The sequence below is a fragment of the Pinus tabuliformis genome, chromosome 3_2, assembly GCF_031772625.1.
Source record: "Pinus tabuliformis cultivar Carrire ecotype Pingquan chromosome 3_2, CPIR1, whole genome shotgun sequence".
NCBI classification, from domain to species: domain Eukaryota; kingdom Viridiplantae; phylum Streptophyta; class Pinopsida; order Pinales; family Pinaceae; genus Pinus; species Pinus tabuliformis.
The window spans coordinates 754,584,150-754,656,238 of record NC_142302.1 but is presented as its reverse complement, the minus strand read 5'-3'; the positions used below and the strand labels follow the sequence as shown (position 1 = coordinate 754,656,238).

General features: G+C 36.6%; 2 protein-coding genes across 2 annotated transcripts; one reads left to right on the top strand and one right to left on the bottom strand.

Moving 5' to 3' along the window:
* Nucleotides 1-8,014: 8,014 nt before the first annotated feature.
* Nucleotides 8,015-10,724, bottom strand: LOC149182792 (nuclear transport factor 2-like). Its single transcript, XM_089416953.1, has 4 exons — nucleotides 10,104-10,724; nucleotides 9,909-9,953; nucleotides 9,626-9,760; nucleotides 8,015-8,504 (listed from the first exon to the last, which is right to left on the bottom strand). The coding sequence occupies exons 1-4, from the start codon at nucleotides 10,140-10,142 to the stop codon at nucleotides 8,172-8,174; spliced, it is 552 nt and encodes a 183-aa protein (XP_089273079.1). The 5' UTR covers nucleotides 10,143-10,724; the 3' UTR covers nucleotides 8,015-8,171.
* Nucleotides 10,725-18,812: 8,088 nt separating this feature from the next.
* On the top strand, nucleotides 18,813-67,705 carry LOC149182791 (secretory carrier-associated membrane protein 1-like). Its single transcript, XM_089416952.1, has 13 exons — nucleotides 18,813-19,106; nucleotides 31,451-31,516; nucleotides 50,964-51,080; nucleotides 51,327-51,389; nucleotides 51,708-51,741; nucleotides 51,843-51,965; nucleotides 53,536-53,598; nucleotides 53,715-53,808; nucleotides 53,948-53,993; nucleotides 54,130-54,197; nucleotides 66,690-66,738; nucleotides 66,853-66,918; nucleotides 67,272-67,705. The coding sequence occupies exons 1-13, from the start codon at nucleotides 19,047-19,049 to the stop codon at nucleotides 67,356-67,358; spliced, it is 936 nt and encodes a 311-aa protein (XP_089273078.1). The 5' UTR covers nucleotides 18,813-19,046; the 3' UTR covers nucleotides 67,359-67,705.
* The last annotated feature ends 4,384 nt before the right edge of the window (nucleotides 67,706-72,089 follow it).

Sequence of the window (72,089 nt, the reverse complement as noted above, 5' to 3'; positions counted from 1 at the left end):
CGGGCTTAAGGGGTTATATAAAGATTTTGAAGGGTTTTTAAAGTCTCGATAAGTGAGAATTAATGGAAGGCTTTAACGAAAGTTTAAATAAAGGTTGTGAAGAGGTAGAAACTCCTGATAGGAGGTTTGGGCGAGGTGATTGAGTTCCAATAAAAAGGAACTGGTGGAAAAAAGCCTTAATCAGTGGAGGTTGAAAATTTGACTCCTTTAAGAGTTAAATACCTGGGACAAATGTGTTTATGCATTTATATGCATACTATGGGTATGTGCGGGGGTAACCCTGCGTCACCTGCACACCACCACAAAACATGGCAGTAGTTAAGTAGGGCCACGAGACCAACAATACAGTAAAACAGATAACCAAGAAAGGAGTGAGGATTTACCTGGAGAAGGATATGCATACTATGGGTATGTGCGGGGGTAACCCTGCGTCCCCTGCGCACCACCACAAAACAGGGCAACAGTTAAGTAGGGCCACGAGACCAACAATACAGTGAAACAGATAACCAAGAAAGGAGTGAGGATATACCTGGAGAAGGTCTAACTCCGCGACAGAGGACGAGAGCCGAGACTCGCAACAAAGGGTTTATCCCAACAAAAATGCCATGAGAGAATTTTGCTTGCTCACTAAGGAGCCAGAGAGTTAGAGACTTAAAAACAAAAGGAGGAAATGAAACCGGAACAAGAAAATTACCTGAGAACAAATTCGTTGAGCCGTCCAGTGTAGTAGCAAGGCAAGAACCTGTGTTTACATAGAGCCAAATCATCACCAAACCCAACATCAAGAAAACAAACCTCGCAAACAAAGTAGAGACAAAGTATGAGCTGGGTGACAGAGATGAATCGACTTGTAGGTGGAAAATCGACCTGAAAACCTCCAAGAACCAGCGAGGCAAACCACCACAAGGAGCAAGCGAAGGCACAACGCTAATAAACCACCACAAGGAACAAGCAAGGCACAACGCTTACCAACCATCACAAGAACCAAGCAAAAGCACAGTGCACCCACAGAGTCTATCAAAACACAGCAATGCAAGAATGAATTCCAAATACCCTCGGCAAGTGTGATAAACCGTGTTTGCAAACCTAAAGCCAGTATGAAGGGCAGGCCGAAAAACATAAATCTGATTAAAACCTCACACCAAGACCCTGCCACTGTTTAATTCGAAAAACGATAAGAGTTAAACGGTTGCTACTACGTGTCCCTCCTCGGGATCGCCACCACCCCAACCCCGAGTAGCCTGAAGTCAGGGCTCTAAGCTTTGTTGACTGTGTTTGCATGAGGATGTAAGACCCTGACTAGTCAGAGGTTGGCCCCAAGTTCTTTTGACAACATTAAGAGGGGATTAACCCTGACTCTAGACCAATTCCCTGGAGAAGGAAGAGTTAAGTTTCGTTGCCAATATGTACTATTGCCAATATGATCCACGATCATTAAGTGTCGTTGCCAATATGTACTATTGAAACACGATCTTCTCTTTAAAATGTTTGCATGAGGATGTAAGACCCTGACTAGTCAGAGGTTGGCCCCAAGTTCTTTTGACAACATTAAGAGGGGATTAACCCCGACTCTAGACCAATTGCCTCGAGAAGGAAGAGTTAAGTGTCGTTGCCAATATGTACTATTGCCAATATGATCCACGATCATTAAGTGTCGTTGCCAATATGTACTATTGAAACACGATCTTCTCTTTAAAAATTGATCCTAAACATCCATATAAAAGCAATGCAATTTCACACCTTAATTTTCCTACGTCTGTACTACTTGTTTGAGAAATTTGCCAATATGATCCACGATCATTGTCATTGCCAATATGTACTATTGAAACACGATCTTCTCTTTAAAAATGATCCTAAACATCCATATACAGCGATGCAATTTCACACTTTAATTTTCCTACATATGTACTATTTGTTTGAGAAATTTCATTTGCTTCCAGAGAAACTATGTACTCTATGCGTGTAGTACGTCTGATTTTCTTGGCAACAAGGAGAAATTTGCCATTTTCAACAGGCAAGGCTACAAACACCACATCGTAGGCATTTAATAAGAAAGAATTCCATAGAAATTGTAAAAAAAATCCTTAATTGATTACACAAATAGGATTGTTAAGTAATTAATCATTTCCACATTTGAAAAATGTAGTAAATAGCTAGTCATGTCCAGATTTCATTCAACTTCACCAAACTCTAGCAGCATGTATGCATCTAATTATTAAACAAGCACTGAAATGGTACACATAATGGACAGACAGATGATTCAAGTGCACAAAATAAACTCGTGTCACTGACGAATGATCAAAGAGGAAGAAATAGAAGTATATAAATTAAATGATTTCCATGTATAGAGAAAAACTGCAAAATATAAAACACTCCAAACTTAAATTAATTTGATTGAAGTTGTCAAGTTTCTGCTCTCTGTAAAGGAAGACAGCAAGTGGACAAGAAAACGTACAGATTGCACCACAACAAATCGAGTTTCTGCAGTAAGTGGCCCGAGTGGTTAATTGGGTGTAGCTCTAGTGGCTGGGAGGAAAGTTCAAATCCCTCTTTGTCACATGATTTTCTCTCTTCGTGAGCTTTCATCCCTAAAGAATTCAGTTTACCTTGGGTACCATCCTCAGAATAAAGGGAGGTCCCTGGTAGGATTCACGGGGAAATGCATTACATGGAAAGAAAAAAATTACTGCAACCCAAGGTGTGGGCTGCATGCAGTGCAACTCAAATGACAACTTGGGAGGCATAGTAATCCAAGGAAATAGAGTGCAAAGTTGAAATGGTAGGCATAGTAGTCCAGTGGAGACTGGAAGTTAAATGTTAAATTCTGCAAACTTACTTAATTTAATACACCTATTCCACGTGTCAATTGCAACTTGACACCAAATCCTAATTTCATAGCATCCAGATTCCACCCAGTGGAGATTGGAAGTTAAATGTTAAATTCTGCAAACTTACTTAATTTAATACACCTATTCCACGTGTCAATTGCAACTTGACACAAAATCCTAATTTCATAGCATCCAGATTCTACTTAGAAAGTGAATAAGGGATTTATTATTAATCACAAATCGGTTCTGGTTTGAAATTAAAACTCAAAAAGTTGATTCACTCTTAATATATGTTTTTTCCTGTAGAGGGCCTGGATCAGTGCATAACATAGCAGTTCAGAGAGTGAATCTCGAAGTGAACCCAAGTTGTTGCTGACTAGGAATGTGGAATAGGCTTACAGTCACCACAAGATCTAGTTTTCTTGCTGACTAAAAGAATGGAATACGACTCATGCTCACTTCTTCCAATTTGGTCCTTGATCCAGATTAGGTGGGAATAGTTAATAAGAGAAATGACCATCCTGTTAAAGATCGCATGGAACATTTGGGACTCATGCTAATCATCTCAATTAGGTCTTATGTAGGAGGGTTGGGTTTATATTTTCATGGGGGAGGCATCCACAACATTTCCCAGACCCACTTGAGGATGGGGGAAACATCCCTTTTTTCTCAAGGATGTCCCTGGGACAACAGGTGATGTGGCATTCTCCTTCCACGCCCTCCCATTCCAGAGACATTTGGGGGCCATTCCCAGCATGACCAAGAAATCCCAGAGATCTATAAAGTTCAAACATATGTTGAAGCTACCAACTAATCTGGTGTCCACTGTAGCAACCTGCTCAACAAATAGATATGCCATCCATGCGAACATATCCCAGTAATCTAATAGCATAAACAGATCAACAACATGTAGAATATGCAACTTACTTCTTCCACTGGAGTTATTATACAGGCACCTTAGGCTTTTTAGATCTACTCTGGTTATCCCATCCTCTGCTTCGACAACTGTTGCCTTTGCAAGGAGCTGACAAAACATTTTTCACCAGGATGGGTAGTTTTAAGTTTTAACCAATTTTAATGGTTGTTAAAAGTTTGGGAAGGAGGAACATTAATTCATGGGAACAATACCATGACAGTTGAGTTACACAGCTGAAGACAACATCCAATGAAACATGACAAGGTGATATTCCCTTAGATTTTGCAAGTCAATTGCTCAAAGTACATAATTGTATTGTTCTTAACAACACCAGAATCTGCTTTTTCTGCTCAAACTATTGAGACAGAATCGAAACATATTAGAGATCATTAAGTCCCCAACCCATGATTTTCATTTCCAATTTCAGTAGTGCAGGATTCTAGGTTTGTGCCCATTAAATTCTCTGTTAAAAATTTTATTTTCATACTTACATATTAATTTTCTGCTGGTTAGCAGCTCACAAAACATCTATTTTTATGGTTTTTCCAGCTATAAATGTATGTATACTAAATTTCTGTAACATTTTTCATTCTTTTAGCAGCCGTTACCAAGTCTGGGAAGAAGGGCCTTTATGATTGCAAGTTGTGCAACAGGCATTGAGACAAGATCAGGTGCTTAAAAGAGTTTTTATCCTCCCCACCGAAGTTCAAATTTCACTTACGACATGTTTTCCCTTTGTAGGTGATTGGCTCTGGCAAGGTACCAACAATGTCACACTCACTAAGTGCTTGAGGGTGGGATGTGATGCATCTGAACATTTTGTCAATTGGGTCTAAATTGGTTGGTTAAGAGAAGTTACTATCCTCGCTACCCATGCTCAAATCTTGTTTGTGACATGTTTGCTTCTCATGGGCCAATGGGGCTGACAAGATACCAACAATTTTACTCTCACTTAAGTGCTTGAGGGTGGGACCAGATGTTTGGAAACATTAATCGGTCAGTTCAGTCTAGCTTGGGTGGTTAAGAAGAAATTTTTGTCTTCCCCGCCCAATTTCAAATTCCACTTGTGACATATTTGCCCCTCGTGGGCCAATTGTGGCTGGCAAGGTACCAGCAATCTCACTCACTTAAATGTTGAGAATAGAGATCTGTTAACATTTTATAGCCCAGAGGGCTAGCTCAACTGGATGTTGCCAATGTTGATGGGCATTTGGCCAGTTCCATGCCAACAAGTGGCTTGTTGGAATCCCTCTAAGTGCGGCCCACTAGTCTAACCGATTGAATAACTAGGGATACCATTCACAAATGTGGGAAAGCATCTATTGGATTTTCCCATGAGATTTTCTTTGGAAAATAAAAGTTGTGGAATAAGGACTAACTTTGCATATTCTAACATTTCTTAATGCACAACAATATACTTTGTACGAAACCGAGGAAATATAGATATAGAATAATAAAATATAATGGGCTTTCTAAAATCTACATGCAACACTGTTGATATGGGAATCTACTAACAAAAATATTACAGTACCTGCAAAATATAATATTTTGTACATTTACCTTTTTGAACTAAGCGGAGGAGAAAAAGATATTGCTGCGATAATGTTTTGTTCATAATAATTTATTGTCATGTTACCATTGCTTCACAAGGGTGACAAATAGACAAAAGAATGGCCAAATATCTACTTTTACGTACAATATTACATAAAAATATTTTTGTGATATTATTTAATGAAAGTAGTTGGAGCCATTAGGTCTTATTCTAGCAATTTGACAAGCATTTTATAATATATTGTATTTTCTATTTGTCATTTGAAATTGTTCAATATGTTCATTGATTATGTTTATACTTTATTGTTTGCATTTTAAGAATTTTTTTGTTTCAAGCCTTTATATATTTAATTCTCTACTGGTCTCCAAAGTAATAATTAGAGAGTTTATTTTATATTAAATAATTTTATGTTGTTCATTCCCCCTGTACACTGGGAATTGTGGGGTACCTCTCAACCATCTCCAAACCTTGTCCCGTTCCCTTATCCTCAAAACTGGTTGAAACATATGTTGTGGTCAAATCTGAAAAAAGTAAAGCAGGAAAACGTCTTAGGTGCAAAGTTTGGGGGAATTCTGGAAATTTGTTATATATTGGTCTTGACCAGGACAAAATCTTGAGACTGCAGTGACCAGTACCTCATCCCATGCCATTGATACATCAGGGGGCAAGGTGTATGGGATGCAACTGTTCTTCCACCAGCTAAAACAACATCCACAATTGGGCCCTGAAACCAAAGAATTTAACGTTGGTTAACCAGACTAAGCAGAGGCAACGAGCAACTCCCACAGATAAACAAGGTGCATGTGTCCTTGTCATATCTATTTACTTTTTATATAATCATTCGGGTCTATACAGTGTGGCTAAGTGAAATGCCTTAGTGGCTTAGGAGAATGTGACCTAGTAAGTATTTTCAACTCGCTAACCCATTTCAAAATAATTCACCACAAGTTTGAGCTCTACGATTTCACAATTGAAAACTGAATGAATAAAATATTGACCAACACACTCCAAGGTATTGTTTCATCACCAAGATATTTGTTAATGAATAATGCAACCCAAAGAAATCCTGCACGCCCACACATCAATTCATATGCCATACCAAAACCCCCATCCTCTGACCCCATTGAAAGTGCCCTCTCCTGTGCTATCTGTTGAAATTTGAAAGAAAGAAAAAATGTTACATAATGTTTATCAATTACCTTTCCTTTTTGCACTCTCCATAGCTTTCACATTTTAAGAAGTGATGGTAACAACACAGAAAATGGAATTCTTTTTAGATTATCAAATCTTTAACAATAAATAGGATTAACACAAATAAAGCCTGCTTGTTGCCATAAACAAAATTAGATACAACACTCAAAATTCTCATGAAGACACAAATAAAAAACTGAAAACATAAATATATACCCATAAAGACAGAAATAAGAAACAGATAATATTAAAACATAAATTTATACATATTGTTGTGGCATTTTGAACATAACTTGAGTCTTTGAAATCAATAAAGGCATAACAAACTCTCGTATCCTGTAAAAGTACAATCAGACATAATCTGTACAATCAGACAATCTGGCTCAACTCATATTGCTGAACAATCAGAGAGAATGAAAGCAATTATTCTACTAGACAAGTCGCCATACAAAACTTTAAGAAGAGACAAATAGAGAGACAATGTCAGTCCCCACCTTCCGGTTAACCACACTGACCCCTCCGGCTCTAATTTTCCCAAAATTTTTAAAGTCCATTTCTAATTCAGAAGAGGTGACAATAGAAGAAATATTCCTTATGTATATCGATATTCCATCACTTGAGGAATAACAAAAGCAATAACGGGTAAACAGAACATGAGTAAAACATTTAATGAGTTTAGAGTTTATTTAGTGAAGATTAAAAATAACAAATTTTGCTCAACCTAACTCTAAGTTATGTAGAGCTACATATAAAAATAACAAACCTTCATTTTCAGAGCCAACAATGTCATCATACCCATTGGGATGGACTTCGTCAACTACCATTGAACCTAAAGGCAATTGAGGCGGATGTTGTTGTGTGTCTTGTGGTGCACGCTGTCGTTCCAAAACTACAACAACAACCTTATTTTTAGGTGTTTGATAAGATTGTGTAGCGGTAGAAGGCCCCTTAGCAACCCGAAGCTTTGAAGTTAAACACTTTCACACAATCAGAAAATGCTGAGAAGTTAGAATCTCTAAAACACTACAAACTCATTGTAATCAGATATATTAATTACAAATTTACAGTAGAACAAATGGAACTTCAATAATAAGAGAAAATCGATATTAATTTCCACATGTACAATGGAGGCATAAGTGTGCTTGGGAGCATCCCCTAAAGGTTCTTCAACTGCAGCAGGAGATGAATCAACTTCAAAAGTTGTTACAACTAAAGATGTTACCACTCAGACTCCAATTGGGTTTTAATCCAATTTATCTTCAATGATAGGTATTTCGTGTGGCTCAGAAACTTCATAGTCAGCAATAGCTTCAATTTCATGAGGAGAAGCAGTTGTAAATTCTCTTTTCATTTAACAGCAATGGGAGAAGATGATTCCAGTGCTGCAATATGAGAATCATTATTATGTAGTCATAAATGATAATAATGCCTTAATGTCACTAGATTAACAATATTAATTTAATGAAACATAATTAGTTGGTAATAATGCTACTAAGATCAGACCATCATAACATAAGAACGAGGATATAATGCTACTAAGATCAAACTATTGTCTCAGAAAATGAATATATCTAGTTTGGGAAGAGGTGAAATGGAATTCAGATGGGATTCATGATCACCACCATTTATACCAAGATCAACTTGTTTCTCTACATAAGAATCATCCTCAGAGAATCTAAAAATGTCATTTAGGACATAGCAGCCTTTCGGGAAGAGGTGAAGTGGAATTCAGATGGGATTCATGATCATCACCATTTATACCAAGATCAACTTGTTTCTCTACATAAGAATCATCCTCAGAAAATCTAAAAATGTCATTTAGGACATAGCAGCCTTTCTCCTGAGGGACAAGAAAAAATGTCTGAACAAAATCATTTTTGATATCCCTGTCCTTTCTTTGAATGGAGCCAGTGACCATAACCAATACCCCACCATTCAACGAATCTTGAGCATCTACAGATTTGATTTCAATCACACAACCAATGTAGTTTAAAGACATTACACAGTTATGGATTTCCTGCACAAAAGGCAAGTAAAATAATGATAAGAAATCAATGACCAATGGCCATAGCAAAAATTCAAGACATGTTTTGTTAGTCTTTTAATACACGATTACACGCCAAATCTAGAAGCAAATATTCAGGTAGAAGCCCAATGCTAAATTTGAAGAAGACAATGCAAAAATTGCAAATAATCAATTCATAAAATCTTGGAAATTCTCTGCCTCGAAATGTCTCAATAGGTAAATAAACAAGTACAAAAAGGAGGGAGACATTTCCAGGTATTTCGTATACAGAAAACACTGAAAACAAAAACAATGATTTCAAATAAGAATACAATAAACGCACCCAAAAAACGTGTGGGGCACTTAAAAGCACATGATACAGACTTTAAAAATAACAATAAGTAGATCTTAAAAATCATGTTATTAAAATTGTCATGTTATAAACACCTAAGCTTACCCCTCTTTCTTCAAATAGTTTCATTTTTTATCAGTGCGGATGGTGCAGGAAGCTTTGAAAGTCTTATTTGCAGGGTCTGAATAGAATAGTCGCATTTAATATTTTCCCCTTGTGAAAGGAAACAGTGGGAGAAATCATACCTGCCAGGCCTAGATATACAGTCCCAAACTAGAAATGACAATGTTAGACAAGAGGGTCACAAAAAGTGCAAGGGTTGATGGAAGACATTAAACAAGCATGGTAAGGACAGGGTGTCCAAATGACATGGATGGTTGGATAGATATAATAAAAAAAAACCTTGGTGACATTATTGTGAGGGTTGAGCTATTCAAAAGAGCTTTCTTTTCACTGATTCTCATGGGATGATTTAGTTTAACCATTCAAATTTTCAGTACGGGCTATTAACAGATACAATTGGAAAGGTTGGTCCTCCTAGTAGTACAACGTATACCAGATAACGCGCTGGTTTACCGAGTTATGGTCAACATCATATCCTTGTGTAAAGCAATAAAAGATAGGAAAATTGATCCAACCACGGAGCTAAGCAAGAGTTTAGGACAAATTTGGAAATGCAAGTTTTTGCACTACATTGTTTAGGGCAATGACTGAAAACAACATTGCATTACGAGAGCTTTAATAAATCCAAAATATCAGTGAATGGAAAAGAATTCAGTACCACCATCCCTGTAGCTATTTGTTGCTTGTCTCGGTCCAGCCGATGCATGATGCTTCGATCCGTATAGAATTGGTGTACGAACTCTGGTTGCTGTTGCAGGACATGGTAATACTGCCCCACGAAACAAGTGCCTACCTGCCAATGCCCGACAACAAAACCCCCTATTGCATTTCATTGAAAAATAAAGAAACCTTACCAGAAAGGATAGCTCATCATCGAGCCACTTGACCAAAGACACAAAATCTTCAATGTTAGTGTACATTGCTCTTCTGACTTCCCTTACCAAGGATCGAGCGAATTCACCTTGGGTTCCCACAACTGTTTTTATCTGCATAGCTCAAAATTTGTTTATTGCTTAAGACTTGGAAAATGAACAAAACAAAATTTAGCCTGAAACATCAATGGTTAGTCTGTAATCTACATAAAAAGTACCTAACGAAAACATGGGAAAATTGAAACAGAGATAAATACTTACAACTTGTAAATGTGATGAACGGTTCTCAATTTCTCCAATCATGCTGCCACGCGCATTTTCCTCGTTGTAGCAGCATTTTCTGAAGGTTTGGAAGGGGGCCTAGGTATTTAATGCTCTCCTTTCAACTTTCTCGTGTGTCATTTAAGTCACTTCAGGTTGCTTGGACATTGATGGTGACTTCTGGACCTTACCATGCTCATCTTTTTGAGGAACTGTCTGCCATTTTTCTGAATAATCAACTTGTGCCTATCCTTGAATGCAGGGTACTAATTGCTTAAATCTCCAGAAATCGACAATGATAGACAATGATAGAATCTGGAAAGACACCGCTACACCAGTTGACACAAGAGGCTTGTGTAAATCCTCAAGTTCTAGGAATCTGTCGAATCTAAAGGAGAAACTCTAGAAGGTTTTCTGTCGGTTCCATAACCCTATAATCCCTCGAATTCAACGATCTCTAATGTGAAAGATACCAGGACATGCACAACCCAATGGGCAGAAGGATTATGAGATTGATTTTTGATGATCACACATATAATCGTACACAACGCAACAAAATCGTATAGATATTCATAAATATTTGTACACAACAGCTGACAGCAGCCTGGGGCCTCGTCATGTGGCGACGTGCTGATGTTGTATAAATTTGTTGAAACAATAACTAAAGTTCAACCTAAAGGTTTTTGTACGATTTAAAAAATCCAATGTACGGCCTAAATAATACAAGTCGAGTGATCATAGATGTCACCAACTGCGCAACCAGTGGCATAATAATGCAATTAATATTGACGTAGTCTTTAACGCGACTTTTTGAAAGCCTTTCCGTCGATTTTTTCCGGTCAAAATCCGGCAGTGATTTATTGGAATCCAAGTTTGATAGCTAATTTCTGCACAATGAAACCGTCCCAGGGGTTTTTCAGGGTGCTGAATCCGAATATGCAGTTAAAAAACCATTTTAACTGCAACAAATCATGATTTCATCTCAATTTCTTCCGCCGGATTCTGTCACCGGAATCTCAAAAAGTCGCATTATAGACAACTCCTAATTAATATTTATTACATTAAATGACGATATTCCATTAGATGATGATGATACTTACACAACAAGAAATATCAAATGGCAATATGACATGATAAGTGTTAAGAGAAATTGATCATTACAACGATATTAATGGGAGAGAGGTCATAATGAATATTCTATATAATTATTGTCATTTCTATATAATGGTATAGAAAAATTATATATATGATTGGTCTTTGTTTGTTAATAGTATGTTTTTTTTTATGGAAAAAGTATTATTGGAAGAAAATGGTACAGAAAATTATATATATTATTGCTATGTGTTTGTTAATGGTATGTTTTGTTTTTTTGAGTTGTATTATTATTTATAAAAAATAAGATTATATTTTTACATGTCGAAGCATCTCATAGGTTATTGTTTATCTATAGTTATCAAGTTCACTATTTTCTAAAACTAATTAATTATTCACGCTTTTTTTTAATCATGTGTTGTATAAGAAACTATACCATTAACAAAATAAAAAGATTGAATATTATTTTTTAAATTAATTAATTAAAACAATAATTGTTTTTAGGGTATATTGTTTTTGCTATAAGGTTATATAGAATTATTTAGATAATGTATTATAATTTTAATAGGTTTGTTATTAAATAAATTTGGCAAACAACAATAGAATAAGAAGTAAATTAGGAAGAATTAGAGGCATCAATTTTAATAGGCACATGTCCTATTGGGCTATTATTGGTCGGTTTAGGGCTTGAAGCCACACTATTCTCTATGCACATTATATTGTTATTCATTTCCTTCAAATATAACACAATATAATATAATATCGAAAGAATTTCACACCTCGTGTTATTTTTTGTCAAGCAGGACACGACTAGGAGAAACTTATATGTCGATAAAGGTTTATCATGTACATATATTGGTTTTGTCGACCACGAGTGCACCTCGTGTCTAGCACCCAAGCCTCCACTGTTGCAAGGACTTGAGAATCAAACAGATAGTTGTGTTCATCAATCGAATTAGACTCCACCTCTTGCGGTTGATCTCCAATGGTTTGCAAGATTTGTTCCTTGCCTAATCTAGCATAGACTCAACCCATCAATCTTGTTGATGCACCATAGATGTGACAAAGGAGATAGGGAGTGAACTAGATGACTGGAGAAAGTCGCACAATAGGGTGAGTGAGGCAAAAAAGTGGATTGAAAACAAGGGGTTTGAAAACACAAAGTCATAAACATAGAGCTGCAAATAACATGCAGGGAGACACCTAGTTGAAATAGAATACATATGGACAATGCATCGAAAGGATCACACATAAAGACCAACTTCCAGCTAGAGTAATGGAGATAAATGACATTGTACTCAGTGAGCCAAACACCATTATGGTTGAGAACCCAAGATTTTTAGCACATGTGTAAATCTTGGTGGGATTCTACCCAACTCCATGGAGGTGATGGCTAACATATTGCCATGAATACTCACAAACACGTTTATTACCATGTAGCTCACCACAACATGGGAGTGAGGCATGATAATGCCAATCATTGAATGAGGTGGCAACGTCCTCGCCATCCCTAGTGCATCTCATGTCTTGAGTCACCACATTCAAGGGTAAAACTAATATTAATATTTGCAAGTTATTAAAGTTTGTTAATGAAATTTAATAAAAACATATTCAAATACGTACTTAAAGCACTATAAAGAGAACTAAGCACACAAGACTTAATTTCAAAAGATTATTGAGAAAAATAAGATTTAAAGAAAAAGATATACATAAATATAATAATTTAACCAAATTTTTATATGAAAATGTAATTTTTTTTTAAAGGTTAGGAAAAGGTGATCAAAACTTTTTTAACATTTGAAATGAAAAAAAAAACAAATACTACAATGAATTACTATATTTTTTTAACATTTAAAATGGAAAATACCAATATTATAATGAATTTACCTTAAGTGTAAAATATATCAAGTTTATATATATATATATATATATATATATATATATATATATAAACAATTTTTGTGTGGATCAAGTTTATTATATTAGTTTCTCACAAAAAAGTATATATGAATAAAGATTTCTGAGCTTTCCTAGACTTGTTTCGGCTAAATTTTTTGGCCGAGAGAGCTATGCAATACCTTGAGAATAAAAAGTGACTTCTACAAAACACGAGAAAACAAACACGCTCTAATGCCCAAAAAACTGCCAAAACCAAAAAGCTACCAACTACCATCACAATAACATAGGAGGATTTTGCATTTGGATAGGACCCTGGGTTGTTGACGAACCTTGGCCCTCGTGGACATGAAAATATATGTGTGCCAAACTTGCCTCTATCTCATCCAAACGCTCATCAACTCGACATTGACTACAACAGATAAAGGTCATACTTTCTATAGTTTCTTCTTCAGAAAATTGTAAATCATTGATATATGCAATTACCTCATTCTGCTCTTCATATCGCTGCTCTTGAAGAATGTCTAGGTTGTTTTGGATGCCCCACAGTTGCTTCACAATGGTCTGCATTGTTGGAGGTTGTTTGACATGACTCAATGACTAGGGAAGGTCCTCCACCACCTCCTCTTCCATGAAGGCACCCTCCTTCTCGCAGTGGTCCCCTCACACAACCCTTCCCTCTAACTGGCCTGGTGTCCAATTCCATGTCTCGGCCCACCCCTTTGTCGCTACATTACTACTCTGCCAAGCCTGGTTAGCTCCACTGTGCATCATTCGCCGCTCGCCCATTGCACCTCCATTCTAGCTCTACTTAGAGTCGTAAGGCTCGCATGCCTCAATGAGGCTATCCTTGCCCACTATCAAGCCAAATTCATTGGGTCCCTAACTCACCAACTCCCACCTAACACTTCTCTCCACCACTGCAGATCTCCTGCATGGTTCAATTCAGCCCCCAACTCCCAGGCGCTGGTAACCAATGCCAAATTCCAACAATACCCAAGGACGCAAATTCACAAAGAAGTGTCGTCCACCACCCCATGACAAAAACCAAGCAAAAGGGAGCAACACTAACCAACACAATGGGTGTCCTTCACAAGACCCCTCCCCGCTGCTCAGAGGATCATTGAGGAAGGCAAGAGTTCCAGTGGCTACCAAGCCACTGAATCCACTATGTGCACCCTGGTCCCAAATCTCCCTCGTGGTGGACCAAAAGAAAACCAACGCCACCAAGTCCCCATCACCCTCGGAAAAAGCACCTTCAAATCTACAATCTTAAGCTTGCATGCACATGAGGAGTACTCGTGCACACACCACTAGTTCGTCCCCTCTGCACCTTACTCCCATAACTAACCAATGTGAAATGCAAATAAAACTCCAACTACCTTATAAAATGCTCCACACCTCTTTCTCTATTGTTCCTGATTTCTATCACTTGAAGCTCTCTGCCCTTGTAACATCAACACACATCCTTGCCATCAATCCCACGCGTAGAGTAGTGTGCCAAATCGCCCCTACAATCTATTTATTCATGTGATTTTTGAGCACACACCCCATCAAAAATAATCAATTTTATTTATAAATAAAATTATAAAATTAAATTAGATCAAAAATTTATATATATATAAAATTTTAAAAATTAAACAAATTTATAAAATTAAATTTTAAATAGTGTTGCTTATGAACCACGACAAACCCCTTTCTCATCAAAATCCTTTTTCAAAGGTTAAAAAAAAATCCATTTTTCCATACACATAGCATATCCGTTCTTCTCTAAGTCAAAGATCCAAAAACAAATAACAATGTGAAAATTTAAAACTAAGGGGCACATATATATGCGAAGAGAAATATTCTTCAAGCGGTTTCAAATACATCCTAAGTTCCTCTTTCCATCTCAACACATTTTTCGGATAAACCATCTACAACTTTGTTTAAGTTCCTATAAATATGTGTGAGGTTGACTATATATTTAAATGTCCAAATCAAAAGTGAGAATACTATAAGATTTACATATTTCTTTTAAAATAGAATACAAATAAAATAAAAGTATTAAATAAAGGTACATCAAGTGGCATGCAGTGACAAATGAATTACATCGTAAATATGATAATACAACTGACAAATGAATTACATCATAATAGTTTTTATAATAAAATTTTATTATTTATTTATTATTTTGAGGAAGTGAATTAGGGTGGTTTTATATTAGTTTGACATCAAATTGATTTGAATGGCTATTACCATAATTTTTAAGTGTTTATTTATGTTTCATAAATGAACCTAGAGGTTGAACCACAAACCTCTTAATATATAAGATTTCGTTCACATAATTATCATCAATTAAACTATATCCAAAAATTATAATAATTTTTAAAATTATTATATTATGAACGAACGAATTATATCATAAATGCTTTTCATTGGTTTCACATGCCTCTTCCCAAGATGCTTTTATATGGTGGAGCCAGCAAAAAGAATCGTGGAGACCGATCATTTTAATTGTCTTATGGTGTGCCTGGAGATGGAGAAATAACAAACTGTTTAATAATGCAAAGGAACCTCTAAAGGATATCTATCAAAGTATAATCCTCATCTATGACTATATCCCCAAAATCCTTCCAAATCCTAGTGTTGTTAATAGAAATGTGCAGGTTCCTCCTTCGTTCAGGTCCCCAAGGGCCTTTTTTGACGATGCATCCCAACAAAATTCATGTGGTGCAGGTGTATTCATTCAAATGGACGAGAATCTTCAATATCATCTCTCTTGGAATGCTGGTGTGGGCACAAACAATCTGGCTGAAGCCAAGGCCCTAGCGGCTCTCCTCGCTTTTTGTTGCTTTCTGGACATCAAGCCCATCTATGTTTACGGGGATTCCAAAACAATGGTGGATCATGTAAATGGAAATGGTTTTGTAGGCTGCCCTCATCTCTCTGTGTGGATGGATCGGATAATGTTTTTCTGGAAAAATTTGCCGGAATCAACAATTCAGCATATCTACAGGGCTTGGAACTTGTATGCGGACGACCTATCTAAGGAGGCGCTCCTCATGGATTCTGGTGCTTGGTCCTTGAAAATCTCTGTTGGCAAGGAATCATATAACATTCAGGAATTTTGTATCCCGGGATTCTGATCCCCTTTTCTTATGTTTTTCTCCTTTGATCTGTCCAGGCAAATGTTTACATCTATTTAGGCTGTCAAGATCTGTCTAAGCATATGTTTTGTATATGTTTTATGTCACAACTATTTCCGTCTTTTTGGTGATGGACGAACTACTAATGTGTCTAGGCTATATGCTATGTTCAAAACACATCTGGACTACATTCCTCTTATCATGTGTGAATGATCTATTATACACGCTCATTATAATACAATACAACTTTTCTTTATGAAAAAAAGAATTATACCATAAATATGACAACAATAATTTTGGTTTTTATAATGAATTTTAAATTTATTTAGGTGATAAATAATTTTCATTTTTTTTAATTAAATGATGAAAAATATTATTTAAATTGAAATAATATGATATTATTTTAACTAAATTATAATCATATTTTATTGTTGAAAATTTAAAATATATTTCTAAATTAAAAGGTAGCGTGGATAATTAATTTTTTAATTATAATATTTTAAAAAACATAAATATAAATTTATATTTTTTTTAATTAATAATCAGGTGTATTCATAATCATATTATTAGGGGTTGATTTGGACTATTATCACAAGGATATGATTTATGTGATTATCACTAAATATATTAATATCAACACACAAGGTTAATAGAAGGTACTTTAACAATGTACCTTGTCACCAATTAATTTTTTTTTGTTGGTTTGTCAAGTGATCCGTGTTTATCCAAGCTTGACATGTAGCTTGATAAAGCGCGACTCAGGGGCATCTAAGCCATCAAAATCACCCAGGGATCACAGCCACACCGACCCTAAGCTAATTGGATTTTAGAATGTCTTTTCCCCCTAGCACGGGGGCAACAACCTCCGCGAGGTTTGATCTTGGGTCACCTTGCTAATAAGGCCCATCCTTAACCCATTGTGCTAGTAAGACTTGACAACCTAAACCTATAAATTAGATAAACTAGCACAACCATATAAATTAAATAACTAGTAAATGTTGATAGACATTAGTTCATAATTGGTAATACTTATTTCATGATACATTTCCCATTATTAAAATTAAAAAAAACAAAAAAAAACTAAATTATAACTTTATTTTAAATTATTATTATTAATAATTAAAAAAAAAATTAATGTATGAGTTATATATATATATATATATTTAAAAAAAACATGTAACATGAAAAATAAAATAAAGCAATATTAAACAATAAGATAGATGTCAATGTTATAAATAAAATCAATAGAAACTTAATCATACACGTGGATATGACATTTTTTTCAATTAAATTGAAAAATAAAAATGTATACTTATTTTTGAGTTTAAAATAAATCTGAACCCTTTTTTCTAGGTTTGGAGTATGTCTTCAAACTACTTCTGTCTGGCTAAGAGTTTATCTTCTTCCAATGTAATGAAACAAGTTAACTGCCTAAGACCTAGAAACATCTAGCAGGAGCGAAAGTCTGCCCCATTACAGACCACCAAGGGGTAATTCCAACTTGCGTTGTTTTCCTTGAGTAACAATGATGAGTTAGCTTGCATTCGCCCATACAACCAGTGATAACTAGCAGGAGTGAAAGTCTGCCCCATTACAGACCACCAAGGGGTAATTCCAACTTGCGTGGTTTTCCTTGAGTAACAATGATGAGTTAGCTTGCATTCGCCCATACGAGCCAGTGATAATTGTTCCTGCTCCTAATTTGACTAGTTATAATAAGTTTTTCCAATGTATAGAAAAAAATTAGACCCTCTTTCATAATTATTATTAAAAATATTCCATAATTATTCAGTAAAACCTTACCATCTAACTAATAATAATCAATACTTAAATTAAAATTTTGAAAACTATTTAAAAAAATATTTTTTTATATTAATAAATAAGTTTTTGCAATATGTAAAAAAATTAGACCCTCTTTCATGATTATCACTAAAAATATTCTATAAATATCCAATAAAACTGAAATCTTTACCATCTAACTAATAATAATTAATATTTAAATTAAAATTTTGGAAACTATTTAAAAATAATATATTTTTAATATTAATAAATATTTTAATAATAAACAATCCAATAAATAATGAAATGAAACTCAACAGAATTATTAAAAAATATGAACGTACGATGTTCAAGGAAGACTTTTGGTAGAGAAATGTCCGGAGTATTGTAACTCTGTCAAACGAAGGCTATTTACACAGTGATTATTTATATAAAAATACTTTAGCCATCTCCCATGCCTTGAACTTGAAGGCACGGAACCTTATTTTCCTACTTTAATTTTTTGATTGACTTTAAACGATACATATTTTAATATATTTTTCAGGGGAGAGAAAAACGAGATACACTTTTTCAATATATTTTTCAGGGGAGTAAAAAAAGAGATACACTTTTTAATATTCTATATTTTTCCTGTATTCTCTCTGTTACCTAAATACGTCGAATATTGCTCCCAGTGTATACATATATACCCTGCATACACGTATATACGAAGAGAGTCTAAAATACGGTAACCACAACTGAAATACGAAGTCGATTAGCTGGAAGGAGGAAGACCAGGCAGGCAGAAAAGTTTAAAAGAGAAGCTTCTCAGCCGGCGGTCACATGCGACGATGTATATCCCACATTTTCAAAGCTGTTTACTTTTACACATAGCGAGAGAGGAAACCGTTCGAAGTCAAATTTCGGGGCCTCTTATTCTTTGAGTGGCCGGAGGCGTCAAGAGTGCGAGGATTTATTGGGTAAAGGAGGAGGTCAGGGCCGAGGTTCGTTTTAGATTTTATTTTCAGAAATCAGAGCATCTAATCTTCAACACGGGCTACAATTTTCAGCGATGGGGAGCCGTTATGATGCCAATCCGTTCGAGCCGGAGGAGGAGGTCAATCCTTTTTCGGTTAGTACTAAATCGTTAGATCTTTTTTTGAGGGTTTCAATCCTGATGAGAATTAAAGATCGGGAATGTAGTATATAGTGTTCTTTGTCTTCAGTCTGATGAACATGTCTAAAGGATTTTTCTTGGTCTTAAAGTAGGAACTTATCTTGATGCGGTTAAATGGATAATTCATCGTTTAGGGATTTGAAGGTATTAGTTTTTGGTGCCCTGATCTAGAGGATAGAGTAGTTGGCGGATCTGTACTCTGCGCGGATGTGCTTTTGACAAAATTACATAATGTAGGAGCTAAATACCAAATTATGTGTTAAACCCCCAGATTTAGGGTTAAATCTCGAGTCGTTTTTGTAATTTAATTTACCATGTTACAGAGCTTGATCTCTTACGGGGTTGTAGCTCTCTCGCAGGTCGGTATGATGATAATTAGAGAGTTTAGTAAATTCTTTAGGTTGATTTCGTTTTCAGAGCTGACAGATCGATGCTGTCTGCTGTTATATATATTAGTGATTGGCATGTATGTAAATGTACGCCAAGAAACATTGCAGTAACTGGTTTTGGTAAGCTGGATATTTTTAAAATGTGATAGTTGTTGCTTTTGATTGGCAAATTGTGTTCGGATGCAGAATACCTGTCTATGAACACCCTTCTCTCTCCACCTCTCCCTCCCTTAGGGTCATCTTTGCGGTTGTTGTGCCTGTAATGCAGCAAGACTTCTCCAAGTGGTAATATATTCTTGTGTGGAAGTTTCGTTCCATATTAATATTCCCCTTTCCCTTCATTTGTGCGTGCTAGCTATGTTGATTATTTCGATTATTTTTATTATTTCCTTTATATTATATATCACATCTGCAATTGATATATGCCACCAGAGGGATTAATAATGGCAATTAAATGCCATATGGCAAATTAAATTTGATCGGTTTTTTATTTCCCTTTATAATATTATCTTGATTATTTTTATAATATTATATCACATTTGCAGCTGATATATGCCATTAAAGGGATTAATAATGGCAATTAGATGGCATCTACCCAATTAAATAATCTCCTTCATATTTCCTACCACACGAGTTTCTTCCGCTGTCATGTTACATGTTGCCATTTGGTCTAGTGCGTAAGGGATTGATAATGGCAATTAGATACCATCTGTCCTATTAAATTTTATCTCCTTATTTTTTCCTGTGTTGTTATGTTAAACGTTGCCATTTGGCTTAGTGAATGTCTGAGCTTTGGTACACATCTCTATTCTAAAGTTATTTTATATTTTTGTATTTATATATTTATATGGTTTATGAAGTATTTTTTTCCTTGGAAAAAACTATACTTCTATTTATAAGTGAAAGAAAATACATTTTGCATATACACATTGAAGTGTGTATTCAGCAGGATGCTACCCAGATCTTGTAGTGGCATATTTCAAAGAAAAATAACAAATTACATCTGAATAGTTCTGACAATTTCTGTACTTCATGACTATATAGAAATTGATAAGCCTACTGTACGGCTGTCAAACAACAAAACTGATAACAGTCACATAAAGTAAACATAATATATACAAACAAAAACTGCTGTAAGGCAGCCTAAGTATAAGTCTGTAGAATGTCAATATCAAACATTAAGCAGGAATAGCAGGAAAAGGCTTGTCCATAAATGGTCTGTGATAAAACTAGAAATGTTCAGGGCCCATTATTTCGGTCACCTGCCATAACCCCTGATCCAAAAGCAGGCCTTCTTTAGAATGCCTGTCAGCAACCCGGTTCGGCTCCCTGTAGACATGAATGCATGAAAGAATTAAAAGAAAGTTTCAGTCTTTTAATATCCTCCAAAATATGATAAAGTGTAATGTTCCGACACTACTGGATCCCATTGACCCAGTTAACCACCTTCAAGGAATCACCAAAACACTTAAGATGATCACATCCTTTTTGTTGTGCAAAAGCAATGAAGGATTCACATGCTAAAAGTTCAGCCCAATTATTTGTGCCTCCGCTCAACCCCATTTTGACATAATAGGAACGTTGAGTTGATAAAAGAAGCACAAAACCCCCCATCAATAGAATCCTCTCCCTGTGAAGCCCCATCGAAATATCCCCAAGGAATGTGACATCCGGATTTTCAATGAGCATTGACCTACCACTAGAAAGCACCTTGGATTGGGGGTAGTGAGAAAGTATGGCTAAACCTTCGACAACAATCTCTTTTGGAGAAGAAGAAATGTTTTAGAAAATTTCCTTATTCCTTGCCAACCAATTGCCCCAACTGAGAGGAAGAGCTAAAAATTTTTGTGGCCTTGTTCTCATACTAGGGGGTCTAGATCTCTTCAAAAGTAAAACTCTCTCATTTGCATTCTTGGCCAAGTAAAGAATTGCAAGACCACCAAACTTGTTTTGTGAAGGAGCAATGAACAAAAACGCTGTTGATGGTTTCCTCACTACCCTTACACAAAGCACACCATTTAGGGCCAATCTTATCTTTGCATTGCATAACATCCCACATAAGAACTTTTTTCTCTATAATGCACCAGACTAGCAAGCGAGATTTAGAAGGGCATTTTGACCATAGTACTCTCCACAACCAGGCAAGCTCCACATTTTGTGTAGTAACATTGAGATGAAGATATCCCAACTTTGGAGTATACCTTCCATGCAGAGCTAGGGCCCAAACTTGTTCATCATCTTTATCATTTAATCTAATATCGGTTGAACGTAGAGCATCCAAAAACCCGGAGCATTCCTCCTGAAAATTGATCGAAGGTTTAAATCTGTTGCAGACAATCGACCTTGCTGCTAGAGTGTAGTGTGTGCAAGATTATTTGTGGGCAAGGTGGGACAAACCATGATCTCTTTGATAATTAATTAGTTCTTGTGAAATTTTGTGATTGACCCCACTCCCTGGCCAAGGATCGTATCCTAGCCTAACCTTGTTCCCATTCCTAAACTTCCATGCTAGACTTGAAGCAACCAACCCAAATGAATTTAGAACAACCCTCCAAACCACTGAGATGTTTTGTCTTGATTTGTTTTGTAGTCGTAACTAATCTTCCAAAGAGTGAAGTGCAATATGCTTTTGATAAACCACTGGCGTCCAAAGACTGTGAGTAGATAGGAGTCTCCACCAACACTTTGCAATGAGGGCTTTAGAGAACATGAAAATATTTTAGCTGCCACCCATGCAATAACTTTGGCACAGAAAGACGATTCCATCTTACCCGGGGAAGGACGAAATGGTCCCGAGATCTTCCCATAAGAACTTGAAACAGATCCTTCTGGCTTTCTCCAAAACACCCTTTGGAATCTAGGGTAATACTAATAACATCTAGTAACCTAGAATGGCTTCAAGAATTGCTTTGACTAAGACTAGTCTGCAAGCTCTAAACAACTACCTAAAACTCCAACTGCGAGAGTCTCTTTTCTAGCTTTTTGCCAACCACGGTTGCCAATCTACTTTTTTGTAACAATTTGGTTTCAAATAGAAACCCAAATACTTTAAGCCGAATTTCGGATTAGTTAGCACAAGTGGAAAGATGGATCGAATATACATGATCTCATGCTCTTCCTAATTATGGAAAACTATGGTAGATTTTCTTTCATTTATGACCATACCTGTAGCCTTCCAAACAATATCAAGATCTCATGCAGTTTTTGAATATCTCTAGTTGACCCATTACAAAAAATAAGGATATCATCTACAAACAACAAATGGGGAATTGCAAGTGCATGTGCAATAACAACACCTCTAAACACACCTCTTTTCTTCGCCCCTCCAACACGTTGCTAAGGTCTTCAACAACAAGCAAAAAAAAGGAGTGGTGGCAACAAACATCCTTGTCTCAATCATCTCTGAGCATAAAAAAAGGTGAAATAGATCCATTAGTCATAACAGTGAAAGAAATTGACATCAGACAACTCATTATCCAATTGATGAACTAAACTCCAAAATCCACATGAGTGAGAAGAAGTTTGATGAAGTTTGATCTTCTAAGTTTTTATGCTATGCAACCCTTCCCGTGCGACTCCAATGGCCTCATGGATTTGTCTCCCCTCAAGAAAACCAACTTGCTCCTTAGAAATGGTCTTTGAAAGGATTAGCTTAATCCTCCTGGCAATCATTTTAAAGATGACCTTGTACACACAATTACATAGGGAGATTGACCTAAATTCCTTGAAAGAAACGTGGTTGTCTACCTTAGGAATTAGTGCAATGAATGTAGAGTTGAAAGCTTGGAAAACCCTACCATCCCTTGGAGACTCATTAAGAACCCGTAACAAATCCTTGCTAATTAGGGTCATATAAAGTAGAGAAAAATTTAACAACCCATCCATCAAGCCCTGAGCTTTTTTTTTTTAAAACTGGAAAGATTTGCCTTTAGTTCAACTTTAGACACTTCCTCCATTAGGGTTCTATTCTCTTCATACTCTACAAATCTTGGAAAAAATTGAACCATTGTGATAACTTTTGCTATGGAGACCCCCTTTGGTTCCTACCATTCCTAAGGATGTGAGGCCCTCAAAATTTGTTACCTCGCACCCTTCATTGTCTTCCATATGCCAGATGGTGTTGGCCAATTTCTTTCCTTTTGCATAGGCATTAAAGAAATTGGTATTCTCATCACCACAATCCAACCATAAAGTCGAGCTTTTAAGACGTCAAGTTACTTCCTTGTTGGTGAGGATCTCCCTCTTGATTCAAGCGTGTATAGTTCCTCTTTGGAATCTTGTGACCAATAACCTTTAGCACCAGATTCAGAGAAGACCTCATTTTTTTGTTCTACCTCCATAAGATCTTCCTACTCCTTTCTAAAGTTGGAGATTGCTAAATCCTTCACTAAATGCTTTATATGTTTTAAATTTGACTCAAATTGGTTGATAGGAAAAATCTTAGATCCATCATAAAAAGAGTTCTAATTGTCTTTGACCAAAGCAATAAAGCTCTCGTCTTTTATCCAGTTAGCATTCATCTTAAATGGACTTGCAGGCTTATGGGAATGCCTTTTCAATTCTAACAAGATTGGAGAATGATTCGATTCACCTCCAAATTCCACCCAATGTCGAAGAAGTGGAAATCTGAGCATCATATATTTGGCCACAAGAAAGTTGTCAAAGCTTTTTGCCCCAATCCAACCATAAAGTCGTGCTTTTAAGACGCCAATTTACTTCCTTGTTGGCGAGGATCTCCCTCTTGATTCAAGCGTGTATATTTCCTCTTTGGAATCTTGTGACCAATAACCTTTAGCACCAGATTCAAAGAAGGCCTCATTTTTTTGTTCTACCTCCATAAGATCTTCCTCCTCCTTTCTACAGTTGGAGATCGCTCAATCCTTCACTAAATGCTTTATATGTTTTGTATTTGACTCAAATTGGTTGGTAGCAGAAATCCTAGATCCATCATCAAAAGAGTGCTAATTGTCTTTGACCAAAGCAATAAAGCTCTTGCCTTTTATCCAGTTAGCATTCATATTAAATGGGAATGCCTTTTCATTTCTAACAAGATTGGATAATGATTCGATTCACCTCCAAATTCCACCCAATGTCGAAGAAGTGGAAATCTGAGCATCATAGATTTGGCCACAAGAAACTTGTCAAACCTTTTTGCCACATTACCTTCCCCCACTCTTTGATTTCTCCAAGTAGGCTTTAACCTCACTGGAGCTAGGTCAATCATGCATCGTGAAGCAATTTTGTGTTAAAAAAGTCTGAAAGAGAATCTACCTTGGCTCGGGGCCCCAAGATTCAGTTGCACCCAAAGAAAAATTTAAATCTTCACAAATTATCAAATTTGCATTTCTAAGGACAAACTTCCCAAAAAAATCATTCTAGAAAGAAACTCTATCCTCATTAGGACCATAAAGATTAATACAAGTGAAATTATGATCCAGTTTCGTGGAGAAGCCAACCAAACCCAATCCTGAGGGGATGCTCCAGGTGTTATGAGCCTGTATCTTTTGGGAATCCCATCCCAATGCCAAACTACCTGAACGACCTTGAATATCTAGAGGTATAAATTTTTGCGAGGGGAGTGTGGATTCTAAATTTTTTGAAATGCATGCACCCTCCCCTAGAGTTTCTTGAAGGAATAATACATCAGGTTGTTCCACATGAACTAATTTCCTGAAAGCAAGTTTTTTGGGGTTACTTGCCAACCCTCTACAATTGAAGGACAAGACTTCCATTGGGATACCTCGTGGAGGGCTATCAATGCTCTAAGTGCCCCATCAATGAAAGTTTGTCTGCTTGCAACCAACTCCTCGCGGGCTTTAGCTTTAGCTAAGGAAATATGCAATTTTTTTCCCCTACCCTTTTCAGGAAGGCCAAAAACTAGAAATTGACCAAGACCACCAAAGGGGGCCTTTAAATACCGAAAGGAAAAGTCTCAACCTCAGTTTGTAGAGAATGTCACCCTCATCCGAATCACTAGAGCACCTTGACTAGACAGATGCCCCCAAAGAGGAGTAACTCGAAAACCTTGATGGGATTAGGCAGTAAACATTCATAGGGGGAGACAATTTTAACGACTTTAAACAAATCCTAGAACCCATACCAAGACAAGAAATATCCCTAACATCCATTGAGATAACAATAGAGCTAGAATGAAAATTGACTGAAGGAAGGGGGATCGAATTACCCGGAACATAAGTGTCCGCCTCAAACAATTTGACCATGGCCAAGGGATTTGAAGATGATATTTCTATTTGAGACACTTATGAAGATACCAACAGAGAGCTAGGTAAAGAAATAGGTGTCGACTGATCCTCAGACCTTCCATTATCCTCCGCCCGAACATCGACACATTCACCCAAATCCTCCCCTACAATCTTTTTGTTTCTTGGAGACTTTGCTAGAAGATGTGGAATTTTTGAAACGGAGACTGCAATTGTTATCTAGATGACCATAGTTGTGACACCCTCTGCATCTAAATGGAATGCATTCGTAATCCAAATCTTGTAATTTGACTACACCTTTCCCAATTTTCATAGATTTGTGTAGCTTCTTCCGCAGATCTAAGCATACTAGAATCTGGTCCATTGTCTTGTCTGTCGACTCTCTAAAGGAATAATCAACATCCAAGAATTGCCCCAAATTGTTGCGCAAATTTGCAAAACTTTGAGGGTTCCACATATTGGCTGGCAAGCTAGGGAAGCGTACCCAAACCAAACTTTGTCTTAATGTTCCATTCTCACATCAAATAAAGGGGTCCAAAACTTGAAGATCATTGGAGTAGGTCAGTGGCCCATACCACTTCCTCATGAGTCTTGAAAATACGTTGAATCCACCCTTGGCGAGAATAAAAACGTCTAGGGCATTTGAAAACAAAGGGTTAATATTCTGGTCCCTTGATTCAACAATGGTCTCTAAAATAAACTTCCAGCCTCTGGTCTGACCCACCAACGATTTGTCTGCAAGATCAGTCTCTTCAACTGTCTCTACATCATCCCCTAAACACAGATTGTAAGCAATTGAGGTTTTTCACGCTAGAAGACTTGATTCTTCTTTCTCTTTGGAGAAGACCCTTGATCACTTGCTTTCTGCATGCAAGGGTTTGAAGCTACCCTCTTATTTTTCGCCAAACTAGTTCCACAGTTTATACCCTACTTAGTGGGCGCTTGAGTCGTAGCGAAGTGATGAAGGATTTCATCAATAGAGGGGAGATTTACATCAAGTATCAGTGCCGTTGTAAAGGTATCTGAAACAGGTGGGGGAGACCATGTGAAATTTCCATGACTGCAATAAACTGGAATTTAATCTTTTATCTACTGTAAATTATTTGTCTTTCATAATTAACTTTACAATAAATAACGTTTAAATCACTATAGTAATCTTCACAAATAAAAACGTTGCGGAACATAAAAACTAGAACTAAGAAAATATGCACACACATAAAAATATGACACAATTGTTTTTGGACAAATGTCCTTAGAAAAACCTTGAAGGGAAAACCAGTGTTGTTACAAGTGTTTTATTATTATTTATCAATTTGAGAGTACAATGAACTGGCTGCTTTTCACTAGCAAACCTTCGACAAATACTGATCTCAACTGGAAAAATAATCTAGAGATTATTTATCTCCCTTTGCAACTGGATCCTACCTCTCTCCCGACAACTCGCACTTCTTGGCTATTCACATTGCCTGGATGGAAATGCGTACGATTGCCTCCAGAAATTCATTCAACCGATGGAACCTTCTCCCAACAAGTCGTCTTGCCTCCTGAACTGCTCCTAGCTCACTTGCTCTGCCTCCGGATGATAGATTTGGCCTTTGGTTCACTGAATGAGCTCCTTTGCCACTCACACTATCTACTAGCAACTTGCACTAGCTAAATACAAACTTTGCAGATAATTCAACCTCTCTTCCTGTCTTTCAGAGATTGGAAAATATTGAGGAAATCTCCTCTGGAACTCTGCTCCCGAATCTTTGTTGAACCCCTGCCTTTGATGCCTTTCTTAGCTTCAACTACACCCTTGTTGAACACTGCAACTGAGTAAGTTGAACTACTTGAACTTACTTTGATGCGATGTCCCTTCTCCAAACCCTTCGACTTGCTCTTATAATCTCTCGCTGGAGTCTTAATTGCCACGACATCTCAATCGACGGCTAAGATCAACTTGACTTCATCAATAGAAGTCTCGAGCAAAATCTTACATCCTCATTTAATTCACTTTAATTAGCCACATTTTTCGAAATATTTAATTATTGGCTAATTAATTTAGTTAGGGTGTTTCCAAGTTTTTTCTTGCGAAACCTTTTTTTGGGTTTTGGAGATCTCGTGTTCCTTAGCCCCCTAGACATCATAGAGCCTTGAACACTTGTCTGTTGCTACCCCAAAAACTAACACTCCCTCTTAGTGAGGAAGGTGTTCTCCACTACTCCCTTTTGCTCCATGAAGTAGACAATCTTTGCTCTACTCAAGGTTTTTGTGAGTTTATCAACAACTTGTTGATCTGTGGGAACATGTTGTGGCCGAATTGATCTGCGTTGTTAGTGTCTAACATTTGTGATATAACTAATTGCCATAAATTAGCAAACCTCCAATAAATTTATTCTTCAATTTTTCTAGATGATTTGAGCTCCTGGAAACTACTTGGTTGCCTCCAAATCAATTCGGCCTCCCTTTGAGGCTTTGAGGCTCTGAATTGGCTTGTGAAACTATGTGCTCTCTGACGACAAACTCACACTGCTGAAAAAATAACCACGACCTCCCCTGGAAAATCAAACCACCAATTGGGAATTGCTTCTCCTCTGCAAATCGATTTGACTAGCAAAGTACCTTGTTGCCTCAACAACTCCCTCTGTCTCAGTCAACTCGCATTATTGGAGAGATTGCAACCTCCCTCTACCATTGAGAAGCTGAGAATCTTTGCGAAGAAAATCCTTACATCTTCTCTATGTGTGTCATGTTTGACCAGATTAAAGAGTTGTGGGACAATTTTTCTATCCTTGGAGAATAGCCTGGTAAGGGACAATCATTCTTTCCTTATTAAGGTCTTGTTACTCAAAAGAGTGGGCACCTGTTACTCTATAAAATGGGTGCCTCTATTAGTCTAAGATACCTATTAAGTAACCCTTTTGGCCTAGAGTAAAGCTTGTAATGTTAGGGTTTGTTCATTGATAATAGTAACCTTGCGTTGTAAGGATCCTTTAGGTTTTTGACTCTGTGGTTTGAAGAGTTGTATGTTCCCTAGGGTTTGAACTTTGGCCAGCCCTGGGCAGCTGGAGCATGAATGTTCTTGGATGTTTGACCTTGGAAATAACAAACCTATACTAGTCTATATATGATGAGGATAAGGCACCAACCAGATCATGGTCACTAGTTATTGTGCCTTAGGCTAGCCCATATGATGTCACACAAGTTGTTGAGTTGGTACCTTGGTATCTAGGCTTTTCTTAAGTTAAGTCTTAGGAATATTTAATTATTGGCTAATTAATTTAATTAGAGTGTCTCCAAGTCTTTTCTCGCAAAACCTTTTATGGTTTTTGGAGATCTCGTGTTCCTTAGCCTCTTAGGGATCATAGAGACTAGAACACTAGTCTGCTGCTACCCCCAAAACTAACAGACTACCCAAGAACGGGGATACTAGGAAGGATGAAACCCCTCCGCTTAAAGTGGGAAAATGGAGCCCCACATCTTGAAAACTGGCTGAAAATGACCCCAAAAACCCAAACAACCCTTCTCTAGAAGTGGGTGGGTACAAAGAAGAAAACCCCCCCATAGATGTCGTTTGTGAAAAATCAACAGCAAGGGTAACATTATTTACTTGTGTATCCACTGGCGAGATCCCTGAACACATGGCAGTGGACAGCGGGGTGACTGCAGGAAGCAACTGGTTATTATTCCATGAAAAAACTCCATAAGGATACAAACTCCCTTCAACATTCCCTAGAGATGAATTGCAGTGCTCCTTGAAGGATCCATTGCCACCAGAAGAAACAAAAATAGATCCCCTATACGGACTCACTGTATCATAATCAATGACCTCTTGGTTGTCCATACCTCCACCACTGCGTGAGCTCCAGATCAGCAAATCCCTGCAAACCCCTCCAGCAAGGACCCAAAAACGAAAACTGAGCAGAGAGTGGTGTATGAAGTTAGTTTTGAAATATAAGTTTATAACTCGATGTAATAGTATTCTTTTCCTTTTAATTTTTATTTATATTGATCTTTTTTTATTTTTATTTTTTATTTTCTTAATTTGTGATAATGCTTGAGCATTGGGGTACATTTTTTTTTATATATGTTGTTAAATATTATTTAAATTAAAGAATCTATCAATATAAAAGTTAGTTTTGAAATATATATATATAATTTAATTATTATCTATTTATAATAATATGATTATTTTCTATTTAAATAATATATTTTTATAATAAAATTTATTTTTTATTAAATCCTATTCTTTCTCTATATATACGTACATATAGACTATGTTTTTATTATATTGAAGTGTTTGTACATATATTTTTTTATGTCCATTTAAATGGTTATTACATTATATGTCCATTAAAAAAATGTGGTGCTCTAGAGGCTTCCATATATTTATAAATTTAACTATTATTCCTGAGTCCTTCATGCTCCTTTGGTATGTGGGTATCTCGATTGACTGCATCCCTTCATATCAGATCTCTTTGAAAGCTCCTATCTTCCTGTGAAAAGATATAAATATTATGATCGGGAAGCATACTTATAGAAGCTTAATCTAGACTGCATGGTTTACCCTGGCAGTCCCTTAGTTCTAATTAGGTCTTCTATTTGGAGGATCTTCTTTAGATTTGAGTTGGAATGGTTGTTTGCCCTGATTACCTTTGCTGAAATTGTTCACATGGCCAAAGGTTCCATCTCTGCCAACTTGCTCCCATTGTCCGTTGAAATTGACCATCAAATCTCTTTTGAAGACACTATTTGCAGGCAAGACTCAAGAACATTTTATTTTTAGGTGCTTAATTTATTAGGAGATTCGGGAAAGATTTGACGGTCTGTTCAACGATGCAGAGGATGGCCTATCCTTGTTACTGATAAGAAATGTGTAGCTTTATTTCTCAAGGAGGTTTTAACTTGTTATCCTCAAGACCAGATCATTCCAGCATTTAGAAGAGACTACCATTACTGATTAGTTTTTCCTAGAATATGTAGAGCGAGGAAATTGAGACAACTGACATGATGGTTACAAAACTGTGAAAGAGCAAAAAAAATTTAAGAAGATATGAGTGAAACACACATGGGGTTCAAAACAAAATGCTGATTTGCTGAAAACAATCTCTTTAGACTGTGTTCTATGGAAATGCAAACTTTACAGTACAGACTTAAATTGAGACGCCCTGCGTATATGTTTCCATTTATCAATATGTTGATTGGAAATGATAATAAATTAATATTTATGAACTTTGGAAATACTATTAAATCAATAATTATGAACTCAGGAACTTTGAGCGGATAAATTAAAGTGCGGTGCTCCAGAGCCTTCCATATATTTTTAAATATAAATATCTCTAGTCAGTATTCTAGCGAAGCCACATTCTCTTCACGTAGCAAGTGCCTCGTAATCTCAGAATTTGGTAGGATATAGTTTAAAAACTTAGTGCAGCATCTAACAGTACACAAAAAAATGGAGACTGCATTAAATGGAATTGCATCTCCAAAGGTAAATGTAGCTGGATGTAAATGATGAAAAGTTTGCAATTTAGATTACTGTCTTGAATATGTTTGAAAGTTTTTGAAGCATCCATTTATGAAAAGGGTTCTTTAATACTTGTTTTGGGAGTTTTTGTGGTTTAACTGTACTTAGAAATTTCTAACTTTGAGATTTTTTTTTTTTGAAAAACTAATGTTAGAGGATGATGTGTTTCTGATTGGATAGGACCCATTAGTACGAGGGCAGATGCCAGGACAGTCCAACTTTTCAGGAGGTGCATTTTACACAACAGTAAGTCTAATAAACAAACATGATATACTCTGAATCATACTCTCATCTGTATATGTAGGTGATATTGTCAACGAATAAATTAGAAAATTGTTCATATGATTCTTGAATTAAGCTTTATAATGTGCAATAAATAGATCTTATATCTACTGATAGCCCAAGTAATATCATGAAAGGAATATGGTGTGGAGAACAGGCATGACCTGACTTAGTTCGAAATATTTCTAGTTTATGAAAGTCATGCTCTTCAATATTAATCATAAAATTATAAGCTTGTCTTTTTTAATGACTGCCAATTTAATGAATATATTGTGAGTTCTAAATCAGGAATTAGTCATCAAAGAAATGCAGCTTATATTAAAAATTTAATGCTTTTGGAATAAATTCAATTTTAAAGTAGGAGTCATAATTTATTAAATTAGTTCACTTTTTTGAAGAGTTTAATAAATAAGTTGTGAGAAAGTCATGCTCTTCAATATTAATCATAAAATTATAAGCTTGTCTTTTTTAATGACTGCCAATTTAATGAATATATTGTGAGTTCTAAATCAGGAATTAGTCATCAAAGAAATGCAGCTTATATTAAAAATTTAATGCTTTGGAATAAATTCAATTTTAAAGTAGGAGTCATAATTTATTAAATTAGTTCACTTTTTTGAAGAGTTTAATAAATAAGTTGTGAGCTCTAAATTAGGAAATTTTGATCAAAGAGAATGCAGCATATGTTAAAATTTTAATGCTTTTGAAATAAATACAATTTTAAAGTAGAAGGCATAATTCTTTTTGGTGAAATGTTTCAAAAAAACATGCCTTTATATAAATTCTCTTTTGATATCAAAACACTCATTGAGAAAAGTTCACATTTTTCTGAAACTGTTTCGGGTCACTTTTATTGTTAAAAGAATCTCTTCCTCTACACGCAAACTGGACCTCTACAGTTAGGAAATAAACAGTTAGGAACCTAGAGAGAGGATATACGATGCCAATACTCTGCAAGGCATCTTTGAAAGAAACTGAACACCTACTGTTGTCAGAGAAATGTGAGTGTTCTTATCTCTATATCCTCCTACTTCAGGAAGAATGGAAGCAGTTGGTAGGTAGCTGCTTGTGCCTGCCCGCTGAATTTGTGGTCAAATTAATGCTATCGTTCAGTTAAAGTTGGAGGCTTTTGTTGTCCATCATCTTTTAAAAAACCTTTTACTAAACTAAAAGAACTTCGAAGCTGCAGGCGAAAGTCAAATGCCATCTCAAAATGGACGTTTTCTGTATTTGAGGTTACAGTTCTTTCAAGTTTCACCATACGAAGATTGTATTACTATTATGCAATCAAAGTGATCCAGTTTATTGAGAACTGAGCCTTTTTGGGAAAGACTACGATTAGGAATAATAGAAATCATTATATACTAGAAACAAATGATAGAGGGCAAATTTTACTTTTCTGTGGGTCTAAACTGTTGAACTTGAACCTGAGTCGATAATTTTTTCAGACATTAGCTAATAATATATTCCTCTTCTTGTTTTATATTCTATGCTTCCTTTCAATATTTAAGTTTTAGTTTGAGACTTGAAACATTTCGTACTGTAGCTCTAAATCTTTACCATCTGGTTATGTGGAATACTTTCACCTGATTTAGCAATGAGGTAATTAATCATGCATATCTAGTGAGCATGAAGCTTGTAAAGGGAACAAGTCCATCACGTGTTTGTGGTTGCATCAAATTAGCTACACCAATTCTAGAAGCTTAACATATTTTAAATTTATTCTCAGGGACCTTTGTCCATGGCAGTGGAACACATGCGGCTCTGTATATGGAAACTGAGAATTTGTGAAAAATGGAAGGATTACTTAAGATCTATGAAATAAAACATGGTTCAGTGATTCCTTTAGTCTGAGTGGTCCTGATGAAGTATTTGGCTGCCCAAATAGTTGCTTTCCAAATAATTTGCTCTCCAAATAAATTAATTTAAAGGTTTTGGTCAAGTTAGATATCAAATTGGCGTACGACATTCTATTTTTAATGAGATGAGGGACCTCTCTAATCTCTGACTTATTCACTCATCTGATTTTGATGATGAACCACGGAGGTTGGTTCAAAATGTCGATTACAAAAAACATGGATGCGATGAGTCCGGAAGATATCACCACCACACAAAATGCAGATCGCGGAAGCTCAAATCTATAATGATTTGGCTGTTAAAGTTTCTGGAGGTGTACATGCTCTACCCTTCTAGATTTTATCCATAATTTCTTATTAAGAAACACATGTTGTTAATCATTAAACCCACTATAAAAGAAAACAAAAAATATAATCAAAACATCATTCACAGAATACATGGATTATCGTGAAATTCTTATTCTAAGTCGTCTTATATTTACATGTATCTAGATATTATCAACAAAGACAGAGGCAATGCATGGGGTATATAAAAAGAATGCCTCCATTCTTGATTGCGCTGAGAGGCGCTCTCCAGCCCAGTATAAGGGAGATGTGTAGGCGTAAATGTTTGTAAAATTTAACATTTAACAAAAAAAATTAATATAATGTCGGCTCAATTAAAAATAATAAAAGGTTAAAAGTAATATAGAGCCCAGTATGATGGAGATGTTGTAGTGTCCTTAAACGAGTGTAAAAATTTAAATCTTGGCTCAATTATTAATAAAAAATAATAAAATAATAAAATTCTCGTCAAGGAATGTAAATTAAATCTTTGGCTTAATTAATAATAAAAAAGTTAAAAGTAATAAAAATAATAAAATTCAATTTGTTATATTGTAATTTTGTTTTGTAGGGCAGCTTAGTCTCTCCTACTCATGTTAGAAATTACGCTCTGGGAAAAATTGCATAAATAATTATAACTTACATTGGTCAATGCTATAGTAATAGTGGTCAATAGAAAAATCATCCCATAGTCTTGCTTTGGCAAGAACTAATAAATTGAGATGTGAAGTGGATAAGTCAATTGCTTGCCTAGGCAAAAGAACTTGCATAAATATTTATTTACATCTTACTCCTATCCATTTTTTATGCAAAGACTTGCTTAAATTATGGTGGGTTTAATCAATGGTAAATATGTTATTTACTTGAGTATAAACTATTTTCAAGAATTTTATTTTTGGATGGTTTTCCTGCAAAGCTTAAGAAAAAAAATCACTACACAAATATCTAAAAATTATGCAAGAATATTGCAACCATATCCATAAGTTAGTACATAAAATATGTAAGGCAGTGATCAACATGACATTATATTGTGCAAAGACTGCAATAAAACCTTCAGGTTGTGGTCCAATCAAATGTTTGAAAATTAGGTTTTTTTAATAATATTCAAAAATAAATAATTTTTTTTTTCAATGTTAAACATAATAATTTGCATTGGTCAATTCTAAACTAATAGTTATCAATTGAAAAATCGGTTGTTAGAGCCTTGGCTTGGCAAGGACTAATAAATATTCCATAACCATATTTAAATTTAATTAATAAGCACATAAAACTTAATACTTACAATAAACTTGTAATATAACAATATTTTTAACCAATCACCATGGATATTCACCCCCACTTTACTATGAATATTATTAACTTGTAAATAACTTTTGTTACAATACCATGGCTTATCAATACCACATGCCCAAAAGCCATAACTCATTTCACAATAAATGTAAAATATATTAGACCTTGCATATGTCATTGGCTACATAGAATGACAATTATTAATCATATGGTTGGAGAGGGGGGAAGAGGAGATAGTGACAGAATTGGAGGGTGGAGAGAAAAAGAGAGAGATGGCAGTGTGAGAGAGATAGAGAGGGAGGGGAGGAGTGGAGAGAGAGAGGAGGGGAGGGAGAAAAGAAGAGAGAGGAGGGAGGGAGTTGGAGGGGGAGAGGGAGAGGGAGAGATGGAGTTGAAGGGGGAGAGAGAGGGAGGGAACAACAAAGACATAGAGAGATAGAGGTAGAGAGAGGGAATGTCAAGCGAGAGAGAGATGGAGGTGGGAGAGGAAGGAAGAGAGAGAGAAGTAGATATGGAGGAAGAGAGAGCTGGATTTGGAGGGAGAGAGAGGGAAGAACAAACACAGAGAGATAGAGGTGGATAGAGAGAGGGAGTGACAAGGGAGAGATGGAGAGAGAGTTAGTGAGAAAAGAGAGGAGGGAAGAGAGAGGAGAGGAGAGGAGAGGAGGGAAAGAGAGAGGGAGGAAGACATAGATGGAGGGGGGATAGAGAAGGAGATAGTGACAGAGTCGGACGGTAGAGAGAGAGAGAGATGGGAGGAAGAGACAGAGGGAAGAAAAAACACATAGAGATATAGAGGTGGACCGAGAGAGGGAGTGATAAGGGAGAGATGGAGAGAGAATTAGTGAGAAAAGAGGAGAGAGCTGGATTTGGAGGGGAGAGAGGGAAGAACAAACACATAGAGAGATAGAGGTGGACAAAGAGAGGGAGTGACAAGGGAGAGATGGAGAGAGAGTTAGTGAGAAAAGAGAGGAGGGAAGAGAGAAGAGAGGAGAGGAGAGGAGGGAAAGAGAGAGGAACGAAGACATAGATGGAGGGGGGATAGAGAAGGAGATAGTGACAGAGTTGGACGGTAGAGAGAGCGAGAGATGGGAGGAAGAGATAGAGGAGGTGGGAGAGAAAGGGAGAGAGGAAGGAAAGGATATAGAAGGTGAGAGGGAGGGAGAGAGAGATGGAGTTGGAGGGGGGGGAGAGGGAGGAAAGAAGAAAGACATAAAGAGAGAAAGGTGGAGAGAGAGAGTGACAAGGGAGAGATGGAGAGAGAAGGAGATAAGGGGAAGAGAGAGAGAGATGGGGGAGAGAGAGGGATAGATAGGTATGGAGAGTTAGAGATAGATATAGAGAGACTGTCTATTTAAGGGTGAGATAAAGAGACAAAGAAGGAGAGACGAAGGGAGATATATATAGATTGAGGGGGTAGGGAGGGAAGAAGAGAGGGTCAGAGAGAGGGAGCGAGGGAGAGATCGATATATATATGGAGAGAGAGAGAGCATGTGTGTTTGGGGGGATGAGATAAAGAGACAAAGGAGGAGAGATGGAGGGAGATATAACTAGCCTAAATCCATTTTAACCACAAATCTATCAAGCACCGAGGGGGATCAAACCTCTTAAGGTGCAAACCTTTCCGCAGTTTACATTCAAAAAAGAGGTTTTGCACTTCGAGAGATTTGATCCCTCTCAACGCTTGCTAGATTTGAGGTTAAGTTGGATATAGGATGGTATGATATATCAAGATAGGGGTGTTTTTATAAGCATAGAGGTTCAACTACATGATGGTTGGGGAACCATCATTTACACAACTATTTAATGACCTTTTTAAGATTACTTCGTGATCATAATTTACATCATCAGATGATTAATAGTAGGAGTTCCTTGAGTCTTGGGCATCCTCATATTCACTGGTGATTTTTTAATCTGTCATTGAAGTTCAAACCATAACTTGATTTGAACGTGCCAACAATTTCTTTTGTATCTAAGGTTTATAAATGATCGTCTTCCTTTGCAATATTATATACTAATATTTCACCAATCACTCTTGATTTCAATGCTTATTGCTAGACTTCACTCCAATGAACAAAATACACTTTTTCTTGCTAATTTACATAGAATGTGGATATCTCTTGAATTGCCCAACAAGTCTCAAAATGATTTTCACATTTAGGCTATCTAGGGGATAATTATGACCTACATTTCCTTACAGACATTCATAAGCGATGCATCATTCCTCAGACAATCATGATTGAATTTCACCACATTTCTTTCCTTTTTCGTTCTTTTTAGAATTAATTCAATTGAATTATGTCCATGTGGTTTTCTCTTTTTTTCGTCCTTTTTTGTTATTAATTCAGTGCAATTATGTCCATAAAGTACTCAATTAGTTTTTATTATTAAAGTTAGGCATTTCTAAACAAGATTGTTGAGTGTTTTATACTCATTACTAAATATGAGATTGATGTGCTCATTTTTAACCCCCTCACAATTTTGTTTTCGGAGATTTTTTTTCCCTTCTACATTATCATTTGAAGACATTCTTGTCAAGCTCACTTCATTTTGATGTTCAAACACATTTGGTATTACAACTATGATCCAAGGGTTTTTTTCCTTCAATCAAGACTTCATGGGATTTTGGCATTATTATTATTATTTTTAGGTAGCTTTCGACATTGAAATTTTGAGGAGATTGAGGAGAAATAACGAAGTACTTGTGGTCATTTTTTTCTTTAATATTTATGAATTTGATTTGTTGTAAGTTCGGAGATATACCTTGAGGAAGTTAGAGTTTCAGATTGGTCTTGAATTTAGTTCCAAATGAGTCATCTTGGAATTTTCGCTACAACTTTTTTGTGGAAAGATTTGAACGATGAAAATTTGAGGAGACCGAGGGGAGGTATCATGGTACAAGTGGTTAAAATTTTAGATTCTTGTTTGCTCTAAATTTGGAGATATACCTCGTGGAAGTTAGGGTTTGTGATTGGTCTTGAAATCCATTTTAAACTAGTCATATTGGTAAGTTTGTTTTAATTTTGTCGTGGAGGAGTTTTAGAATGTGAATTTCTCAGGGATCTAAGGATATATATTGAAGTACCTTAGGTAAAATTTTTAGAATCAGATTCAAAAATTTGGAAATGTGGCATGGTGTACAAGATCGCTTTTCGGAAGAGGCCAAAAATCAACAAGTTTTAGGAAAGTCACCATAACTTTTACTTGGCACATTAAATTTTGATTAGACCTATGTAATTGTGAAGAGTACATATCATAGTACTATAGGTTGAAATTTCATTCTCAGGTTTCAAATTTCAATGTTATATTAGGGCAAACATCAATTGTCCAAACAATCTTCCCAATCAATATTTTAAATTATCCAAACAATCTCCTAATCAATATTTTAAAGGTATGTAACTTACAATTGACATATCTCTTGATTGAAATATCCATTGTTGGGTGGCGAAAAATTGTGATAAAGAGGAGTACTATTATGGTAAATTGTTCTACAAGAAACATTACTAAAAAATCTCAAACATGACATCTAAAGAAAGTGAAGATTCATAGTTTAGGTTCTCCCATTAAAAGATCGAGTTGATTAAATTCGTCGTATTTATGTTGCAACAAGTGGATTATTCATGTTCTTAGGAAGTTCTTAAAAAGGAAATGCAAAATAAGATGGATGAAAATAAGGAACACATGAAAATAATATGGATGAAATGGAAAATATGTATTCTATACAACAATCCTTGAATTTTATGGGAAAGCGTCTCTTAGAGAGGCTTCCTAAAAGGGAATTGAAAATCTAAGGAAATCATGAAAATGAGGAAAACATATGGGAGTGTTGTATCACAACTGGATAAGAAAATATTGAATCATAGAATCATGTTTATTCATCACTCCAAAATCCATAGCATCAAAGGGTCATCTTGGCACCAAGAAACTACATTAGTTTGAAGATTAATTTGAGGAAGTTTGATGGTAATGCTCCTTATAACATGGATATTCTAGATGGAGCAATACTTCGATCTACACCAATTATCAACCTCACAAAAGGTAACTAGTGTATTCTTATATTTAGAACAAAATCAATTTGTATACACAATTTGTATGCTAGTTTAGCAGAGAGCAATGTATGGTATATTGATTTAAGAGCATCCTTCCACATGACTGGCAACAAGAAGTATTTCAGCCGCTTGAAGGAGAAGGACAAACAGTTTCAAATTGAGCTAGGAGATGATGGCCAATATGTAGCTAGAGGAGTTGGCACTGTAAATTTTCAGAGGGAGTCAGGTAATCCTCTTCATCTCAGAGATGTTCTTTATGTTCTAAAATTCAAGTAGAATCTTGTCTCGTAGCTACCTTTGAGGACAAGGGTTATAATGTCATCTTCAACAAAGGTAAGGCTTACCTCCAACACTTAACTTCTGGATGTAAGAAGCATATAGATGTAAGAAAGAAGAATCTATGTTCACTGCAGGTTGAGACAGGTGCATCCTTGAGCAGCAAGGTAGGAAGTTCTCAGAGGAGAGAAGTGATGGTACTGGAGAGCAGAGCTCTGAGGGAGTCCTTAGAGCAAGAGCAAATTAGAGCTCCCAAGAAGGAGCCTCAACCAGTAACTGAGTTCGAGTCTCAGCTAGTTGGCAGTTGGGCCAACCAACAAGATGATGAGGAACAAAGCCCAGGGTGAGTGGAGGCAACTACTTAGTCAATGACTCCCAGTATACAAAGTGTTCAAGCCAAGTGGGCATAAGATTTGTTTAAGGGAGATCGAGAGAGAGTTGAATCTTATAGTATCAACTTCAGCCAACAGAAGCAGCCACTGAGATACCCAGGGTACATGGGACTTATGACTGAGGTGATAGACTCGTAGAGCACAGTTGGAAAGAATAGGTCTTCAAATTAGAGTCCGCAAAAGAAAGCAAGGAAGTCTTCTAGTTCAGAGGGAGCAACTGCAGCAGGGAAGAATGTGGTAGTGTTGGAGACAGATCCAAGTGGACAAGGTTCTTCCAGAAGCACCTTCCTCGCTGAGAGGGAGTGTTGAAAAGTGTAGCGAAGAAGGTCTTCTTCTTGACTTGTGCCTTAGTCAAGAAAGACTTCAATTTGTTCTTTTGTGAAGTACGAGTTCATTGAAAAGGACGTGTTAGTTTTTTCATTTGTTAGTTGGAGGCTCAGTTATGTGGCTATCCAAGTGTGAGTTCACAATTAGGAGGGAACGAGTTGAAGAGCTTCAGTGTTGATTGAAGTAAGGGTGTGTTGAACTAAGAGTTGGCTTAGTTAACAAGTTGAACTCAACTTGAGTTCTAAATTTGTATTTTTCAAATATAGCATGTTTGAATAGCGTAAAAGGAGTATGAATGCATAGAATTCAATCAATTGTTTTGTGCACAAGGTTGTGAGACAAGACAATAGCTCTCAAGTTTGTGAGAGGTTGCACCAGTTTGTGTGTGAGGAGCTTCTTGGTGTGAGTGCATACGTTGGAGGAGCCAATACGTAGAGGTTAGAGGAACCTTCTTTATGCTAGATTGCATTAGGAGTTAGGGGTTGTGTCTTAGAGAATAGGAGGCCTGTGCGAAGAGATTTTGGGCTTGCCAAAGGAGGCCTGTGCGCAGAGATTTCGGGCCAGCTAGAGGAGTCGTGTGCATAGCTTTCGGGCCAGCCAGAGGCGCATGTGTGCGGAAAATTTGGGCTAGCCAGATGAGGTCTCTGTGCAGAGAATTTGGGTCAACAGTGGAAATTTGTGCCCTAAGAATTTGGGCCAGCCAGAGAGCAAGAAATTAGGAGCCGAGTCAAGGTTTTGCAAGGTGTTTTCAGGCTAGGTTGCAGTGAGAACAAGTGTGTTTTCTATTTGAAACAGACTGCCTTGTAAGAGATTCACATGCTCAAATTCTATCAATAAAATTGTACAGCAAGGAGAGGGTTTTCCTAGTTGGGTTTCCCTAGAAAAATAATTGTCTCTTGTGTGACTGTGTTCTTTATCTTTGTGATTATTTCGCTGCTTATATGTTAAGAAATTCTATGTCTTGGTGAAAGGAAAAGTAGTTTTCATATTGTTCATTCAAGCAGTTGCAAAATTTTCGTGCAAAATTAACACCATTTTCATGGAGCAATTTATAGCACAATATGCAGATATTAAAGGCAATACATTCTTAACTCAATTGTAAATCTTCAACAAAGAAGTTCAGTTACAAAGCACATTCAACAATTCCAAAAGTTGAGTTTCATGGTAAAGAACATTTCAAAGGTTAATTTGTTAGACCTCTTTATGGTAATTTTAAAGGAAAGCATCCAACATGAGGTATCTCTCTTTGAATCTAAATCCCTAAAGCATGCCTTTAGTTTGTCATGGAAATTTGAAAGTAAAAATATGGCTATTATAAGAGTGGTCACTAACAATTATAAAGAACATCATGCTATCTTTGATAACCTCACTAAATTGACAAGGTTGTCAACTTAGCAAATGGATGAAAGAAGAGTAAAGGGATAGTGAGGAGCATGGATACAATGATAAAATTATTCTATAGACGTGAAGATGAAGAAGATAAAAAATAGAATTTGTCGCAAGATTCAGCGCTAGAAGAGACTACCTCAACTATATCTTGTCATGCATTGGCCAACATCAATACTCCACAAACCCTCAAGATAGAAGGATATGTCAAAAATAAAAAAGGTAACAATGCTAATTGATTTAGGTAATACCCATAACTTTATCATTTACAAATTAACAGACTTATAAATTGCTTTGTATTTTCAGCACTAGAATTTCGAGTAATGATTGCAAATGGAGATACCATAAATTGTTTGGGAAAGTGTCATAGTAATAACTTCAATATGGGGGCTGTTTAGTAGAGAGCAATGTTGCAAATATCGACATTGGGATGAAATCGACATGAGTTTGGAAAACCAAAAAATTGTAAAATCAAAATCGATAAACATCAACAAAACAAAACAAAAATACAAAAAGTAAAAAAAAGTGAAAAAAATTCACTTAAATCACTACATGATTTTTTTTGTGTGGCTTATGATAAAATTACCTTTTTTTTCACCCTTGAAAATATTGTTGATTTTATCGGCTGATAAAATCAGCTATGCCAAAAAATCGCGATTTTGTGGATTTTTCATGATAAAATTGGGATGTTTGCAACACTGCTAGATGTTGTATTAGGGGTCTAATAGTTACAGTCATTCAGAACAATGACCCTTCATTTTCAATATCTTTTTATGATATGTACCTTAGAAGGAAAGGAATTTGAGTTCAAAAGTATCTAAGGGAAACCCTATACATTGATAAAGCTCTAACAACATGGCAAACTACTCAAAAATGGATACCATGGTGTAATTGCATAGTGGTGCTCACTAGATGTTCAATTATCCATATCCTTTGCTCAGATGGATCTCATAAAAGTTATCACATTCATTCCAAGGTAGTTGAAGAGTTGTCCAAGGGTACTCCACTTGTTTGAGATCATGACCATGCTACTCACTTCCAACTGGGGAGTGTATTGCCTAACATTAGGCCTTATAGGTATCTATATGCACAAAAGAGTGAGATTGAACATATAGTGTAGTGGATTATGGTCTGGATCATTTAAGATCCGCTTCCACTTCTATGCCATTTTTTGGTAACTGTTGGATAGGTAAATCCCCTCTGCGGACAGAGGCAATCCCACTAGCCTAAAACAGAACTAGCCACAATCAATTCACGCTGCCACGCAAGTTCCTAGTTGTACATTAAAGGTGAATTAAGTTCCTATAGTCGAAGCAGAGTTGGTATTCCCGCTCCCTCGCTTCGGCAGGTCACAATCCTTGCGATCCTTGCAAATAGACACCTGCACATGCAAAGGAAGAAACAAAGACAAGCATAAAATCCACCAAGGCACAACTATATTTCAGTCAGAAAGGAAATAAATCAAACATCACTATAATAGACAATGAGATTGGAACCATAACAACAGTCGTTCATTAATAAATAATAGACAGGAAAAGTTACAACCAAGGTTCTGACGTTGAACCTCTCCTCTGGCTGGGCGAGCAACTATATGTGTCTTGCAATGTACCTCCTCTCCGGCAGCATAACCTTTCTATGCTTCACTATCACTCACGACAAGTATAATCACAACTAGCATTCCTCCAAAAACTTCCTTCAAAAACTAGCTTGTCTAATGCATGAGGACATATATTTATAGATGGAGAAGGGAGAAAGATTCGATGAACCAGGACACCCATTGTGGATTGGCATTATCTCTGAAAAGCCACTGTGGATAGATATCAAGGATAGATGATGACTCTCGACCTCTATCAGATGGATTTTTCCCTCAAAAGACTTCGTGATCTGAAGGGAAAAAACAGATGGGCGTGCGTTTAGCAAAAATCATTACCAAACTGGGCTGGCGCGGGTGTTGTTCTGTGACAGAGCGCCAATGGTCGCGCCCTCTTTTGAGGATCTCAGTGATTGGCGCGGGTAAGATACTTGTGGACCTGCGCCAATGGAAAAAGAGTACTTTTCAGGGAGAATTTGCAGAAGGTGTCTTCAGGGAACATGAAGTACATACTCAGGGGAACATAATGCAAGTGTTTTTGGGTTATGTCACTATTCACAGGTCCCGGAATTCGTCCTCCAATGTACGAGAACGGGGCGATAGGGACGGTGACCAATGGTGACAAATTACTGTCTAACAGTAACCTTGATCCCCTTTGTTTACCATGCTCTCCTTTAATTTACCCTTTGTTGATGGGCCTACCCTAAACCACTTTATATATTATATATATATAGATATATATATTTGTTTGTTTGCTAGTGGGACCCAATGGTTAGTGCATCCTGCCTTCCCCAATTGCTTCTCTCCTCTCCCAATTCTTGTTCCTTGAGTCGGCCTCCTCTAAATATGTTTACCTGACCTTAACAATATGTAATGCAATTCTTAGTTTCTACCCCCATTTTCCTCTGTCACCATCCGCCTCCCCAAGCCCTCCCCAAGAATCAGATCTTGTCCTATGAACCATTGGTACGGAGACATGTGAGAAGGATTGTGTCCATGACAAAGGCACTTTCCCTTAACTATCTCTCTGGAACCCTAAGAGCTTTGTGGCAGATTTTGTAAGGGACAATTCCAGATGATAATAAGCCAGGAAGAGAATCTGAGCAATCCATCTCTTAACACTGGAAATGAGTGCCTTGGGTTCTGTTTATTGAGCTTTTCAAGGGACTTTGAAAGGTGTATTCTCAGGATGGGATTTGAGGGGACACCTTTTGGATGCATGAGAGTCGAGGTACTAAGTTGCCACTAACTGTGTCATGTTTTCCAAATTGCTTGCTTATCCCTTTTCTTCAACAGGTCTCCATTGAGATAAATTTTAAGCCCATATTCTAGTAAGCCTACTGCCTGTTTAGCTTTGGTGGCTTCTTTTGCATTGAATCATTTGGCTGTCTGAGTGAATCCACAACAAGGGTCAAGTTCCCAGCAAAATGTTGGTTCTTGGTGTTGTTGGAGAGTGAACTGGTTAAAGTAACTTTCAGAAGGCCAAAACCTTGGCAATGTTGTTTGTAGAATGGCCAATACCCTAAGCAAGTTCTTGAAATGGAGCTTCAACACTTCTCCATTGAGATAAATTTTATGCCTGTATTCTAGTAAGCCTACTGTCTGGTTAGCTTTGGTGGCTTCTTTTGTGTTGAATCATTTGGCTGTCTGAGTGAATCCACAAGAAGGATCAAGTTCCCAACAAAATGTTGATTCTTGGTGTTGTTGGAGAGTGAACTGGTTAAAGTTCCTTTCAGAAGGCCAAAACCTTGGCAATGTTGTTTGTAGAATAGCCAATACCCCAAGCAAGTTCTTGAAATGGAGCTTCTCTTGGGTCTACTATTTTTCTTCTAGTGCTTGCTGGTCTGGATTTCACTTAGCAATTCCATGAAGAACAAGGGTATTACATTTCCTATTTTCTATCTATTCTGTGATATCAACATTTTCAGGGTCTTTTATGGGCATCCACGATGGTTCTTTTTTGTTTCTTCTACAAGATCAGGGCCCATTTCAACAAGCCCCATCTACTGAGCTACAAGTCTTACTTTTCATTGAAACACTCTACTGATTTCTACCCTCTAAATTTCCTCATGACTGAAATTAATTAATGATTCTTTAACTAAAGAGGGAGAGGATTCCTTATTATTTAATACACTTCTAGTTTTGTACAACCATACCTTTGAGTTGGCTAATCTTGGGAAGAGCTCTTACTTTTTCTTCAACGAGAGTTTTATTTTCTCAGCAGTTCTTCATGGAAATGGGATTGTTTCCCTTGAAGTTGGCTCTTGCTCAATTTGGAGAGTTGCTTAGTACTTATGTTATAATTTGGAACAAAAGATAAAACATGTGGTCATCTACATTTTTGTAACTATCTATGTTTGAGTTTTGAATTAGGGGTGGGTAGATGGTTTAAAGTTAGTATTTTTGTGTGTGTTGTTGTGGGTGGGATGGTGTTCGAGTATTAACACTCCAGTACTAGGAGTGAAAAGTTTGATAAAGTGACTTTAATATGTAATGAAGGTCACATTAAGTCACTCTTATAGATTAATAGTGTTGTTAATGCTAAGAAGGTAGGTCGAGTACCTAATGAATGAAATATAAAATGTTGTCGCTCAATGTATCTAATGACTCCATTTATAATAAATTATGATTTTCGACATCTCTCTTCTGCATTACAGTTGAATGAACTCGAACTATTGGACTAAGAAACACATGGTTTCAATTGCATATTTCGCTTGTGGATTGTGGGATGTGGTGAGCGTGTCAATGCCCAATCCCACCTTGGCATGTTTGTTTGTGGAATGTTGGCAGGGTTTCACTAAGTACTAATCATTTAATTGTCTTTTTTATAGTTTGTGTTTCTCTAAATTCAAATGCCCATCATATCAAATATGGTTCTTAAGGCACACCATTAGCTTTTCCAATCTTGAAGCAGGCTTCGGGGTGCAAAGTCCTTGCATTAGCATTCTTCCTCTCTTTGGTGTGGATATTGTGTTATGGTCTACTTATCTGATTGTGTATGTTTGCATGGATATCTGTTTCTATTATGGTAAGCTCCCTTGTAGGATGTGTACAAACATGCTAGATATCCAATCTTGCTATGATAAATTACCCCGTGTAATGTTTTCAAATATGCTACTCTGTTAATCTTCATTTTAAGCTATCTTAGTTTATATAGCACACAATGTCTAGCTAGAATGGGATTTTACTCTTTTAGTTATAGAGGAATACCGAGTAATTCTTGGTGGAGCAATTTGTCTCATTAATTATGTTTTCGAATGAGACCTTAGTCTACTAACTATACATGGAGGTTCTGCTTCACAACCAACTTCTTCAAGGGGCTGTGGTCACTTAGGCCATGGAAGTTTGAGGCACTAACAGGTCATTTGTGCCCTAAGATATTCTGGGCTGCACACAGGCCACACTGATGCAATGAAAGAGTTGCCATGGAAGTTGGAGGCCATAACAAGTCTGTGATGCACTTAGATGTTCTGGTCTGCACACACACTACACTGATGCAGTAAAATAGTTGTTCTCACTGTTCATGAGGACTGGGAAATCTTCTCAAATTGCATTTTGATGGGGATAGACCATTGCAAATATTGCTCATCAACGAGGAATTCGTTGTAGGCACATGTCATCAGCTTATTTTGCCTATGTCCTTTCCTTTTGTACGTACCGCCTGATGCTCCCACCAATCAGTGCCCAACCATTGAGCAATTTAAATCAAGAGCAAAGTTCTGATTTTCAAATGATCGCTTTAACTTCTTTTTTTTCAAGTGAGTAGAATAAGATATAAAAATTTGCTTGTATAGTTTTACTACATTTTGAGACTGTTTAGACATGATTTGTAGTCGTTATTTTAGACCATTTTGCTTGCGAAGTTTAGAGTTGCCTTTCTCAGCTTGTGTTGGTCTCCAAAAGATAAGTAGTTGGCATCTGCAATAAGAACTGTGAATTTGATATCTCATTGTTAACAAATATTATTGCTTTCTGGTGGTCCTTGGTTTTAGAGTCCTAAGAAGGCACATAAGAGTTTATGAATATAAGGTGACCCCTTTGGTGTTAAATGTGGAAGCCCCTTTTCTAGTTGTAAAGATTACACCGATTAAGATTAGCAAGGTCATCTCTTGGTTCTGGTAAGTCTATTTAAGCATCTTCCATGTGCGGGTTAAGGGGTGTTGATGGTGGTACAAGTCATCAAAAAAGCTCTTCTTAATTGGTACTGTTACGGTTTACCCCTCCTCCTAGCAGGGGTGCCCATGGTAAATGTTTTGCGCTATCACTCATATTTTGAGGAGCCAGGAAAATTTATGGTATGGCATAGCCTTCCTTCTTGATATGGCCGCATTATGATTTCTGGGTACTTGCACATTTCCCAAGGTAGTTCATGTTGTTCAAGGCACTTTGTGTATATCGAGGCATTGGTCACACCTCCGGAGGCAGTTTTGGGCTATTTATGGACACCTGGATCCCTACTATGCATGCCACGTGGAAGGTCTTTGGACACTGTCCTATTTGTCATTTAATGGGCTGATTTTTACATGGTTTAAGGGCGGTCTTGCATTTATGACAGCAGCGGGTGATTTGTTGGCATGGGCAGCATGATTTGGGTGATGTGTCACCATCTTAATGCACCTTAGATGATGTGGACTTAGTTTGGAAGGTGTATCTGGGAGATAAATAGGCTAGAATTAGGGTTATTTGCTTTATATTTTGACGTCAATTGGCTGGATGGTGGTTTTCTAACCCAAGTTTTGACTTTGAGAAGCATATTCCTTGCTTCATTGGCTGTCTTGACCCAAGGCATGACCATTGGTCTTTGTTTGGAGCATTAATTGGAGGTGTTTGACCATTATTTCACTTGAATTTTGGAGCAATTAGCATGCTGTTGCCCCCTTGATGGAGTATTGGCACACTTTCTTGAGCTCGTTGCACTAAAAGGAGAACACTAGAATCCTTTTGACATGGAAGTTACTTCTCTTGGGTGGATCCACCCCCCCTTTTTGGGGCATTTATTGATCAGATCATTGTACATGTGGCTTGACCACTTTATTTTTATGTGTTTTAGTTTGCTTGATTCAAGGAGTTAGTTAGATTTAGTTTTCTTATGCTTGATCTAGATTCTAAGGATTTAAATCAAATAGTGATTTTTTATTGTAAAGGAAGTTAGATCTCACTCTATAAATAAAGTAAAGCTTCCTCATCTGTAGTCATGGTTAGATTGTGAGAGCATTTCCTTCCTTGGAGCTTAATGGAAATATCTTCATGGGAGCATTTTTGTTGTTAAGGGCTTATCTATATGGTGAATATTTTTGACTTAGAAGTTGTTCTTTCTTGGATGTTTATTTCACATCATTAAAGACATTATTGTGATTGTTCAAGACTACCATAAGGCTAAAAAAATTGATCCAATTGGAGGGAAACTTTGTCACTTGGAGGGAGGGCGTCTAGAGGCTCTTCTCACACTCTCTCCTTTGTTGATTTGGGGGAAGCTCAATCCTCTTGGCTAGGCCATATTCCAAAGTTCCTTAGGATTTTTCACACATTTTCATGCCATAGTTGATTTTGTGGTTGGAGGCTTTCCCCTTGGAGGGATCCCTTCTAGTGGGATCATTACTAAATGATTTTCCCTTGATTAGCAGAGGGATTGATTTAGCTATTCGGTTTCAACCTCTTTTCATAATCCACAAATCACCGGATAATCTCATCTTGCCATTTGATTCCTCTTGACTTCATAACTCTTAATAAAATATTGGCACTGATCTTTATATCCACCTATCACCTTTTTTTCCTCTTTTACTAAAAACCCTATAAATCTCCATTAATCTTTTAATCACTAGGGCTACCATTGACATTACCTTGTCCCTGATTGACTATGCCTTATTGATCCTAGCTCAGTCCCAAGTCTGACTATCTGTCACCAAGTCAAACATGCCATAGCAAGTACTTGTGTGTTAGATCCTGACCCTGGCCCGTGAGTAACATGCCCACAAGTAACTGAAAGGTTATGCCTGCTAAGTTGTACACTGAGCTAAGTTTTCACCTATTCGATCTGATTTTTGTTAAGTATTAAAAGATCAAATTTATGCTGTGCCATGTTGTCATTTTTTCCACAGGAAAAGTTCAGATCCTTTTTCATTATTGATAATAAAAAGGATACATTCCATATAATTTACCTACCATTATTACATGAAAAATACCATATCCATCATATAACCATGATAAAAAAAGAAACTAGTCAAAAGATGTGGCTAGGAGGTACACCTCCTCCAGATTTGTGACCAGCAGCACCCCAGCCTGCCAATCACAACCCTGTTTTGATAAGTGGGCAGCCACTTGGTTGTGTTCACTCAACTGATGATTGCAAGAGCAGGACTGGAAGAGCTGACTTAAGTCCTAAACTTGCTGAACAGCTCCATGAAGATCCAGGCTTCTATGTTCCATTGTGCGTTCAAGCCATGATATGACCAATTTTGAATGTCCAAAAATCCTTGTCCCTAACTCCCTGACTCCAGAACCAAAAGTCATAGGAATGTTTGTAGCCCTAAGTTCAGAAGCAATTTTTGATCTATCCTTCAAACCACATTCAAAATAAATTTGTAGCTCTTAGGTCAGCAGTATTGTTTGAGTTATGCTCCAAACCACATTTGAAATAAATGAAGGATTCCTCCAGCCCAGCTGGTCCCAGAATTCCCTCGGTGCACACTATCAAAAAACATAAGGCTGAGATTGGTCAATTTGCGGCATAGGAACCTGCCTCTGTTTCTGCTTTTACAGTTCTACGAAAGACCTCGTGTGCACCCTGAATTTTGTAGAACACCATTGTAGGCGAGAGGACGTTGTCCTGGAAAACGGATGCATAACTTACAACCCATATTTCCCATGGATCAAATACATGCAGTGAATGACGATCCTTCCAGGTCTTATGATCTTCTATCCATGAGTGCAGAACTTCATCAACAGCTGCCATTTCCTGTTTTTCTTTGCCTCTGGTTAGTCATCTAGTTGCCTGACCGCACTTCTCTGGTGAAGTGGCATGTAACAAATAAATGGTATACACTTTCCTCTTTCTCCCTACATAATACAGAAAACTGAGGCCCTTGCCAAGATAAGCGTCCCATGTTAGAATTCTATTTCAAAGAATCAGTTACAAAAGAATCCTAGCTTTAAGTGGGGTTTTATGTTTCCCTATGATATTCCATTCTTTCTCTTCACTGACATTCCCAACCATTTATGTAGAGACTTTATGCCCTAGTCTAACGTCATAAACTACTCTTTTGTTTGCTGCCCAAACTAAAGAGTCCTGCTGGTTCCCGAGTCTAATCGTGCCACCTTCTAAAACTGATTTGCATCATCTTATTGTCATCTATGTCTGTCCTCTGGAAAGATCAGTGTTATGTCTGGAAGCCCATGGGAAATGGAATGACAGTGCTAGGTTATTCCATTGAGAATCTAAATGAACAATAGTATTTTCCTTATATATCATAACAGATGGGTTAGTTAAACTAAAATTGGGCTTCCTTTAATATCTCCAATAAGATGTTTAGAAAACATGGAGCTCTTAGGGTACAATAGTCATCTTTAAATTAGAGTTAATGAGGGCAAATCTGAACTTGGCTGATGGGAAATCTCACACCTAGTGGATTGTACATGAGCCATTTATGGTGAACGTGAGAAAATTATGCAAGGAGGGAAAGTAGAATGACTGTAAGGAATTTTCAATTTTAGTTTCATTAGTACTTTTATTGATGCATATTTTATGTGATACAGGCAAAATGTAAAGTTGAGACGTTTGTGTTTTAATTCATGTCAAAGGAACTCTTATATACGAGTTTTATTTAGTTTTTGTGTGCTACATACTTTTATTCATAACTATTTCATTATTTTCAACAAGGGACTAGTTCCAAAGTTAGCTGACAACTACTTTTATTTTCTCAGCATACAGGTAGTGTTCCATCGGCTGGAGGTTCCAGGCTTTCACCACTTCCACCTGAACCAGCTGACTTCAGCTACGATCGTGGTGCCACTGTAGATATACCTCTTGGGACAGGAAAAGTATGTACTATGTACTGTACTGTAGGTCCTAGGCTCAGATATGTCTTTCAGTTTAGTTTCCTTGGTTTCCTGTTTTGAGTTTTCTATGATGCAATAAATTAAATCTCTTTAACCATTGTTTGGAGGATTACTGGATTTAGCAAAAGGAGAGGATCAGATATGTCTTTCAGTTTAGTTTCTTTCTTTAAGTTTTCTATGATGCAATATTCTAAATCTCTTTTAACCTTTATATTTGGAGGATTGCAGGATTTTAAAAAAAAGGAGAGGGAATTGGAAGCAAAGGAGGCTGAGCTAAAGAGGAGAGAGCAGGTATGTGATTTTGACAGCATAAAAATTCCCCTCATAGTGAGGCCACTTGAGTGAAGGACAATTGTAGGCAGCATTTCCAAAACAAAAGAGTTCATTTTGCATCACACCTCTGTTTTGATTAGTCTTCACAATTCAGTGATACACTTGGATGCCATGTTGTAGTTTTTAGTATAGGATATAGGATAAACTTACGTGCACCTTTCAGGAAATTATTTTGCAGTCTAGTGCTGTGTGACATTTAATGAAAATCCTGCAGTAAATAAGCCATATCATTTGTGTCGTCTATCAAGCCCTATAACTCTTTTTTTTTAACTGTAGGAGCTAAAGCGAAGGGAAGAAGCTGCTGCCCGAGGTAATATATTGACATGTGGTACAGTGTTCTTATGGGTATTCTTTATTTTTAATTTTGTTATAACATGTGAGTGATGTCTTGATGTTGCCTTCTATTTATAGCTGGGATTGTCTTAGAGGAAAAAAATTGGCCTCCTTTTTTTCCAATCATTCATCATGATATCACAAGGGAGATTCCTACTCATCTGCAGCGGTTGCAGTATACCGCTTTTGCCACCTGGCTAGGTATGGTCTTTGCTAACCTGCAAACATTGACCTTTTTATACCTTGTTATTGAAAATTACAGGCACTTACAATAGTAGGTTAAACTTGTAGCCATAGTTCTATTTGTATTTGAATATAAAGTGAATAACTAATTATACCAAGTATCAGTAGTCTCTGACGTTCTGAGGTCTGTTAGTTGTGTTTAATGTCCATATAACCAACATCATTGTTGTTTGTTATAGTTGAGAGGATAGATGCTATAACATGGATAAACACGTTGAAATAGATGGATTTTTGGACTTTAGTGATTAGATTAACATGACAATTTTTTCTATAATATATTTATAATGAGAAGCAAATGATACTATAATATAGATGCAATTTTCCATGTTCTTGTTTTAATTTCTAATGTGTGTGTACTGTCAATACGTATTATGAGGCAAAGCATCTCATCTGATAAGTGGTTAGTTGGCCTTATGGTTAGTTTTACTTCAATCCATGTAGATCTTCACTAGTCTCTTCGAATGGAATTTACAAAATAGGATTTTATGTGCGCAACATGGTTTTCTCTGGTGTTATGGTTGGATGAAAGTAATATAGTTAAAGCTGCACCAGTGAAGGGAGAGATTGCCTTGAGTGATGTGATAGCCCTGACAAATAGTGAACCCTTGGAACTTCGGATGTTCTAATTGTCTTTTTTTTTAACCAAAAACATTCATTGGTGGCAATTTGTAAAAGTTATATTCATATGATTGTTGTGTTCTTTTGAATCTCAAAATTGGTTAGAGGAACCCAACAAGAAGACCATGTTTCTACTGATGCAAAAAAGAGAGTAGCTAGCTGCGTGGATAAGACAATCTAGTTTTCATCATTTGAATTTATGTTATTATCGGATCCCTCAAGTTTTGATGTTAATTCTGAATATAATCCTGTTCGGATTCTTGGATTCTTATATAATTTGGCCAAGATTTGTTTTTGGATTGGATCCTGTAAGAGAGATGAACATTGAAAACACAGCTTCCTCTCCCTACCTTACACAGAATTATTGCAACATTCATAAACAGTGCTTTTGGAATACTATGACCCATGGATGCAACTTTTGTTTGCGTATAGTTTAGTGATCATTTTGATTCATGTATAATTTGTATCTTTATATATTTTTTTGAAAATGTACTGTTGACGATTACTTGAATCAGTCTTGAAATTTGCAACCACCAGCAGTCTTAACACTTTTGGTTTGTCCTTCTTTCTGCGTAGTTGATGATTTCAAAGTTGGACATTGAAAGAAAGGGGGAGTTATATGGCTTAGGGATTAGTGCAGATCTCAACTACATTTGAAAATTGTAAAATGGATGATTATTTAAGAGGACATTCTAGAGGGCAGCAATTTGTTCAAGTACACAAAATGCTGAAATTAATATTATTGGGAGCTTTTAGTATCAGGACATTGATAGGAATGTTATGCATAAAGCAGTACTGTGCAAAACTAATAGACGATGTTCCCTTGCATCTGCTTTAAGTTCCACTTGCGATTTGTTGAATCCATAGATCTTTGGTAACTTCATTCTGATCTTTTGTTGAAATCATGTAGGCATTGTTTTATGTCTTGCATGGAACTTTGTTGCAGTGACAATTGCCTGGATTAGAGGTTATGGTGAGTCTTAAAGATGTTTTTTCCTTCTTTCTGTGATACAATTGCATTTGTAAGTAGGTACTCGTAGGTGCTGACTTCTCTTCTAAAATGATTTTGTTCCATAATTTACTCTTCAGGGGTGAAAATTTGGTTTCTAGCTATCATCTATGCTATTGCGGGATGCCCAGGGGCTTATGTTTTGTGGTATCGGCCTCTGTATCGTGCTATGAGGTACTTTATATGCTGGGTTGTATTCATGTTGTCTGTTGCACTGTCCTTTTCTCATGGACCCTGGTACTCCACTTTTCATATATTTTACTTTTATGTGATGAATCATGTAGTAGACTTGATTCTTTTGTTATTGTTTCAGGACTGAAAGTGCAATAAAGTTTGGTCGTTTTTTCCTGTTTTACTTGGTACTGTTCCCATTCCTTTGCCGTGTCAGAACATTTCCTCTCAATTTTGCTAGTTTTAACTATTTGGAGGTTTTCTATGGCATGCTTATTTTATATCTGTGCAATCTAATTATATTTTTACATGCTTGTTTTATAGCTTCACATTGGATTTTGTGTTTTTGCTGCTGTGGCTCCTCCGGTTGTCTTCAAAGGGAAGTCATTGGCGTAAGTATTTTAATGCTTTTATATTCAAAATGAGGTGGTTTTATTGTTCTGAATTGATATCCAACATTAACCACGAAGCAAATGCCTTGAACATGTTATCATTTTCATAATATCAAAATATTAATTTATTTCTTAAGTTATTACCTGATTAAATTTAATTCAAAAAGCTACACTAGCAAGTTTTAGTAGATTACACGGATGGGATTTTTCCTTTATAAAATATCCTAAATGGTGTGTTTGTCATTATCTATTTTTCATTCTCCAGCAGAAATCCATTTCGATAACAAAACATGGTATATATGATGTTGATTTTCAATATGTTTCAAAAGCATCGCGACCAAAAAGAGCCATGAAGTAATTGGACCTTGTTTTCTTAAAATGAATGCACATCTTTTATCAAGAGAAATTTGTAGATTGTTTCATGTCACTTAATGTTCCTGTATTCCTTTTTGTTTTATTTCATATATTGGCGTCTTTGATTCAGTAACGAGCAAAGGTGTTTTATAACTTTCCAACCCCACTTCCAATGTTTTCGATTTTCTGATTGAATGCTTCTGGTCAACATGAGCAAACGCCAACTGCTTCTTTTTTCGCTCTTTTTTTTTTTTTAATTCAGTGGACAAAAACATCTTAGTCATGTTTTGGAAGTTATCTATAGGCTAAAAGGGTTTGGAAGTCAAACATTAGGTATACTATGTTTTCACAAACGTAGGTGGATATGGGTGGGGCATGTTAAACCTTGGTAGGGGCAATTAAATGCAAATTTCATCTTAAACGGAGTAGACTTCTCTAGAACTTCTTTCCTTGGCTCCTTCTAGAGAAACTGACTTCTGGCGCTGCAAATTTCGGCTACTCTGGTATTTCGGCCTTCTTCCACAGTCCTGCAATTCTCAGCTGCCTGAAACTTCTGCAAGATCACATGTGTGGGCTGAATTATGGATCTTTGATGATGGTTTCCTTCTTCGCTTGACTTGAGGGCTTCTCCTTGTAACCTCAGCTAGAATGATTGTTGGTGTAGGACCTACTTGCCTTCTACAAAGGTTGGTGTAACCCTACTGCAGAAACTCTAGTTTCTCTCACACGTGTGAGGAGGATGACCCAAAAACAGCCCCAAACTTCTTCAGTTTTCTTCCCTTCCTTCTCGCTGGTTATGAGGCTATTCTCCTTGTGATTCACGTACTTCTTCTTATTTCAAATCCTTGGTCGAATAGTGCCATGAGAGAGGTCGAGATCTTTCAATATATAGTGATCAGCCCATAGAAAATAAGCCGACTTGTGCCATGGGGTAGGCCAACTTGCCATTATAGAATCATCTTCACCCCCTTTTTAAGGCCGACTTGACGAGGTACTTGTGACAATGTCTTGGAGGGTTTGTGACAAATAACTTCTCTTTTTACAATGTATAACATGCCCAATTGGGTCTTCAATACTTGACATTGACTCAATAGACTTTATGACTTGATGACCAATCCTAATAGCTCTCAATGGGAGCTTCATCTATAAAAATAGAATTCCTTGAGCATGAAACTCATGTCTCAAGCATAACAAAATAATTTTATTTTCTTCTTTACATCAATTACATAAAATCATGATTACACATGTCATTATGAAGACCGAACATAGTTATATATTTCAACAGCCCCAACTTAATAGTGATGCATATTTTTGGAGTCCTTTTTCTTCTTGGTATTAGATTATTTGATGGAGTTCTTTGGTTTGGGGAGTCTCACTTCTCCTTGCCCTGCTGGTTTGGTAGTGTTGAAAAGTGTAACTAGGTTCGGTCTTCACAATGACATGTAATTATGATTTTATGTAATGAGATGTAAAGAAGAAAAATAAGATTATTGTATTGACTTGCTTCATGGGTTTCATGAGCTAGAGATTTTATTTTTGAGTCAAGACTCCCATTGAGAGTCTTTAGGACTTATTTTTCATCTAGTCATAAAATGTTAAAGTCATTGTCATGTAATGAAGTCATGTTACACTTTGTAAAAGGTCAGTCTTGTCTATGTAAACTATCCTCCAAGAACTTGTCACTCATCCTCTTCAAGTCGGCCTACAATGATGGAAGAACATGCTAGAAGAAGTCGACCTAATCTCTAGCTATCATGTCATCCTAATAGGCATATGATGAGGTGTATATATATATAGGCACACTCGACCTCCATTAGTAGCAAGAAACTCAACTTGATCTCGACAAGCAGAAGTGCGAAGTAGAAGGGAAACAAATGTGCTAAGATATAGGCTTCAAGGAGAAGTGCGATTCGCGAATAAGGGAAAAGAGGGTTTCTTCTAGGCAGTGCAAAGATAGATTTTTTCCGGGACAGCGAAAGAGATTCTTTTGGGGCAGTGAAGAAGGGTTCTTCTGGATCAATGAAGAAGGGTTCTTCTGGGGTAGCGAAGAAGGTATTCTTCCGGGCAAGCGAAGGGGAAGTTTCTTCTAGGCAAGCGAAGGAGAGGTTTCTTTTGGGGCAACAAAAGAAGGATTCTTCTAGGTGACCGAGATAGAGATCTAGACACTGAGTTTCTCTAAAGAAGATCAGTGAAAGCCTAGAGACCGAGATTCTATAGAGGAAGCCGAGAAGGAACAGTGTGAAGAATAAAGACAAAGTTTCTCTAGAAGGAGCCGAGGAAAGATTTCGAAGAAAGTCGAGGAAGGGAAGAGGTAGAGCATCAAGGTTAGTGACAAGGTTCTTGGGAGGATACTAGAGTCAAGGGTCTGTGTCATGGTTTTGGTACTCGTCAATTGAAGATCTAGAAGAAGAATTTTGATCGGGTTTTTCTCTCAAGAGGTGAGAGGTTTTGGCCGTGGCTGACAAGCCTACATATTGTGTCACTTGTCTTTTATTGTGCATATTGGTAATTGTCTTGATGAAAAGAACACAATAATAACATAACGAAGAAAATACTATAAGCTAAGAAGTAAAAGTATATCACAAGCAATTATCAAGCAGAGAAATATTTTAACTATTCATGCCCTAGATTAATTAACATGGCATCAAAGCTTAGGAGCTGAAGTCAAGAAGGGGTATTCAAGCAAGTAGACACACGAGAATCAAGCTTCAAAAAAGGATTGTAGCAAATCCAAGGGCTACCAAGGGTAAACTCTAGATCGAAGAAATCTACACCAACAAGAGTCTTGAAATCATCTACAAGAAGGAAGCAGGTAAAAAGACTGAAACCCTAGAAGCATTCCAGAGATCATACATCACCAAAGAAGTTGAAGCTCTTCAAATCTAAGTAAGGTTAGATCAAAAGGCAATCTTCTCTCTATTGAAGCAAGGATCTCACTTGAAAGGGATCATCTAAAGCAACAAGTTCGTCATTAAGTTGAAGATTCTATCTTCACAAGTAAGTACCTTTTATTATAATCTAAGCTACTAAAAATGATTTCATTTTTCAAGGAGAACCAAAAGCTGGTTTGGAAATCAAACTTCCTTGTATAGATATAGTCCTTGAAGTAAATGAAGTCATTGATCATGTCCATGGAAAGGTCTCCTAGCCATCCGAAGAACTAGCATTATTTGAATACAAGGAAAGGGATCTCAAGGCTCAAAAGATTCTTAAGGAGTCTATCAAAGATCCTCTCATTTCCTATGTAGCTGCGCTGGAGATATCTAAGGAAATATATGATATGCTGATAGAACTTTTCTCTAAAAGCACATTAGAAAATATCATATCACTTAGATCTGATCTATATAAATTGGAGGTGTCAAAGGATGAAGGGATATCGTCGTGTCTTTCAAAAGCATCTCAAATAAAAGGTCAATTGCACGGTCTAGGAGAGATGGTATTTGATAACAAGATAATCTTCGTTATTCTAAATGCATTGACTGATGAGCAAAGTAACCTCATATCTACTAGTGAAGAGGAAGCTATCCCATTCATCAAGTTATGGTCTCTCCGCAGATAGATTGAAGAAAAAAAGTAACAAAACCTTAGATAGAGGGGATCAATAAGTGATAAGAAGGAAAGGAAAATTTGGAAAGTTTGATCCTCCAAAGAAAAAGAAGAAGAACATGGCTAAGGAAAGATGCTATGGTTGTCATAAACTTGGGCACTATAGAAGAGATTGTGATAAATGCAAGAGGGACAAAGAAGAAGCCCATATTACAAAGGAAGTGAAAGAACCTGAGACAAAGAAGCTTAAGAAGGAAGAAGCAAAAAGATCTCTACTATGATTGAGATGATCTTCTTCACTAAGTAGGTACTTTCTACTTGTAATTTATAATTAGGAAGCAATAAAAATAAGATAGGATGCATCAGATTAGAAAATAGCATCATGATGGAAGCATTAGAAGTAAGAGCTCATGACATGAAAAGCAGAAAGGATGTCTGGAATAAATTCTATTGTTTACAAGGAATAAGGGCTCTTAGAAACCTCATTGAAATAGAAAGAAGTAGAGGTCATCATCGATTGGGATCATCATACTATAGTCAACAAGGAAACATCTGTCAGATGAGGATATGAAAGATCCTCAAGTCTCTCTGATGGAATTCATATCAAAGGATTCACTGATCTAGAAAGGAAGCAAGAGTTTCATCAGGAATTCCAACTTGTGGGATGGTGGTATGATGACCTATCAGGGAAACAAGATAAAGTTCTTTTGTTCAAATGAAGCTGTTACAAGAAATATGAATGACCGAAAGGAAAGATGAGGTATGTATGCTTACATAGATTATTATTAAAGTAATGTCATATGGTTCTAGATAATATGATCACTATTTCCATCTTGGGAAATATGATCAAGAGAAGAAGGGATCTCCTCCAAAAAATTGCAAAAAATCATAAAGTCACACTAGATGAAATCAACATAATATGTGCTCATGTGAATCATGAGGAAGTTGACTACAATTGAGGAACTTTGATTGGAAGCTCCTGGGAATGAAGTTTGAAAAGAAAGGAAGAGATCACATGCAATTAAGGTAGAAGGCATTCAACATCTGAGACCAAGAAGAGTTGACTAGAATATCTCCCAGAAAGATGTGAAGACTCTGTTAGAAGTCAAAAAAAGATGGAGACCCTTGACAATAAATATTTTTGGGAAATGTGTCAATCTGCATGTAGGACGCTGATGCTTATAGGTAGATGTCATGAAGAAAGACCATCACAAAGATAATTTTGATTAAGTGTTCATTTCTTATTTTTGAACTAATATCTGGATGGGCTTATGTAGGACTACTAAAGGGAAGATCTGTGGATGACTTCCAAGAGGACCATATTGAAGGTTGTAAGGTCCTTCCAAAAAATATGGCATGAAAGTAGAATGACATAAAGCAAAGGCCAGATGGAAAATCTGATGGATCACTTTCTGATGAGATGAGGGCATGACTAACTCATGGATGAAAGTGATGGATGGTCTGTGCCCTATGAAGAAGTCCCCAAAAGATGAAGATTCCATGACAAAAGAAAATTGATGACATCAAAGAAGAGAGGAGTTCTTTAGGTAGCTGGTTGTTCCACATGAGGAGCTGTTGTAGGTCCCTAGTTAAGAGGGAGCCTGAAAAGAAGTTTCTTACTTGGAAGAAGCTTGGAAATTCCTAAGCCAAGAGGGAGCTTATGTACATTCCTTGTTGGTAGGAACGAGTACATTCCTTTATTGGAATATGGCCTCCCTATTTGAGAGGAGAGATAGACATGACATCCTGGCCTTCACTTGGGAAGACATAATGGAGGATTCGGTAATCATTTGGCATCTGATACTCTTTGGGGATGAGATACAACATCTAATGGAAGAGTAGCTGTGGAGGATTGATATTGTTTGAGGGCTGTGGAATCCAAGATAAGAATAGTCCTCATGGAACATACCCTGAGAGAACTCGGGTGGGGTATGTTCTGAGAGAGACAATGATGAGAGCTATGCAACAATGCTGGTTGATATGATGCTATACAAATGAGTTACCAATCCGAATTCTTATTATGAGAAATTCTTTAGATAGAGAAAGTCTAAGTACCATTATGAATACCTCCCTAGTTAAGAGGGAGTGTTGAAAAGTGTAACTAGGTTTGGTCTTCATAATGACATGTAATTATGATTTTATGTAATGAGATGCAAAGAAGAAAAATAAAATTATTGTATTGACTTGCTTCATGGGTTTCATGAGCAAGAGATTTTGTTTTTGAGTGAAGACTCCCATTGAGAGTCTTTAGGATTTATTTGTCATAGTCATAAAATGTTAAAGTCATTGTCATGTAATGAAGTCATGTTACACTTTGTAAAAGGTCAATCTTGTCTATGTAAACTATCCTCCAAGAACTTGTCACTCATCCTCTTCAAGTCGGCCTACAAGGATGGAAGAACATGCTAGAAGAAGTTGGCATAATCTCTAGCTATCATGTCGACCCAATGGGCATATGATGAGGTGTATATATATAGGCACACTCGACCTCCATTAGAAGCAAGACACTTAACTTGATCTCGACAAGCAGAAGTGCGAAGTAGAAGGGAAACAAAAGTGCAAAGAAAGAGGCTTCAGAGAGAAGTGCGAAGAAGGGAGAAGAGGGTTTCTTCTAGGCAGTGCAAAGATAGATTTCTTCTGAGACAACGAAAGAGATTCTTTTGGGGCAATGAAGAAGGGTTCTTTTGGGGCAGCGAAGAAGGTATTCTTTTGGGCAAGCGAAGGAGAAGTTTCTTCTGGGCAAGTGAAGGAGAGGTTTCTTTTGGGGCAGCAAAAGAAGGATTCTTCTAGGTGACCGAGATAGAGATCTAGAGACTGAGTTTCTCTAGAGAAGATCAGTGAAAGCCTAAAGACCGAGATTCTCTAGAGGAAGCCGAGAAGGAACAGTGTGAAGATTAGAGATCGAGTTTCTCTAGAAGGAACAGAGGAAAGCAGTTCGAAGAAAGTCGAGGAAGGGAATAGGCAGAGCATCAAGGTTCTTGGGAGGATACTAGAGTCAAGGGTCTATGTCATGGTCTTGGTACTTGTCAATTAAAGATCTAGAAGAAGAATTTTGATTGGGTTTTCCTCTCAAGAGGTGAGAAGTTTTGGCCCTGGCTGACAAGCCTACATACTATGCCACTTGTCTTTTATTGTGCATATTGGTAATTGTCTTGATGAAAAGAACACGATAATAACATAACGAAGAAAAAACTATAAGCTAAAAAGTAAAAGTATATCACAAGCAGTTATCAAGCAGGGAAATCTTTTAACTATTCATGCCCTAGATTTCTGAACAGGGAGTCTTCCCACTTGTGCTTGCCTTGTTGATAACCTCTTAGTTGCACATTTGATGGTTATGTGTTAAAATTGGCAACTAGGGCCAAAATCCATGTGGGTTATCTCATTAATGGCAGCTAATATTTTTCTTGGATCCCTCTCATTGAGAGGTGTAGGATTGATCTAAAGATCATCCGATTCCGATAAGTATTAATGGAGATATGAATTTATTTGTGTTATGGGCAATTCGTCAAGGTCGGCCAACAACCAAATATACCCCACTTGTGCCCAACATTTTAGTATAAATAAAGGTGCCTTGAATCATTTGAGAACACACTTCTCCCTTGATTTCTCTCCACTCGCTTTGGGTTTTAGTGGAAGAGAAATCTAGGAGAGGAAGCCCTAGACGTTGGAAGAAAGGAGGTTGCCTTAGTTGCAGCAAGGAAGATAGGCCAGCGAGGGTTTGAAGGACGTTGGAGGTCAGCTCCAAGTGACCGAGTGCTGGAAGGAGGGTTTATCCACACTACTAGGAGAAGCCTTATATAGATTGTCTAAGGAAAACCTATACGTTGTCTAGAGGTGGTCTCCACAAGCCCTAGTTGCAGTCCAACAAGTGCTACAAGCTATGCCCTAGACGCAGTCAAGGAGGAGGCCAAATACAAGCCCTAACTGCAAACAAAATGAGTCAAGGAACAACATGGAAGAGGGATGCTATAGGAGGTCGAGTTTGGTGAGTCCTAAGGCTGAAACTAGGGCCGGAAGGATAGGATGCTAGGTTGAGTAGAAGATGGGTAAAACGCAGGTTGTTTGGGCACATTTGGAGGAGGCCGTATGCTACAGCAAGGCTGTGTGGTAGGCCGCAGGCCATACCACCACAACAAAGAAATAGCATGGCCTGTTTTGCTGGCCTGTTTTGCTGTCATATGCCCTAAGGCAACAACCTAGTAAGGGAGGAATTCAGCTTCAGCAAGCCGCAGTCTTCCAAGGTTTGTTTGGGGCAACTTGGAAAAGATTAAGGCCACAGGTATGTGCCCTAACCAGTGTGTCACTAACAGTCAACAACAAACAAGGTTGGACAAGCACGGATGTTGCTGCCTATGTATGAGGGATGTTAGATCTGTCGTGATGGCCCATGATGAAGGCTGTCCCATCTTCCATCCTACATAGAAAACAGAGATCCGTAACTATGAACCAATACGGTCCATGATAAGATGTGATAACAAAGTGACCCATGAAGTTTGAGTGCAGCAAGATGCATGGGAAGCATGATAGCAGCAATGGTACTTGCTGTAGCATGTACATGGTGCTGCAAACACATTGGGACAACATGGCACAACAATGCTACAATGGGACAACAACAAGTACGGGGTTGCAAACACAATGGGACAACATGGCAAGCATGGTGCTGTAAGCACATTGGGACAACAGTATGTTAAGCAAGGTACAACAGGCACATGGTGGCAAGCATGGTGCAGTAAGCACATTGGGACAACAATGGTACATGATGCAGTACAGTGATGGGTACAGTCTTGATTGGTAAAGCATGATGAGATGCAGCATAGTAATGATGGGTGCAACATGGTGCAACACAGTGAGGTGCAGCACATGGACGAGATGCAACACAATGATAGGTGAAGGAGTCACCTTGGAGAATCAATTGAAGCAACATGTCTTCAACTGATCTCATGTAGAGATGATCTATTCTCTTATCTAGAAAGTCAAATTGTTGACTTTTGTTGTAAATGTACTTTCTCTCTCTCTCTCTCTCTCTCTCTGCTGAACTATTGAAGAACATAGAAGAAGAATTGATCAAGGGTTCCCCACATTGGGGTTTGTCCCTATCTAGCGCCACATCTTGTGTCCTCTTGTCTTGGCTTGTCTTCTGCGATTTATGTTTATGTTCTATCTGCAATTTACTTTAATGCTGATGTGATTGCTAATCTAGAAAAGTTATTGAGCTAACTGTGAAAATTCAAATAAGTTGCTCTAAGCATAGAACATACCTACAATTAACATTATGGGACATTCTATCTCATCATGGTGTGGTTTTGGTTAGATGGTGTTAGGAGGTAAATGTTTCAAGGTGTTGTGGAGTTTTCTAGTGACTAGTTGTGATGATGTTGAATTATTTGTCACTAATAGGGGTGTTTTACATTGTACTTTTGTGTTGGATGTGTGGTGGGGACATATATGATACTTGGATGGGTTAATGCTTTATATTATCCACTTCTCTTATGAGGTTGGATGATGTGTCATGGTAGTGCACTTTGACTTTGTGGGATTTCCCTAGGTAATATGACTTAACGTTGAAATATTTTGCTATGTATCACTTAGGTGGAAATGTTTTTGATGCTCTTAGTATCCTTGTTGATGTAATTCTTCCTAAGTTCGAGTTAGTGGTTTTGTTTGTTGGGGGGGGGGGGTTACAAAATACATCTTTGGTGGTCAAACCAAAGGTTTGATGACGTGTTATCATGTAATAGTCCTTTGGTGTTCTGCCCTTGTTGGAGGTTTTATTTTGTTTTTATTTTGGTTGGACCTTTTCTAGGGACAAGAACTTATTTCCATGGTACAAAACTTGTTGGAGCGAACCCCCACCTATTGGCAACCTTGTTCCTGCTGATTTAATTAGTTGGTGACCATTGGGAGGTTGGACTATGGTGTTATTAGAGCAATTAAACTGTGTATACATGTTGAGGTTGATTTAACTATTCAATGGTTAAATTTAATCTATTTTATCTAGATTACAATTAATTGCTTGAGCACTCTACTTCACTTGGTAGCTGTTCACACTTGGAGGGGTTTATTTGGAGGAAACTTAAAGTTTTGATGGAGTGCTCCCTTCTTGGCAATAGTTTTCAATGCATGCATCATTAATTTATTATTGTTGGAGAGGTTGGCACACTTCTAAGTCGCCTTCCTCTTCTGCACATGGTTTGGATTGATTAATGGTGTTGGAAAACAATACATGATTTGGCACAAGGTTGTACAAAGTGGGAACATTTTTGAGAAGCGAAGTGTGTAGAGCATCATTTTCCAAAAATCCTTGGAAGTGAAGCATCTTAGAAGTGCACACACACACACACATATTGCATTTATATTAAAAAAACATCCAGAATGCCAAATTAGTTGTAAAATATATGAAAACATGCACATTTCTACTTAAATTAAGATATAAATGGCATCCATAGTAAATTAATGACATGAATGAATAGTCATGTTTACAAAATAGGCTATCTACACACTGAAGTAGGAAGACTGAAAAGTCCAAATTCAAAACATTAATCTATCATCTATGACAAATAAATTAGTGAATCTATCTACTATTCTCTCTTCCTTACACCACAACGACCGCTACATGGCCTCCATGTGGTGGTAGTGAAGTAGATGGCCTTCTTGGCAATAGTTTTCAATGCATGCATCATTAATTTATTATTGTTGGAGAGGTTGGCACACTTCTAAGTCGCCTTCCTCTTCTGCACATGGTTTGGATTGATTAATGGTGTTGGAAAACAACACATGATTTGGCACAAGGTTGTACAAAGTGGGAACATTTTTGAGAAGCGAAGTGTTGAGAGCATCATTTTCCAAAAATCCTTGGAAGTGAAGCATCTTAGAAGTGCACACACACAAATATTGCATTTATATTAAAAAACATCCAGAATGCCAAATTAGCTGTAAAATATATGAAAACATGCACATTTCTACTTAAATTAAGATATAAATGGCATCCATAGTAAATTAATGATATGAATGAATAGTCATGTTTACAAAATAGGCTATCTACACACTGAAGTAGGAAGACTGAAAAGTCCAAATTCGAAACATTAATCTATCATCTATGACAAATAAATTAGTGAATCTATCTACTATTCTCTCTTCCTTACACCACAATGACTGCTACATGGCCTCCATGTGGTGGTAGTGAAGTAGATGGTGGCTGTGGAACTGAATATGGAAGCCCTAGACATGGGGACCATGGCACTTAATGGGGGTTGCATCTCAACACGATCATTATCATCCTGGATAAGAGCATCCTTCAATTGCTCTAAATACGACACTCCATTCTTCAAATTATCCTCTGGATTTGACCCAAATCATCAAGTCTTCTTTATTTGTCTCTACCTCCTCACAATAATCGGACAACAATTGCAAGTTGTAATGAACAAACCTAGCTATCAAAGATCTATCATAGAAGTTCCATAGATCATAGACTCTTGTTCTTATTGTGTACTTAATAGTAAATGTAGTATGAATCAAATAATTTTGTTTGCCGTACTTGTGCTTTTCATTTCTTTTGGAGTCCATATAAGGCATCGGTGAATTTATGTGATTCTAATCGTTTAAAACAAACAAACTTCATCACTTTTACTCGATTTCCATGCATTGAAGCATATAGGTTTTTTAGATAGTTAATTTGTTTCTATTTATTTAGCTTTCTGTAAAAATAAAAATATATTTATTTAGCTTTCTGTAAAAATAAAAATAACAAGTTGAACTTGTTGGTTTTTGACCTCTTTTTGCAGAGGGACAAGTCCTACTTCTTCTTCGATTTGTGTGTATAGAATCTATACCACAAAACTAAAATCTGCATTTAGTTAATGATTGAATAAAAACTGCAAGAACAGTTGGCTTTCCAGCCTTTTTTTACACAGTACTTTATCATATCAAGGGGATATTCCCTGCACTCAGTATTCTGCTTTACCAGTTTCACATTTCCATTGATTGTTTTCTTGTTTTTGTGCATCTCTAGTTCATGCTATTTTTATGTCATCACTCTGTGCATGACTTTTCAAAACCCTTTTGTGAGTGTAATTAAATTCCTTTAATTGCCAATTTTCTCTCTATTTGAGGAATACTGTATAGACATGTTTATAATCTTGTTTTTGCTTTTTGCAGTCCATTAGAGCTGGCTAAGAATTGCCTGAGATTGTGATCTCTTTAAAATTTTAAAACTGACATTGAGAGCATTCCATTTGGTGAGATATTCAGGGGATGAAATGATTGTCATGAACCCCTAGGTGGATACACTAGTGAAGTAGTCTGAAATTGCTTAGAGATGGAGGAAAACTTGCAGCTGCTCTTTTTGTTAGTTACATAGTCTCAAATTGCATGAGACCTGTTTGCTTTTTGAAGCATATTTTTAATGATATTATGATCTTAAGATAATTAAAGAGGAAAACTGGCAGCTTCTCTTTTTGTTAGCTACATATTATCCAATTGCATGGAGACCTGTTTATTTTCAGAAACAAAATGATATTATGAACTTAAGATAATTAAAGCAAAATCCTGTGTCTTTCCTAATCATTTATAGTTTGCATATTGATATAACAGGGGTATCCTGCCAACGATAGATGTGTTTTCTGATCACCTTTTAGTTGGGGTAAGCATGATAATATTTCTCTGACGATCGTAATTGTTTTTCTGACCTCTGTTTAATGAATTGAAGTTTATTTGTGTGGATAATTTCGTGATATTTTGTTTGTTTGCTTGACAGATTTTCTACCTTATTGGCTTTATCTTATTTACCTTGGAATCATTTATAAGCATTCGGGTACTTCAGGTGAGGCTCTGAGAAACACTTTTTGCTTTTCTCAATGATACCGTGCACGATTTTTTTTCAAGTACCAGGCCATTTGGTGCAGCAGTTGGTTTGGATAATTTAAGTGTCACGCAACATGGAATGATATGATGTGATGTTTATTTCAGGATAATTGCATTCAATTATATTTAGATTTTGGCTAATGATATCATAAGTTTACTTGGGTAAATTCAGTCTAATCTTGGTGCATGCCTCTGTGATGCCATTTATGCCACCACATGTTTTAACGATGTTTATTTTCACTGAAGAATCTGTATCTGAATTGCTCTAACCAATGTTGAAGTTTCTCTGAACGTATGTGTTTTGTTATGCAGCAAGTATACATGTACTTTAGGGGGTCGGGAAAAGAAGCAGAGATGAGGCGGGAGGCTGCACGAAGTGCCATGCGTGCTGCAATATAAAAGCTGCTCATCTACATGGAAACCCTGATCTGGAAATTTTCACTCCTGTTATTTCATGTAATGTCAAGTGATCTATTTCTTCTGGTTTAACCTGCCAGCCTTGCATGTACTCGTTGTTAACCTCTACATATTGGTAGTTGGAATTTTGTCAATATTACAGGAAACTGGGTGGTTTGAGAGGCACTGGAGAGAGTTGTCTGTAATTATAAACAGAGATTCATTTGTTGTTAATATTTGGATCTGTTGATAGCAGATCTGCTTCTAAGGTGTTCATGTAGTTGCGTCATTCATACTACGCACATGTTAAATTTTTTGCAGCTATTTTGTCAGGTCTCATTTAGAACCTTCATCTGCACCACTTTCCTTATTTTGTTATTTACTTTTGGGTTAAAATAGTTAGCAGTTTTGGCGGCGAAAAGGGCAAACTATCTTGATCAACTAAATAAAACTGGGTCAATGTCAACCATTTTTTGGACATTTCGAAATGGTCCTCCATTATAAATAGTTAGCTATTTGGAAGTAGGAAAATCAATAAAGGGGAAATCTCGTATCATAGCCTTTTTATTTTGGCAGAATACATTTGGAAATAGTGGATATAAAAACTTGATGTGTATGACATTCTTAAGGAGATTATTGCATGTGAGCCAATTAATTAAATTATCTGGAGTCTTTGTAATACATAGATGTTTCTGTTTGAATGCTCGGCTAATAAGAGTTGTGATAAAACAGATTCATGGTAAATTAAGCTTTAAATTTGTATTCTGTATGCATTTGTCCAAATACTGCAATTTGGGCGGTACAAATTACTGTGTTCACAAGCTGTAAAAACTTTTTATAGAGTTCTCTACAGTTTGTATCGAATTACTCTAAATAAAATATATGAATTTAATCTTCAATTATCTTTCTATTTCATATATTATTCTAAATATTGTATGTGAGTTGTCTTTTTACAGTTATTACACATCCAACCTTAAGAACCTATAACCAAAAATTTCTTGAGTGATGTTTAATAATTTGAAAACGTTGGCATCTGTTTAAAACTTTTCATAAGCTGTGTTCTAATTTCAATACCCAGGCATTCATAAGCTGTGTTCTAATTTCATTACCCCAGGCATATCAAAATGTTTTGTGATATTGGAGCCCATGAAGAATTAAATTAAGTTGGGGTCAATGCGTTTCTGATGCAAAGCCTTATCTGTGGTTTATATCATCCTGCTTGTTTCAAGGGTAATATTGTTGTCCCATTTTTTAAGGCATGTTTTATAATATATTAACCATTTACTTGGTTGGCTTGATTGTATCTTCAATTGAATTATAAGAATCGCTGTGATGAATTTTGAGTATACATTTACAAATGCTTGTCTATTCATTTGTATTTACATTGTTGCTATAGCTGTCTAACCTTCCTCAGGAAACTGTGGATTCTGTTATTTGTTTCTGTTGTGGTTTGAACATGGTTTGTTCTCATTTATAGCATAGTGGTGCTGCAGGGGAAAGAGGGAACATGTTAAAAGTTTTAGAAGTTATATCGAAACATCATAAATTTTCACATGCAAGAGTTCAGAATCTCCCACTCGACCACTGCATATCCAATGGAGGGGATGGCTGAACAAGCAATCGTACTTGCCCCTTAACAAATCAACAATTATATACAATTATATTAGTGAGAGACGCCACTACGTGTGGCTGGTACAAATTCGACCACTGCATATCCAATGGAGGGGATGGTTGAACAAGCAATCATACTCATACTCGCCCCTTGGAAAATCAACAATTATATTAGTGAGAGACGCCACTAACTATGACTGGTACACACTAGCTCTTACAGCAAATATGAAGTTACATACAATAAGGTGATGATTTTTTTTTTCAATTTTTCTTTTAACTTTGATAAAAAGGTGATTGACCCTTTTTTCCATAAAAGAATTAATTATGAAACCTTCGATCATTATAATCACGTGACAAGACATTTTTATAGAAAATTATATTTTATATTATAATGTATGTATGAATTTGCTATTGGTCATGTGCTGGTTTATTACGGAGATATTGACATGAATCGAGTTCTTACAATAATTGGAAAGATGATAAAGAGCACTTATATTATGCTAAAATCTAAAATATTGGAAATGTTTCTTATTCATGAAACATAATTGAACAGATGCCCATCAAGCCCATCAACCTATAGAGGGGGATCATGGCTATTTTGAAAGGTGATTTCTATTACAGGTTCAATGCAATTGCTCCACTGGGGAATACTTCGTTACCAGCAACATCATTATGATATTTATTCTAGATTATTTTAGTTTGTACGCTTGACAAGTATCAACATTTATTTATATTGGTTAGTAAATTTATATGAAAGGCAATATTAAGAATGCATATGAAGGGAACTTGTAGCAAAAAATACGTACTTAAATAATTATTTTATATGGTGAATAATTACATTAAATATAGCAATAAGATTGTTGTATTTACTGAATATCAAGAAACACTGAGATTTGTGAATATAAAAATGTTAAGCAATAAGATTGTTGTACTTACTGAATATCAAGAAACACTGAGATTTGTGAATATAAAAATGTTCAAAAATGTTCTCTTTCAACACTGTCGATTTGTCTTTTATTTGTCAGGGTGGTGTTGGTTGCATGTCATTTTGGGGTGACAGGTGTCATACGGTCAGATCAAATATCTCTTATTACAAGTAAATATGTTTTCTTTTATCATGGTCTTTTTATTTTGACATTATTTTTAGAAATAGTTTATAAAAACTTGATGTAGACATCACATTCTTGAGAAGGTTATTGGATGCAAAACACTATCAACTAAATCTGTTAGAATAATTCGACACATAGGAAATAACGAAGTATAGCTTGGTCTAATGTAGAGTTAGGTAAAATGTGTTTCTTTACTATGTACTTTTGTAACTTACAATCCGACGATCACGATATGTTCTAGACATGAATTGCTTTCATTCTCTCTTCGGTATTACCAACACTTGATCTGTGGCTTAACACTCGATTGGTTTATGATCTCTATTTAAAGAGCATGAAGGTTCATTTGTAAGGTGGCTGTTCATGAGAAAAGCTTATGCAAATTTTCTCTTTTATTAATAAATTCTTTGAAGTGGCTGCGTTGGCTCATGGCGTGGAGTGTTTCCCTCTTTAAGGGTTTTAAACACATCAAGAATATTGATGTATTGAACTATGATTTGTTTGTGAGCGATGTCTTTTGGTGTTCTATCTGAGGAACTTACCTTATAAATCCCTACATGGTATCAGAACTATTAGAGGGCTGCATCCGTTGATGATCCAAATCCGAAGTCGGTACAATTGCATTCGATTGTCATTTCCTAGATCTATTGTTTCTCACTGCGTTAGGGCCGAGATGATTGCTCTATTGTGTTATGAGCATTTGTGACATTAAGAAACCCCTTTCGTTTCACGCGAAAAAGGTTTTTGGTAGCGCTAGTTACATCATTTTTAAGATCTGGAGGTATACAATTTTTATTTGCGGTTTTAGTTATTCATCTTTATGTTTATTTCGGTTTATTTAGCTTTCTGTTTTTTATTACCGGATTTATACTTTTCATTTTTGTGTATGCTCTTTGCCTCGCGACTTTGTGCGATCTGGGCAAATTAGAAATAGAAAGGAAGAATTTTTTCATGCGTATGCTCTTTTCCGCCGTGCTTTAGTGTGATTTTGGAAAATCAGAAACATTGAATAAAATATTTAGTTTCTGGCGAAAACTAACTTCAAGCCATTAGGTTTGGTTTTTTTTGCATGTCCGTGTTAAGTTGTGTTTTTTTGTTTTGTTTTGTAGGCAAAAATGGTTTTTTCAGGTAAGCACGCACTTTAAAGCTTCAATGACTAAAAATAACCCCTCCTCTTTTCCAAAAATTACTAACCTTTTAAACTAGTTCACTTGGTCCAAAGCTACTTTATGAGAATAGAGGACTTGGGTTCTGGTCTTTTTCTTTTGTTGAATTACTTTCTCAAAAAACACATGTATTTTATGTTTTAAAGTTAACTTATGAAAAATGTTCTCACCCATTATAAAAAGTGAATCACTTATAATTTTAAAATCTCTTTATCTTTTATTGAAGTTACAATTTAGTGGGTAGCTCATAAAGTACCATTGTAAAAGTGACTTTCACTTATTTATAAAGTGATTCCATATTTTTTTTTTAAACTGAGCTAATAAGTTTAAGTTTGGAAATAATGATTTTTTTTTAAATATAACGTTATAATTCACTTCTGCACATTCATGTACTTCGTCAGCCTTTTCAACAATCTTTTTTCAAAAAGCCATACCTTTCTTATCCGGAAGTTGTTTTCAGAGCTTTTTTTTTAATCGGCTTAATTTTTCGAGATTTTTCCATTGGAACACTTAGTTTCAGTCTATAACTACAGTTCTATTAAAATGGAAAGTCCATGCCAAATTATTTTTGACAGCACCAACTACTTCTAATGGGTGTTTTACATGGAGGATTTACTTAAAAGTAAAGGTCTTTATAGAATAGTTTCAGGCCAAGAGCCTAAACATAAAGATGAAGATATGACAGTGAAATGAGAAAATAAGCAAGATCAAGCACGTGAGTTAATAGTGATGTCTATTTTTCCAGATCTTAGATTCCATATTGTAGAACTTGATACCCTTGATGAAGCAATGAAACAACTCAATAAAGTTTTTGGAATTAAAGTACTATGACTTTCACTTATTTATAAAAG

Bases quoted from the DNA above. Each gene is read 5' to 3' on its own strand.
- LOC149182792 (XM_089416953.1), bottom strand. From the start codon at position 10,142: ATGATTGGAGAAATTGAGAACCGTTCATCACATTTACAA. The intron at 9,954-10,103 runs GTTGTAAGTATT...TGAGCTATGCAG, and splicing joins ACCGTTCATCACATTTACAA to ATAAAAACAGTTGTGGGAAC. The intron at 8,505-9,625 runs GTACTGAATTCT...CCTTTTGTGCAG, and splicing joins AAATAGCTACAGGGATGGTG to GAAATCCATAACTGTGTAAT.
- LOC149182791 (XM_089416952.1), top strand. From the start codon at position 19,047: ATGGGGAGCCGTTATGATGCCAATCCGTTCGAGCCGGAGGAGGAGGTC. The intron at 53,599-53,714 runs GTGAGTCTTAAA...TTTACTCTTCAG, and splicing joins TGCCTGGATTAGAGGTTATG to GGGTGAAAATTTGGTTTCTA. The intron at 66,739-66,852 runs GTAAGCATGATA...TTTGCTTGACAG, and splicing joins CTGATCACCTTTTAGTTGGG to ATTTTCTACCTTATTGGCTT.